This window comes from Aegilops tauschii, chromosome 1 (assembly GCF_002575655.3).
Source record: "Aegilops tauschii subsp. strangulata cultivar AL8/78 chromosome 1, Aet v6.0, whole genome shotgun sequence".
Classification (NCBI taxonomy): domain Eukaryota; kingdom Viridiplantae; phylum Streptophyta; class Magnoliopsida; order Poales; family Poaceae; genus Aegilops; species Aegilops tauschii.
This window is the reverse complement of record NC_053035.3, coordinates 491268395-491340483: the sequence shown is the minus strand read 5'-3', so window position 1 is coordinate 491340483 and position 72089 is coordinate 491268395. Positions and strand designations below refer to the sequence as shown.

Below are 72089 nucleotides of genomic sequence, written 5' to 3'. Positions count from 1 at the left end.
TCGCACGATGGAGGTGCCTCATGTTGGCCGTGACGTGATCTACGTGCCATGTGTCTGATGATCGACAAGTATAGGGGATCAATTGTAGCTCTTTTCGGTAAGTAAGAGTGTCGAACCCAACGAGGAGCAGAAGAAAATGACAAGTGGTTTTCAGCAAGGTAATGTCTGCAAGTGCTGAAATTGTAAGTAACAGAGTAGTTTGATAGCAAGATAATTTGTAACGAGAAAGTAATGATAATAGTAGAAAAAGTGCAGCAAGATAGCCCAATCCTTTTGAGACAAAGGACATGCCAAAACGTTCTCTTATAGTAAGCAAAGCGTTCTTGAGGGTACACGGGAATTTCATCTAGTCACTTTCATCATGTTGGTTCGATTCGTATTCGATACTTTGATAATTTGATATGTGGGTGGACCGGTGCTTAGGTGATGTTCTTACTTGAACAAACCTCATACTTATGATTAAACCCCTCGCAAGCATCCGCAACTACAAGAAAATTATTAATAATAAATTCTAACCATAGCATTAAACTTTTGGATCCAATCGGTCCCTTACGGAATTGCGCATAAACTAGGGTTTAAGCTTCTATCACTCTAGCAATCAATCGTCTAATAACTACTCCACAATGCATTCCCTTAGGCCCAAATATGGTGAAGTGTAATGTAGTCGATGTTCACATGACACCACTAAGGGAATCACAACATACATACCATCAAAATATCAAACACATAAAATTCACATGATTACTTGCAACAAGATTTCTCCCGTGACCTCAACAACAAGAGAGGGGCTTATATAGAGTGCACCAGGACCCCAGCCAGCCCACGTTACAAGAGTTTTAAGGTACATCAAGAGAGGGGCGTTACTGGTAACGCTAGTAATAAAGAGACATAATGATCATTAAAGCTATGGTGTAATGTCAGACCGTTGCAGCGCAGAGTGGCTTTAGATCTTCTGGCGGTCGAGTGACGGTCTCCGTGGTCAAGTGACTCCGAGTCTCCCGAGTGGAATGCTTCATGGTCGAGTGGATGATAACTCCTCTTCGAATGCTTCTGGTTTTAGGGTGATGTCCTTGGGAAGGGTATCTAGGTCAGGCCTATGACCCTACCCTAGGTACATAGCTTCATCATTAGCCCCCGAATGGATCAGGGTTTGAGTGGAGAAGGAGTTGGAAATACTTCCGACTCACTTTTCGCGCTTCGGATGTGTCTTGTTCGGATTGACGGACCAGCATGATGACGCCAACTTCTTTTTCAGTCGCCTTGGTCCATTCCTGGTTTTGTCGACTGAACTTTTGCTGAAAGAACTTCGATTGTTAATATGGAGAAGATCTTTCGTCTGACAGGTTGTTCTGCTATCTGCGGATCTGGCGGGATTCGAATTTTGGGAAGCGCGCGGGGCGGAGGAGGCCGCAGTAATCGGGGCGGATAAGGCAAGGTTGCCTCGATTTTCGCGCCACCTTTTTCGCCACGTATCGCGCGCGCGACTGTTGCGGGATTTGATAAGATTGCCCGGGCCTATAGGTCAGTCACTCGGAAGTAACCTCATATAAGGCACCGGACTGAGGTTTTTTGAACAGTGCGCCCTCATTCTTCTTCCTTCCTCTCAGTTTTCTCCACCGCGTCCGTTCCTGCTCCAGCGCCGCCGCTCCGCTCGAGCTCTGTCCGCTGCGATGGGGAAAGAGAAGACGGAGGCCCTGGAGCGCGCGAAGAACACGACGGCGAAGGCGAAGGGGAAGAAGACTAGCCGGGGCGGATCCTCGTCGTGGTCTGGTCTGCCGCGCGGCTGGATCCAGGGCGACTGGATCCAGTCGACGATCCGCCAGGACGACATCGACGATCTGGCGGAGGAGGGACTGATTCCCCACGGATCTGCGCGGCTCCCGGGGAATGAGACTGAGCCTCGGCCGCAGGAGGGTGAGTGCGTTCTCGTCGCCACCCACATCGACCACGGGTTTTCTTTACCTCTGCACCCTTTTTCTGAGCTTTCTTGAAATTCTTTGGGGCACAACTTCAGCACTTCTCTCCCAACACCATCGTGTATCTTTCTGCTTTCGTGTCTCTGTGCGAAAATTTCTTGGGTTGTCGACCACACTGGGGCCTCTTCAAGCACATTTTCACGTGTCGTTCCCAGTCGGTCAAAAAGGCCAATCCGAGTGATGAGAAAACAAAAGTAATTCAGATGTGTGGGGGTCTTGGAATCCAAATGAGGGCTGAGAGCTCTTTCCCAGCCATAATCCTTCCCGAGTCAGTCCGAGGATGGCAGTCGACCTGGTTTTACTGCAAAGACCAGCCGACTCCAGGACAGTCGACTGGACTTCCTCCCTTTTCCATGGCTCGGGTGGAGAAGCCCTCCGCCTTAAAAGTACCCCCGGGGGAGAAAGCGGAGGTGAAGGTGCTAGTTGAGCGAGTGGTCTACCTCATCCATGAGGGCCTGACCGGTATGGATCTGCTGGAAGTCTTCCTCAGACGACGTATTCAGCCACTTCAGGCCTGTGACCATCCGATGTGGATGTATTCGGGCATTGAAGATTCCACTCGGATGCATCCAGAAGAAGTCGACAAGGACACGGTGCAGAAGTGGTTGAGGGGTATCACTGGCAACAAAGATAACCCCAGAGGGGCCAGGAGAATCCGTCCACTCGACCAATCCTACGAACCACACAAGGTCCAATTCTGAATTACCGAGTGTACCTTGATTTATCATGCAATTGTTTATTGCCTCCTGACTGATTTTGTCCTGCTTGTTTTCTTCCAGGCCCTTACTGAGATGTATTCGATGCCCAACGGAGAGCAGGAGCAGGACCCGGAAGGGGAGGCAAGTGGAGGTGAAAGCGGCGAGTGGCATTCTGACGGCGAAGGGGACGAGGAGAGCGACGACCCGAGTGATGAAGAAGAGGTCGACTCACCTCCCCGTAGGGAAAGGCGGTCCAAGCTCACCCACGATCCGGCAAGCGCCCGCGACAAGGCGACCGTTCAAACCGGGCAGTCGTCAAAGCGTCCTCGGACGTCGTCTCCGGCGCCGACTGAAAAGGCCCCGAAGCAGTCCAAGGTTGTAGTGCAGAAGACCCAGAAAGCGCTGCCCAGAATCAAAATTGACATCCCTGTTGCCTCTGCGTGAGTGTCCTGTCTTCATTTTACCCGAAGTTTTGTGTTGTCCATTTTTCCTTGATTTGACCGAATGAATCTTGAAACTAGCAGTGCCGCTACCTCTGGGACCTCTGCTTATAAAAACGGGGATGAGGACATGGAAGATGCGGTCACCTCCAGCCCAGGTATAATCTTTGTGATCTTGTCTTAGCTTCGTCGATTGAACTGCGATATAATCAATCGGGGATGAAATTTCGGCGACTGATCTTTTTACAGCTCCTCTCAACGTCATTGACCTCCCCGACGATGACGAGGACGAGCCACAGAGGCCCTTGGGAAGAAGAGACAGGAAAACGTCCGCTGGCAAGACGCCTCAGTCGATGCCGGTGGCGGAACCGGTAATTCAGGATGCCGGCGATGCCAATCGGAGTTCTGTCTCCTTCGCTATACCGCTGTCGAGTGCTTAGCCTTCAGCGTCAGCTGCACAGACTCCCGCCGATCCACCATCACTTTTTGCTGCACATTACATCCCAGAGGACCAGGTGGGTGCTGCAAAAGAGGCTATACGCCAAGCGGGTATTATGATGGAGAAAATTAAGATGGTGCGGGAAGCCAGCCAAGCTGCTTATGATGCTAGTTCCGCTCTCCAGAACAACGTCCAGGTTAGTAGGCTGTCGACTAACTCTTTTGGCTTGTTCTGGTCGGATATGGTACCTGAAAACTTTCTTTGCAAGAATCTTATCATCTGTCTGCGCTTCGCATCTGTACACCCACTGGGCGTTTTGATTTGCCACTGAGCAAACTCTCACTTTGAGCTAACTATGTTGTTGTCGATTGAATCTTTGAACCAGTGGGGGCACGCTGAGTGCACCCACTGGGTGTAGTCCCCGAGACCATAGTTGACTGCGGGCAGTCGACTGTGGTCTGAGAATCGGATTTTTCCATTCGGCCTGGACATTCCACGTCGAGTGGAAACTGAATCAGTGGGGGCACGCTAAGTGCACCCACTGGGTGTAGTCCCCGAGACCGTGGTTGACTGCGGGCAGTCGACTACGGTCTGAAAACAACTTGAATTTATCGAACTATTGTTCTGAAGTGATTGATCTTTCCCTCTGTCGATTGACTGACCCTTGATTACAGAAATCTTGCGAACTCGGAGTTTGTTTTGCTGAATTGGAGAAAAAACAGATTCAGCTCAATCTCGATCTGGAACTGGCCAAGACAAATTTGCAGAAGGCCAAGGACGAAGCTGCTGGTAAGAGAAAACTCGCCGACTGATTCGTCTTTGTGCCAGATCTTATTTTACTTTTTCTGAACCGAACGTTGTTTCTTTTCAGAGAAAATGAATCAAGCTCTGGCGAAGAAGGACCAAGATCTTGTGGCCGCACAGAAAGCAGCTGACGAGAAAACTGCACTCGCCGAACAGAAACTAGCTTCAGTCGGCAAATTGGAGGATGAAAACACCAGGTTGAAAACTGCTCTTGATGAAGCCAATAAGGAAGCGACCCGCCTGAAGAAGGACAAGAACAATCTGAACGAGAAGATGGAAGGTATTGCTCGTAGGAGGGACGACTTGGAGAATTATCTGGGAGGTCTTGCCAAGAAGTTGTTCGTCATGCTTGAAGGTATTCTCTTTGACCCGACTGACTCGTTTCTGCCGACTCGACATACAATCACTGACCCATCTTTGAATTGTACGTGCAGAATTTTGCCGGAACTTCGAAGAAGAAACTGGGCGAGTTGACACAAGCTTCGACCCCATCCATTCTCCAGTTAAAGACGAGGCTGCCATGAATGTACTCCGATTGGAATCTCGTGTTGCGGGTGTTGTTGATTACCTTGCTCGACTGAAGGTCGCAATGTCGCGGATCGCCACAACACTCTGGCCAGGGGCAACACTCCAGAATGATCTCGAGTCTCTGATGACTCGACTTAATGAGATTCCTGGTCGAGTGCAAGAATGGAAGAAGTCTTCTGCTTGGTGCGGCGCTGATGTGGCCCTGTCTTTGGTTCCTGTTCACTGCAAGGAAGCGCGAGAAGAGAAGCTGGCAGCGATCAAGGTTGCCAACACCAAGAGGCATGACTTTCAATCCTTCATGGAGACCTTCATTGCCGCTGCCACTCGGATCGCCGATGGAATTGACCTGGACGAATTCGTCGAGCCTGCCAGCCCTCCTCCTGCGGAGTGAACAAACTCTTATGCTCCACCTTAAATTTGCCTCGGGATGCCGAGTGATTTTTGTAACCGTTAAACTCCTTCGGGCTTGATGCCCGAGTACTTTAATCTGCGGTCGGAACTTTAGGATTTATCTGGATTTGGTTTATCTCCGAATATGTTCGCGCTTGCCTTCGAGTGGAACTTATTCTTCACTCGGAACATTTTTGTACTTGAGATGCAGCTCTGGGGAGGAGGTTCCAGTTGACCTGCACCTCGTCGTCCTTGCGGATCGGGATGGAGCGCACGTTGTTCTTGTGGCGCCGCTCCGCAGGAGAAGGTTGCAGTCGACCTGCACCTCGTCGTCCTTGCGGATCGGGATGGAGCGCACGTTGTACTTGTGGCGCAGCTCCGCAGGAGAAGGTTGCAGTCGACCTACACCTCGTCGTCCTTGCGGATATGGGCGTGTTTTAAACTTAGGCGAGTACAGGACTGTAGCTAAACCCCCGAGTGGGAGGGTTGCTCTCCACTCGGTAGGATTTTTTACACTTAGGCGGGTACTGGACTGCAGCTAAGCCCCCGAGTGGGAGGGTTGCTCTCCACTCGGTAGGATTTTTTAAACTTAGGCGAGTACTGGACTGCAGCTAAGCCCCCGAGTGGGAGGGTAGCTCTCCACTCGGTAGGATTTTTAAACATAGGCGAGTACTGGACTGCAGCTAAGCCCCCGAGTGGGAGGGTTGCTCTACACTCGGTAGGATTTTGTAAACTTAGGCGAGTACTGGACTGCAGCTAAGCCCCCGAGTGGGAGGGTTGCTCTCCACTCGGTAGGATTTTTTAAACTTAGGCGAGTACTGGACTGCAGCGAAGCCCCCAAGTGGGACGGTTGCTCTCCACTCGGTAGGATTTTTCAAACTTAGGCGAGTACTTGGACTGCAGCTAAACCCCCGAGTGGGAGGCTGGCTCACCACTCGGTAGGATTTTTTTAAACTTAGGCGAAACGGATTCGCGGCTAAGCCCCCGAGTGAGAGGCTTGCTCACCACTTGGTAGGATTTTTTTTAACTTAGACGAAACGGATTCGCGGCTAAGTCACCCACCGGGGGATTTCAGACACAAGTATAAGCAGCGACAATCACTCTTAGAAGACTGTAAAACTCTTGTCTCTAATAAAAAAACTACAAAGGTGTTTCTTATTACAACTCAAGAAAGTGAGCGTTTTAAGTATAAAACGGGTGGAGCAGCTCCGCATTCCAAGCCCGTGGCTCGTCTTTCTGATGTTCGACATTGTAAAGATGATATGCCCCATTGTGAAGCACCCTTGTGACGATGAAGGGACCTTCCCAGGCAGGGCAAGCTTGTGTGGTTTCTGTTGATCCACTCGAAGAACCAAGTCTCCCTCTTGAAACGCTCGACCTCTCACATTTCTGGCGTGGAATCGGCGCAAGTCTTGCTGATAAATGGTCGACCGGATTAAAGACATCTCTCTTTCCTCTTCTAGGAGATCAACTGCGTCTTGCCGGGCCTGTTCCGCTTCATCTTCAGAAAAAAGCTCGACTCGAGGTGCGTTGTGAAGCAAGTCACTCGGTAGAACAGCTTCAGCTCCATAGACCAAGAATGGAGTTCGGCCAGTCGACCGATTAGGAGTTGTCCTCAATCCCCAAAGAACCGAAGGAAGTTCATCGACCCGGACGCCTGCTGCGTGCTTGAGATCACGCATCAATCGGGGTTTCAGTCCTTTAAGAATCGGGCCATTTGCTCTTTCTGCTTATCCATTTGACTGGGGGTGGGCGACTGAAGCATAGTCGACTCGAGTGCCTTGGGAAGCACAAAAAGCTCTGAACTCATCAGAATTGAAGTTCGATCCATTGTCAGTGATGATGTTGTGCGGAACTCCATATCTGAATGTCAACTCTCTGATGAAGCTGACGGCAATACTGGCTTCAAGATTCTTGATAGGCTTGGCTTCAATCCATTTGGTAAACTTGTCGACTGCTACAAGCACATGAGTGAAGCCGCTCCTACCGGTCCTCAGGGGCCCAACCATATGTAACCCCCAAACAGCAAAAGGCTAGATGAGTGGAATGGTCTTCAGGGCAGATGCAGGCTTGTGGGACATGTTGGAGTAAAACTGGCAGCCTTCACATTTGTCGACTATATCTTTCGCCATTTCATTTGCTCGTGGCCTATAAAATCCAGCTCGGTATGCTTTGGCCACAATGGTCCGAGAGGATGCATGGTGGCCACAGGTCCCCGAGTGGATGTCGTTGAGGATCACTCGACCTTCTTCTGGTGTTATGTATTTCTGGCTAACTCTAGTCACACTTTCTCTGAACAGTTGTCCTTTTATCACAGTAAAGGCTTTGGATCGACGGACGATCTGTCGGGCCTCCTCTTCATCCTCTGGGAGTTCCTTCCTAAGGATATATGCAATGTATGGCACCGTCCAGTCGGGAGTTATGACCAAAACCTCCATGATCAAGTCGACCACGGCTGGGACCTCGACTTCAGTCGGATTTGTGGCACTTTTAGGCTGCGGGGGCTCTTCAGTGAAGGGGTCTTCTTGAACTGAAGGTGTATGAATGTGTTCCGAAAACACATTGCTGGGAATGGCTTCCCTCTTGGAACCTATTTTTGCCAAATCATCGGCTGCTTGATTTTTCAGTCGGGGTATATGATGGAGCTCTAACCCCTCAAACTTCTTTTCCAACTTCCTCACTGCATTACAGTAACCAGCCATAGCCGGGATTCTGACGTCCCACTCCTTCATCACTTGATTGACTACCAAATCTGAGTCACCGTAGACCATGAGGCGACGGACGCCGAGTGAAATGGCCATACGTAACCCATATAAGAGTGCTTCATATTCAGCTTCGTTATTGGAGGAATCAAAGTGAATCTGGAGAACATATCTGAGCTTATCTCCTCGGGGGGATACCAGTACCACCCCAGCACTGGAACCATTCAGCATCTTGGAGCCATCAAAGAACATGGTCCAGTGCTCCGAGTGGACTTGAGTCGGTAGCTGATGTTCGATCCACTCGGCAAGAAAATCTGCTATTGCTTGGGACTTGATAGCTTTCTTTGCCTCAAACTTGATATCCAAAGGAAGAAGTTCAATCGCCCACTTTGCCACTTGACCAGTTGCATCTCTGTTGTTCAAAATCTCTGATAATGGAGCGTCGCTGACGACTGTAATGGAGTGGTCAGAGAAATAGTGTGCAACCTTCTTCGTGGTCATATAAATCCCATAGACAAGCTTCTGATAATGTGGATATCTTTGCTTCGATGGAGTCAGAACTTTAGAAACATAATATACTGGGCGCTGAACTTTATAAGCTTTTCCTTCTTCTTCCCTCTCGACCGTAAGTACTATACTAACAACTTGTCCAATGGCTGCAATGTAAAGCAATAAAGGCTCTTTGCTGATTAGGGCAGCAAGCACCGGCTGGGTGGAAAGTAGGGCTTTGAGCTCTTCAAACGCTGCATCAGCTTCAGGAGTCCACTCGGACTTATCAGACTTCTTCATCAGTCGGTAAAGAGGCAATGCCTTTTCACCGAGGCGAGAAATGAATCGACTTAAGGCGGCCAAACAACCAGTAAGCTTCTGGACATCATGCACATGCACAGGGCGTTTCATCCGGAGTATAACACCAACTTTCTCTGGGTTAGCGTCGATCCCTCGTTCGGAAACGAGAAAACCGAGTAATTTTCCGCCAGGAACTCTGAATGTGCACTTTGATGGATTAAGCTTGATATCATACCTTCTGAGGTTGGCAAAAGTTTCAGGAAGGTCGGCCAGCAGGTCAGAACCTTTACGTGACTTGACCACAATGTCATCCATGTATGCTTCCACATTCCGACTGATTTGAGTGAGCAAGCACTTCGGAATCATCCTCATGAATGTGGCTCTAGCGTTCTTCAGGCCGAATGGCATGGTGACATAACAGAAGCACCCGAATGGAGTGATGAAAGCCGTTTTTATCTCATCGGGTCCATACAGTTGGATCTGATGATATCTGGAATAGGCGTCCAAAAAGGACAAGCGCTCACACCCTGCAGTCGAGTCGACTATTTGGTCGATGCGGGGGAGAGGAAAATGATCTTTCGGGCAGGCCCGATTGATATGTTTGAAGTCAATGCACATGCGAAGTGAGTTGTCCTTCTTGGGGACCATGACAACATTGGCGAGCCACTCAGAGTGGTAAATCTCTCGGATAAACTCAGCTGCCAGGAGCCGAGCCACTTCTTCACCAATTGTTTTTCTCTTCTGTACGGTGGACCGTCGAAGATGTTCCTTAACTGGTTTCACTTTTGGGTCGACTCGCAAATGATGCTCAGCCAGCCCCCTGGGAACACCTGGCATGTCAGAAGGTTTCCATGCAAAGATGTCCCAGTTCTCACGGAGGAACTGGATGAGCGCTTCTTCCTATTTGGAGTCAAGTGTTGTCGAAATGTGAGTCGGAGCAGCATTGGGATCGGTCGGGTGAATATGAATCGGCTTCGTTTCACCAGACGACAGAAATGCAGAGTCTGTGGCAGGCTTCTTGGCTCGTAGCAAATCACTCGGATCTGCATTTTTTCTGATACTCTTGCAATTCTACTACTGCCATTTGGGCATCGGCGATCTTTGAGCCCTTCTGGAAGCACTCTTCCGCCTTCTACCGATTGCCAGTGATAGTGATCACTCCTCTGGGACCAGGCATCTTCAGTTTGAGGTACACGTAACATGGTCGAGCCATAAAACGTGCATAAGCAGGCCTACCCAGAATAGCGTGATAAGCACTCTGGAAATTCACAACTTCAAACGTCAACTTTTCCTTGTGGTAATTTTTGGAATCACCGAAAACCATGTCAAGGGCGATCTGGCCGAGTGATTCAGCCTTCTTGGCAGGTATGACGCCATGGAAACTCATATTGCTTTCGCTGAGCTTGGACATCGGAATGCCCATTCCCTTCAGGGTCTCCGCATACAGGATATTTAGGCCACTACCACCATCCATCAGCACTTTAGTCAGTCAAGTGCCTTCAACAACTGGGTCGACCACCAGCGCTTGCCTCCCAGGGGTGGCTATACGTGCTGGATGGTCAGACTGGTCGAATGGGATGGCAGTCTGGATCCACTTCAGATAACTGGGTGTAGCCGAAGCAACCATATTCACCTCTCTGTTTATAACTTCCAATCGACTTTTGCTTTCAACATCAGCAAAAATCATCAAAGTGGAATTGACGTTGGGAAAACCATCATCTTCTTCTTCTTTATCCTCACCCTTGTCCGACTCTTTTTCCTTTTCTTTGGGCTGCTTCTCTCAGAACTGTTGAATCAAGAGCCGACATTGCCGAGTGGTGTGTTTGGGGTAAATCAGGTTACCCTCCTCATCTTTCTTGGTATGAATGTGACAGGGCAAATCCAACACATCATTTCCATCTTGATCTTTTACTTTCTTGGGATTCCACGACCCCTTGGGCTTCCCCTTGAACTTTCCTTGAGTCACGGCTAAGGCTTTACCAGGAGCAGCTGGCTCGGCCTTGCGCTTCTGCTTCCGACTGGAGTTCCCTCCTCCGGTTTCGTGGGCGACTATTTTGTGCTTGCCACTCCGGAGCCGATCCTCCTCTTCACCATTAGCACACTTGGTGGCAATTTCCATCATTCGACTCAGAGACATATCCCCAGTCCGACCGAACTTCAGGTTCAATTCTTGATACTTAACACCTTCCTTGAAGGCACAAACTGCTTGGTGATCTGAAACATTCTCCATCGTGTGGTGCAACGTGATCCATCTCTGGATATAGTCTCTCAAGGTTTCATTCGGTTTCTGCACACAGGACTGCAACTCTGTTAACCCTGCCGGTCGTTTGCATGTACCTTCAAAGGTCCTAACAAACACTCGGGCGAGTTCCTCCCAACTATATATGCTGCCCGGTGCTAACTGATTCAACCACGCCCTAGCCGAGCCTTCCAACATCAAAGGAAGGTGCTTCATGGCCACTTCATCGTTGCCGCCACCAATCTGAACAGCCACTCGGTAGTCCTCAAGCCAAGTGTCAGGCTTGGACTCACCAGTGAACTTGCTGACTCCAGTCGCCAACCTGAAGTTGGGAGGAATCACTGCAGCCCTGATGGCTCTGCTGAAACACTCGGGACCTGAAAGATGCACTCTGCTGCCAGTCGGGTAATCTCTGTCGTGGCCTTCTCTGTGCGCTCTGTTCTTGTCAACCAGACCTTGAACGAGAATAGATCTCGCATCAAAGCCCGGCTCCCGGGGGTCGACTGGAATCCTTCGCGCACCACTGTGAGGGCGTCTGTCATCGTGCTGTCGAGGCATGTATGACCCACTCCTTGGGGGAGGCGTGGGCACTCAACGACGATCATCGTGGTCGAGTGAGTGATCATACTGCTCAGGGTTTCTGTACTGATCTCATCGGTCTCCACTTCCCTCACAGCTCGGGGCGATCTTGGACTGTGAGCCAACTAGACTGTGTCTGCTACCACGGATCTGCTATGGATCCTATTCCATGAGTGAGATACTGCTGTGTTTTGTTCCCCTGCTGCCCGGAGTAAAGCTCTGACCTGCATCAAACCTCTGCCAGCTTCTGACTGGGAGGGCTGAATCGACTCTGCTATTCGGGCTGCAACTGTGAGATTCTGAATCGGAGTTCGGTATACCTGAGTTGGAGGCGGAAAAAGTTGTCATCGACTGGACTCAGGAATCCGCTGCCGAGCACGCTCGTCGAGTGCGTGCTGGAGATTCTCCAGTCGAGTGCGCTCAGCCAAGTTGTCCAGGCGCGCCTCCTCCAAGGCCCGGGCCTCGGGGGTTTCTCCAATGATAGGAGTGTGAAGCGCATCCATGTTACGGCGACGAAGCACCTCCCTCTGCAGCGAAGAGAGGGGCTTTGGGCGGTATTCCTCGTGGGCGTGCAACGGATCGCCTCCGCCATCGCCACCGTCGTCGCGGGGGAAGCCAGGAGGACTGCGCGGTCCGTTGACCATCAGGACTCCCGCCACGGGGTTGCTGCTGTCGCACTCGGATGCAGTCTCGACGGAGCCAGTCGAACAGGCCGTAAAGAGTTTCGTCGGGTTCGATTGCCGCGACTTGCGGGGTGGCCGACTGACGAGCCACCGCGTGCCTCACCCACCGCTGGAGCCGCGACCGACCTGAACGCTTGCGCCGGCGACCGGCAGGGAGCGAGGACGCCACAGGAGCCGACCGATACTGAGTCGACGGCCGCCGCAGAAGGACGCCGCGGACACACGCGCGAAAGTGCGTTGCCCCGTGGACGGGGAGCGCCTCGACGTCGAGTGGAGCCTCTTGGAGCCAAGCGGAGTCGTCGGCGACGAACACGAGCGCGTCGAGACGGATCTCGCGGCCCTCGGCCAACCCTCCGCCAGAAACCATGATGATGGGGATCGGAAAAATTGCAACTTCTCCAATAAGTCGCTAAGACACCTGCCCCACGATGGGCGCCAACTGTCATGGTACTAAGACTGACAGTAGAATAGGGGGTAGTGTCGTGGAATTGTCACGGCAGATGTCCTCGTGCAAGGACTTAGTCATGGAGCCATCGCAGCTAGGAAGCTTAAAGGGGTTAAACGGGACAAGGGACACGAGGATTATACTGGTTCGGCCCCTTACGGTGAAGGTAAAAGCCTACGTCCAGTTGAGGTGGTATTACTTAAGGTTTCGATGACCAGGGAGCTTAATCGCTATGCCTGGCTATCGATCTGTTGTCTCTCGTCCTGAACCGCCGCCGGGTCGTCCCTTTATATAGAGAGGTTGACGCCCCGGCGGCTCTCAGAGTTCCGGCCGGCTTATAACAGTGTCCGGCTCGGACTCTTAGCTATTCTTGCCTTACATTACAAGTCTTGCCATAACGGCGGTTCATCACTACGGGCCTTAAGCCGCCTCCGGGTCTTAAGCCCATTACTGACCCGCCTTCCGCAAACTTGGTACTGGGCTTCGCGTGATGATCATTATAACGTAACCCGGCCCCTCCTGGGCGGGTGACTCTAATGGTTATATCCTCAACATTAGGCCCCAGATTGATTTGAATCGGTTCACGTCAATCTTCAAAATCTTCCGGCTTCTGCTTGTGCAAAAGTTATAAGCCGCCATGACGTCATCTTCTGGATTCTTGGTAACCCGCCATGACGTCACCTTCCATTAAATTCATTTTTTTACTCTATCATATCCCAACGGATCTTATCTTTAATGACCATCCCGAAAATCGAGGCGTTTCTGCGGCAAGATAATCACGTCTTCAGCCTCCTCGTTTCTCGCGCCCGTTTACCAGCCGTCCCTTATAAATAGGCCCGGCCCATAAGCCTTCGTCACTCTTCTCCTCCATCGTCTTCCTCCTCTGACGCTCCAGAGCCCGAGCTCCGCCGCCACCGCCGCGCACCTCGTCTTCACCGACCAAGGCCGCTGCATCAACCTGTCTTGACCAGAAACCTGCGGCGCACCTCTGCTGCTCATCAGCGCCAGTAAGTCCTTGCAGTCCCGTACCTTAGATCCGCATTAGGGCTTGCGAGTTCTCTGTGTTCTTCGTAGTTCATCGCGATTTCTTCACAGCTCCGCCACCGAGGTTCCTTTTGATCCAAAACGGCACAGACTCCCTGCGGTAGTAGTTTCTCACCCATTTTTATGCTAGTAGATCCCTTTTGTCCGCAAAAAGACCTCATTTAGAGCTTATGAACTTCTCTGTATCAGTTTTTAGGTCTAGAAATTTTTCCTTTCTAGACGATCGTTTGATCCAAAATAATCCCTGCAATCTGTGAAACTTGTTTGTGCAACACTTAGACAAAAAACTGCATCTGTTAGCCATGGCGGCTCATATCGCCGGCTTAAAAGAGACCATGCTTTGTGAAATTTCCGGCTCATTCATAATAGAGTTTTAAACAACTTGAATTACTTATGATATCCACAGCGGCTTAGATAACCCGACACAATTAGCCATATATCATTAGGCCCCTTCATAAGCCACCATCTTGAATACTGAACTGAAATCTTCCTCCGGCTTAAATTTGAACCGGAAATTTTCTTTTGTCATAGGCTTCCGTCTTTCACAATGCCGCCCAAGGCTCCCAAGGCGCCCATTACGTGCAACTGGGTGAGATCCAACGTTACTGATAATACCTTAGATGACTTCGTGAAAACGGGTTACCTGCCTAAGAAGGAGGTCATGTCCTATCGTGCCCCTGACCCGTCCGAAGAAATACCTCGACCAAGAGATGGAGAGGTTGTTATATTTGCTGATCACATGAGCCGGGGTTTTGCACCTCCCGCCTCAAAATTCTTCAGAGATGTTCTGCACTTTTTCGATCTGCGACCTCAAGACATTGGACCCAATTCCATGTCGAACATTTGTAACTTCCAAGTGTTATGTGAGGTGTACCTTGGAGAAGAGCCCAGCCTACTGCTCTTTAGGGAGCTGTTTTATCTGAACCGCCAGAACGAGTGTGCCAACGGGCCTAGCTTGGAACTTGGCGGAATTTCAATCCAACGACGGAGATATTGTCTTTTTCCTTATGCTGAGCCGCCAAACCACCCAAAAGATTGGAACCAGACATGGTTCTACTGCCAGGACACCTCTCCGGCTAACGAGAACCCTCTGCCGGCTTTCGCGCCCTGCGTCTGGAGTCAAATCACCCCCTGTCAGATAAATTATCTCAAGCTAAGCATCAACCACTTATCCCCACCATCAACAAGATCAAAGCTCTTCTGGGAAACGGCCTTAACGGCGTTGATCTGGTCTGGGTCTGGATTGCTTGGCGGGTGATTCCTCTAAGCCGCCGCCCCGGCTTAATGTGTGATTACACTGGTCGGAAGGATGATCCTCTTCGGCACAGCCCCAACGACTTACCTGAGGACGTCGTTGATGACATGACCAAGTCCCTTCTAAACGAGAGCTTAGAAGATTGCGGGAGGACAGGCTTAAGTCCCTTCTGCAAAGCTAACCCGGCTCCGGCGGTAAGCTACTGATCTGAGCACCTTACTTTCCATTTTAACAATTTTCTTCTTAACTTCAAGAAACCTTTGTTGTATTTTTCAGGCTAATGATAAGTTTTGGAAGGTCACGTATGACCATGAGGCTGCTAAAAAAGCCAGGAAGGTTAAAAAAGCCTCCAGGAGAGCCGCTCCCCGCAAGAAGGGGAGTAAGCCTAGCGCCTCAGACCTGCTTCAGTTGGATGACACCTCCGAGTCAGAGGTAGCCCTTGATTCTTTAGGCTCTTCTTTTGTTTTTTTGTTTTTTTTAACCACCTTATTGACACTGATTATCAGCAGGAGGATACCGGAGCGAGTAACCCGGTGATTGAAGAGGTAACTATACTTTCCTCCGACTCGGAGCCCTTGCCAAGGCTGAAAGTCCGAAGAGTAACCCGGAAAGTAAGATTTTCACATCCTTTAGCTTATCAAGATCCTCAATTTCTTTTGAAGCGACAGATGCATGAGAGCCGGAGGCAAACCCGGACCAACAAGGATGCAGACCTCTCCTCCGGCTTGCCTGAAGCATCAAAGAAGCGCCGGACCAAGGTTATCTCCAACTTATATCCTTTTCATCCTTTGGCGGGCGTCACTCGTCAACCACTCAATTCTTCTGATTCAAACTATCAGGAAACTTCACCTTCCTCCGGGGACTCCATGCAATCTAACTTGCCGGCTTTCAAGACCGCACCCGGGTAATAATGATCAGCTTATTTTGTGCTTATCTTACTCATGTTTTTGCACTAACCTTTTGACTTTCAGTGCACAAGCAAGGCTCAGCAAGAGGGCAAAGAAAAGTAAACCGGTCGAAGAGCTGGTCTTGACTGAACCCAACGCCTCTGCCTCTGAGCCGCGTCTGCACCAGCTCCAGAAACCACCGCTCCAACTGAAGAACAAGCCATGGAGGGTTCTGATAACCCGGAGATTTCCAGTCCGGCTCACCCGGATGACCCGGATGTGGTGATTACCCGGACCGAATTTGTTGAACCGGGAAGACCCACCGTGCTGGCTAAGTGCTCTGCTAAGGAGGAACTTCTGGAACGCCGCAGAGCCAGGCTGGACATTACTAACTATGCCAATCTGAGCATTGGAGATATTGTCGCTGGTTATATTGGTCAAGTGCACAACAGCCGGGACCTGAAAATTGACATGGTGAAGCAGATATAGCAAAAATCTGAGGTACAACTCTCTTGCTTACTCCATAGTCATCCTTACCATGCTAGCCCCCAAGTCTATTACTTATGATAGAATATGTTGTAGACTTAATACTGGCTTAATAACTACTACAAGAAAACCGGCTTACCTGGTACCACTCAAGGGCCGGCTTAAACAGCATAGTTCACCCGATTCTTTCCTTATTTTAACCAAGTAGTTGAGCAACTTGACGCATTAGCCCCCAAGTGCCAAGCACCTTTGCCTGCAATGTGTTTGGGACTTGTTTTCATGAACCGGCACTGTAAATAGAGCTTCTCAGCCTACATTAGCCCCCAAGTGTCAAGTGTCTTTGCTTGCAAAGGCCTTGGGACTTTAATGTTGCATGATAATCACTCAAACTGTAACCCGGAATTTGTACAGGCTGCCTGCAAGAAACTTGAATCGGAAATCTCTGATCTGAATAACCGCCTGAAGACTCAGGAAAATGAGACCCAAAAGGCCAATGCCAAATTTGAATTCAGTGTCTCTGCACAAGAAAAACTGAAGAAAAAATTTGAAACAGAAAGAAAAGCCTGGGCCGATGAGAAGACTTCCTTGCTCAGCCGGGCCGAACAAGCGGAGGCTACTCTTACTGAAAGAACCGCCAAGCTGTCCGGCTTAAAACGCCATGTCTCTCAGATGGTCTCCGCAATCTTTGGTAAATTTCTAATCAGTTTACATCATTTAGTTCCCAGAAACATCTCAATTGCCAACAGCTCACTTGACCTTGTAATGCAGGTCCCAGGAGTTCCAACGTCAACCAGAGCGTGCTGACCAAGCTGAAGGCGGTTTATACTTTGGTGGAGCAACTTTACACCGGGTCACAACGTGCTTTAGCCGTTGTGGCTCTGTCCAATGAAGTTCCCACTCACCTGGCAGATGTACTCAGGCGGCTTGCCATACTTCCTCAGCGCTTCCAAGAGCTGAGACGGGCTTCTGCAAGAGCCGGAGCTATAGCTGCTCTGAGCCAGGCCAAGGCGTTTCTCCTGGAGCCAGACCCGGCCGACATCGCTCTTGGATACGCCAGCCTGAAGGAAGACGACACCCCCTTTGACCAGAAAGACTTCGCCGCCTGTGTGAAGAGCGTGCGCCCGGTGGCCACCTTGATTGGGAATGACACAGACCTTACCAAGTATCAACCGGGCTATGACGCGGAGAATCAGAGGATCCCAACTCCACGCTATGAAGCAGTCAGCCTGATCCCTCCGACTCCTAAGCATACCTTCGCCCCAGAAGTTGACCCGGCCGGGTTAATTGATGATGAGGCTCAATTTGAAGCCTTCAGTGGCATTGACTGGAAATCATCAACCTTCCAGGTCATGGAAACAGCCGGAGCAGCGGAGAGGGATGAGCCGGGAGCTTCAACCCAACAAGCACTTTGATTTCTTAGGCGGCTCATGATTATGTCTTAAAAACAATGCCTCACCTTTTGGACTCGGGGAGTCCTGTAATAGATAGGACAAACACTTGATTTCTTCGTGCCATCGTGCACGCGTGCAGCGCTTAACTCTGTTGAAGCTGCTCTTTTATATTCCTCCGGGTTATGTTTGATCATTTACTTTCCTTAAGCTTAAAGAGCTGTCTTTAATTGTCCTGCATAGGAAAACAAATCACAAGTCTCTAGGCGGCTGCAAGCCTTCAAGTATACTTCCGGTTCATGTAACCCAAATAATGAGGTTGAGAACTTCTGCCAATGTGGATACCGCTGTTTGGACTCAATGAGTACTTCGCTGACGTAGTAAACCGGCCGCTGAACCGGATACTCCTTACCCGCTTCCTTACGCTCCACCACCACAGCCACACTGACGGCTCGTGTGTTAGCGGCCACATACAGCAATAAGGGCTCCTTGTGAACGGGAGCAGCAAGGACTGGTGGCTCAGCTAGCTGTCTTTTCAAATCCTCAAAAGCAGTATTAGCAGCATCATTCCAGATAAAGTCATCTGTTTTCTTCATCATCTGGTACAGTGGCATGGCCTTTTCTCCCAACCGGCTTATAAACCGGCTCAAAGCAGCGATGCGACCCGCCAGACGCTGGACATCGTTTATGCACGCTGGCTTAGCCAGAGAGGTGATTGCCTTGATCTTTTCCGGGTTAGCTTTAATGCCTCTGTGAGAAACCAGAAAACCCAAGAGCTTGCCTGCAGGAACGCCAAAAACACACTTGGCCGGGTTAAGCATCATCTTGTAGACCCGGAGATTATCAAAGGTCTCTCTCAGATCATCTATCAAGGTCTCCTTCTCCCTGGATTTAACCACGATATCATTTGCATAGGCATGAACATTACGCCCAATCTGGTTATGAAGACAATTCTGCACGCAACGCTGGTAAGTCGCCTGTGCACTCTTGAGCCCAAAAGGCATAGACACATAACAGAAGGCTCCAAAGGGAGTGATGAACGCCGTCTTCTCCTAGTCCTTAACTGCCATTTTAATCTGATGGTATCCAGAATAAGCATCCAAAAAGCTTAAGCGCTCGCAACCCACCGTAGCATCAATAATTTGATCAATACGGGGGAGAGCAAAAGGATCAGCCGGACAAGCTTTGTTTAAATCCGTGTAGTCCACACACATCCGCCAGGTGCCGTTCTTCTTGAGCACGAGCACCGGGTTAGCTAACCATTCTGGATGAAAAACTTCAACAATAAACCCAGACGCCAAGAGCCGGGCCACCTCCTCACCAATGGCTTTCCGCCTCTCCTCATTAAACCGCCGGAGGAATTGCCTGGCCGGCTTAAATTTCGGATCAATATTGAGAGTGTGCTCAGCGAGTTCTCTAGGTACACCCGGCATGTCAGAAGGTTTCCATGCAAAAATATCCCTGTTCTCACGGATGAACTCGATGAGCGCGCCTTCCTATTTCGGATCCAGATTGGCACTGATGCTGAAATGCTGAGATGAGTCACCTGGAACAAAGTCAACAAGTTTAGTCTCATCAGCTGACTTAAATTTCATTACCGGCTCATGCTCCGTGGTTGGCTTTTTCAAAGACGACATATCTGCCGGGTCAACATTGTCCTTGTAAAACTTCAACTCCTCTGTTGCCCAAACAGATTCAGCGTAAGCCGCATCACCTTCCTCACACTCCAAGGCTATCCTTCGGCTGCCATGAACCGTAATGGTCCCATTGTGACCCGGCATCTTGAGCTGCAAATACACGTAACATGGCCGTGCCATGAACTTGGCGTAAGCCGGCCGCCCAAATAAAGCATGATACGGACTTCTTATCTTAACCACCTCAAAGGTTAGTTTTTCCGCCCTGTAGTTGTACTCATCTCCAAAGGCCACTTCCAGCTCGATCTTACCGACTGGATATGCCGACTTGCCGGGCACCACGCCATGGAAAACAGTATTAAACTGGCTGAGGTTTTTATCAGTTAAACCCATACGACGGAAGGTCTCATAATAGAGGATGTTTATGTTGCTGCCTCCGTCCATGAGCACTTTAGTGAATTTATACCCCCCAACCTGAGGAGCCACCACCAAGGCCAGGTGACCCGGATTATCAACCCGGGGAGGATGATCTTCCCTACTCCACACAATAGGCTGCTCAGACCATCTTAAATAGCGTGGAACCGCCGGCTCAACAGCATTCACAGCCCTTTTACGGAGCTTCTGCTCTCGCTTGCACAGACTGGTAGTAAACACATGATACTGCCCGCCATTGAGCTGCTTTGGATTGGTCTGGTATCCCCCCTACTGCTGCTGCTGATGACCCTGGCCGGACTGGTGATTAAAGCCCCCTTGAACATTCTGAGAATTGGAATTTGAACCGCCGCCCGGGCCATGAAAGCCGCGGCGCCTGAGCCGCCGCCCGGGCCACTGTTGCCATTGAAAGCATTGGAATTTTTAAAGGCTTTCATGATCGCGCAGTCCTTCCATAGATGAGTGGCCGGCTTTTCCCTAGAGCCATGCCTTGGACAAGGCTCATTCAACAACTGCTCAAGCGTCGGGCCTGACCCGCCGGCACGGGGAGGTGGTCTCCCCTTACGCCGGTGGTTGTTACCCTGTGAATTGGCGTTGGCCACAAACTCCATACTGCCATCAGCCTTACGCTTGTTACCTCCCTGGTTCGCCGGGTTATGCTGGGGGCCCTTGCCATTGCCATTCCGTTTTCCCTTCCCTGTCCTTTCAACATCCGACGCAGGATCCTTGGTACTATCAGAGTCGGCGTACTTGACCAGAGCCGCCATCAGCGTACCCATATCATTGCAATCGCGCTTGAGCCGCCCGAGCTTCATCTTCAGGGGCGCAAAATGACAATTCTGCTCCAACATTAAGACTGCAGAGCCGGCATCCATCTTATCAGATGAATGAATTATCTCTTTGACCCGGCGAACCCAATGGGTTGTAGACTCACCCTCCTGCTGCTTGCAGTTAGTCAAATCCACAATTGACATATATTGCCTACATGTATCTTTGAAGTTTTGGATGAACCGGGCTTTTAGCTCCGCCCACGACCCGATAGAATTAGGCGGCAGTCCTTTCAACCAAGTGCGGGCAGTTCCATCCAACATCATGGTGAAGTATTTGGCCATTGCCGCTTCGCTGACCTCCAGCAACTCCATAGCCATCTCGTATCTCTCGATCCATGCCCCGGGCTGTAAATCAGCCGTGTAATTAGGTACATTCCTAGGTCCTTTGAAATCCTTGGGCAGACATTCATTACGGAGAGCCGGCACCAGACAGGGGACACCTCCGGTCCTCGTAGGTATACCCGCTTCGATAGAAGCCATCGGATAAACCGGGAGGGGCTGGTAAGCCGTCAACTGAGGCGCCTGCTCCGCCTCTTGCCGTGCTCTGTCTTGGTCTACCGCGTTGAAAGCTCCATTATGAACCGGGCCGTGGCCAGGAGGCAAGTCACGGCATCATACATTGCTTGAGCCGGTCGCTGAGACCATGTGCCTGCTATAACTCGGGCTCCGGCCTGGACGAGGGGTTGAATGAATCCTGTCCCGGCTATAAGAATATGCCTCCTGTTGCGCCAGAGCCGTCTGAAGGAGTTCTCTGACCCGGCGGGTTTCGACCGCCGTTGGAGAGTCGCCCTCGATTGGGAGAGCCGCCAGTCGCGCCGCCGCGGCGATCATGTTTTCCAACGGGTTGGCATAATGACCCGGTGGTATCAGCACGTACTGAGGCGGGGTAGTGTTCACCCGGGGAGGCCCCATCACTTGGGGCTGAATTGGCGTTCCAGCCCCGGGCGCCGTGATCTCTGGCGGGTTACTGGGCCCTGCACCAGGCGTGTTGAAGAGGTTTCGAGGATCGTAAACCGGAGGGAGTCGAGATTGAGCCTTTTGATGCCTCCTTCTCATGATCTCATTGGACGCGTTCTAATCCATCGTGAGCCGGAAAGACTGCGCTTGAATCAGCTGAGTTTGGGCGTCGAGAGCCACCCTCTCTGCAGCCATCCTGATCCCTTCCGCCGCCAGATCCTCCTTGGCTTTTGCTAGATCGAGCTTTAACTGTGCCACCTCCGCGTCATGCTGAGCTTGATCCGCTGGGGCGACCGTAGCGGTTAACAGGGCCGTCATCTTGTCTGTGAGATCCATCAGCACCTGAGCCGGCGAGTGCACAGGGCCTCCTGCCCCGGCGGCGGGGTTTTGAACAGTTTGTGAGCCAGCCATAAAGATTCCAACCCGGCTCGGCGGCTCAAAGGGGTCCAGAGTATTGTCGCCATCGGAACAACCCCTGAACCGGCCATCTTGAAGTTGGTATAACGAGTCGGTCTCCTCTGTGGATGACTCGCCGTCAGAGCGAGCGGCCGTCTCATCGCCCGATCCAGATACTTCAGAGAGTCCTCCATGGACACATCCCACGAAAGCACGCTTCAAGGCAGGCAGAGCCCGGGCGGGTCGTGCACGCTGAGCCGTCTCGATGAGATCGGCGCAGAGGTCCGGCTCGGGGCCCGGCTCACCAATCTTGCCAATGAAGACATGGATTCCGCCGAAGGGGACCCGGTACCCGTACTCGATTGAGCCGGCGTCGGGGCCCCAATTTGCATCGTCGATGTAGAGGTTGTCGCGACGACTCTTGGTCATCCGGCCTACAGCGTATCCCTTGAGCCCTTCGAAACTGCCCTTCAAGAACTCAAATCCACCGTGCGCTGGCCGCACGGTGGGCGCCAACTGTCGTGGAATTGTCACGGCAGATGTCCTCGTGCAAGGACTTAGTCATGGAGCCATCGCAGCTAGGAAGCTTAAAGGGGTTAAACGGGACAAGGGACACGAGGATTATACTGGTTCGGCCCCTTACGGTGAAGGTAAAAGCCTACGTCCAGTTGAGGTGGTATTACTTAAGGTTTCGATGACCAGGGAGCTTAACGCTATGCCTGGCTATCGATCCGTTGTCTCTCGTCCTGAACCGCCGACGGGTCGTCCCTTTATATAGAGAGGTTGACGCCCCGGCGGCTCTCAGAGTTCCGGCCGGCTTATAACAGTGTCCGGCTCGGACTCTTAGCTATTCTTGCGTTACACTACAAGTCTTGCCATAACGGCGGTTCATCACTACGGGCCTTAAGCCGCCTCCGGGTCTTAAGCCCATTACTGACCTGCCTTCCGCAAACTTGGTACTGGGCTTCGCGTGATGATCATTATAACGTAACCCGGCCCCTCCTGGGTGGGTGACTCTAATGGTTATATCCTCAACAGGTAGTATGGAGAGGCAAGATCCTAGCTATGGCGAAGTTGTACACACGAGTTTTACGAGTTCAGGCCCTTCTCAGGAGAAGTAACAGCCCTACGTCTCGGAGCCTGGAGGCGGTCGACTGGATTATGCGTATGTGTGTTTACAGGGGTGCGAACCCTTGTGCATGTGGAGGGGGTGGCTTATATAGAGTGCGCCAGGACCCCAGCCAGCCCACGTTACAAGAGTTTTAAGGTACATCAAGAGAGGAGCGTTACTGGTAACGCTAGTAATAAAGAGACATAATGATCATTAAAGCTATGGTGTAATGTCCAACCGTTGCAGAGCAGAGTGGCTTTAGATCTTCTGGCAGTCGAGTGACGGTCTCCGTGGTCGAGTGACTCCGAGTCTCCCGAGTGGAATGCTTCATGGTCGAGTGGATGATGACTCCTCTTTGAATGCTTCTGGTTTTAGGGTGATGTCCTTGGGAAGGGTATCTAGATCAGGCCTATGACCCTACCCTAGGTACATAGCTTCATCACCAGTCACATACCTAAAATGGATATGGATGCAAACACAACCTCTGTCTTCCTCCAACGTGGCCCGCGCCCGCCCTACAACGCCCACGTCCTCCACAGCGGCCTCCCATCCCCTGTCGCTGCCCCCGTCCTCCACCACACCCGCCCCCTCGCCGCGGCAGCCGTCGTCCGCCGGCGGGGTCCCCGTCCTCCGTCGCGACACGCCTGCCTCCTCGCCGAGGCTTCCCCTCGTCCACGAGGTCCCGTCCGCCATCGCGTCCCCCTCGCCGAGGCCGCCCTCGTCCGTCGGCACCCTCATCCACAGCGGCCTCTCTTTCGTGCTCAACGAACGCAATTGCCACCCCCAGCAGCGGGGGCGGGCACCGCCGCCGGTAGCCAACTCGTCCTGAGCCGAGGCCACCGATCCCTCGTCCGACTCGCGCTCAAGCAGGGTGCAGGTAATTAAATTTGATTCATGTTAGATTGTAGATTGATGTTGGTGATTATATGCACATCAATATAGATTGTACGTTAACAGGGCTTCAGAGGAGTGTCTGCAATATTGTGAAACGTTGATTAGGAACAATTTGGACACTCAATGTTTTAATTTTTTAGCATAAGTGATGCCCAAATTTTTTGTGCATACATACTATGTATGATTGGTTGATGTAGAACTTATTTCAATGGTCAAAATTGGATTGAGATTGCCACACAACTCGGGATGCAAGCTGGGAGCTCATTCTTACTGTTTCTTCACGAAAATGAGGAGGCTCATGAGGGTGGCAACAAAATCTATCTTTGGTACAATGTCCCACAATCACCGTAGTATGTACTTTGGGTGCTGATCAGAATGCCGTATATATATGCACTTCTAGAACATATATGTTGTACTATTGTACTGTAATATGTAAATTCTAAACATTAGATAATTTGTTTAATATATATATGTTTATTGCTTCGTGTTGTACAAATATTGTTGCTTCATAACAATTATATAGTGGTTAACGTATATATATACTGCAATATGTATCTTAGTTTCATGCAAAACACAGCCAAGGCAGCCAAAATGCTGCCACAGCTGCAGATTTTTTAATTTTCACGGCAAAGCTTATTAGGGCATGTCCAACGCTGTTCGCTTATACAGGCGCCAGGATCATTATCCCATCGAGTTCCCGGCTGATTAGCAGTTGGGCCGTCAAATCCCAGTGTCAAGTGCGGCATCGACGCAAAGCTGGCATCCGATGCTTGGCCCTTTTCTCGGCTACACCAAGCGCCCCTGATAGCGTAATTAGGCTATGGAGTTAGCGCCATGCATTGGGAGCTAGGGCGCTTAGACATTTTCTATTTTATGGTATTTATTAAATTTCCTTCATAAGCGTCTCCTTAAAGAGTCCAACGTTGGACATGCCCTCAGTGGCGGCACAACGGCTGGGAATTTGATCCATGCTGGCACAACGGCTGGGAATTTGATCCTAGCGCCTCTTACAAGCGCCCCCGCCGGACATGCCCTTAGGGCATGTTCAATGCTAGACGCCTACACAGGCGCTTACAATGAAAAAAATAAATATAAAAAAAGTTAAAAAGGCTCTAGCGCTAACCCTTTCAATGGCAGGCGCTAATAACGATTGCTAATAACGGGCTTTCCACATATTAGAAACAAAGGCCCGGCCATCTCGTACAAGAAGAAAAGAGCGGAGCGCTCGGTGCCCAGGTTGGCATCGATGCTGGACCCGACGCTGTGAATTAACGTGATAACTGCCGATCTATCGGGATTAAATTCCTAGCGTCCTCTTCTAGCATCTCCCATTGGAGATGCCCTACAGAAGCAAATGGAAGAAACATCCAATTTATTTGGCCGCCCATGCATACAATCCATCCTTCTAGCTACTCGGCGGGTCCAAGATGTCGATGGCTAATTGGATTAGTCGATCGTTCTCGTCATTCTCGCTTTCAATGGGATCACGAGGGACCTTCTCGATCTCTCCAATGCCCATCAGCACCATGTCGCAGTCAATAGGCGCACCCACGGTGTCGGTCAGCTCATCGGCCGCGTTGTCGACGCGTCCGGCGTGAAGGTCGTCCAGGGCGGCGGCCACCTTCGTGGCCATGGTCATGTAGAGTCTGGTGCAGGTGTTGAGGTCGCGCACCAGGTCGGAGATGATGCCCAGCGTAGCCGTCACGTTATGCGCGATCTGGTTGGTGGCGATGATGCCGCGCTGCAGCGTGTCGTTCGCGGAGCCGGGCGTCGGGCCAGGCGAGAGCACGCTCGTGTTGACGGCAGGGGAGACACCGGTAGTGAGGATAGGGGCGATGGCTGCTCCGAAGAGGAGGAGCAGGGCCAGGGAGGATCTCATGGTGATGTTATGTGCGAGGTTCAAGTTCAACGGCGGCGTCGTACAAAGCCGTGTATCCTCTGGGATTTATACTAGCGGATGAGCCTTTTATTTTAGAAAAGAAGGTAATGCAATCCTGCATGAACGGGATTTGTTCATTATGATATGATATACTTCCTTTTGAAGAACATTGTACTGTTTCTGTCTTAGGCAATTTCCCTTTATTTGAGGTCGTTAATCAACATTATGGTGCTGATGGATTCTCGTCATTAATCATCCCCAAAATATGCAAGATTTTGCAAACTTGGAAAAGCTGTCATGAAATAATCCTTCATATCAATCCGGGTAAGTGCGAACCAACCTGTGGATGGATGGTTAGAGGGACACTGGTATTCCCAGCCCACCAGGTTTCTGATGCTCACATTATTCCTGAATTTATTTCAGATTTTCCGGCGATGCGCTTTTAGTGGTAGGAGAAGTTCCCGTCGATGACAATGGCGGCTACGGTGACTTCATAAATCTCAAAATGATATGTCGGCTCGGTCTCTCGAAGATGCCCATAGGGATAGGGTGTGCGTGTGTGAAATTCATAGGGATGAGTGTATGCGCATATGTACGAGCGCTTGCGTCTATACTGTGTTAAGAAAATCAATCCGGTAAGTAAATCTTCCAAATCTACTGTGCCAAAGCAATAGACTCACAGAGACCAACCAATATTACCCGTGAAAAAACCTACTTCCAGTATTTGACGTGGAGGTTGACGAGCGCTTGCATCTGTACTATGTTAATAAAATCAATCTGGTAAGTAAATCTTTCAAATCTACCGTGCCAAAGAAATAGACTCGCAGAGACCAACCAATATTACCTGCGAAAAAAACCTACTTCCAACATTTGACGTGGAGGTTGACGGCAGCATACTGTCATAGCGCGAATGGGCCAAGAAGCACGACTGCCCTCCTTGGGGCCGAGATAGGACAGCAGGTGAGCATAACAATCCTCGCAAAATACCCCAACGTCACGGCAAAGGTCAACTTCCACCTCAGAAAACATATTACCTGCGGACAAAGTTAGTTGAAGCCGGCCGCTCCATCCCAATCGATTTACGGATTCAGGGAGCGCCCACCTGTTGGACAGGCGGGATACTTGGCGTGACTAGCCAAGAATAACGACTCACGCGATTATACACGCGACTCGATCGTGATGACATCCCGACGCCCGACATGCGACAACTTTGGTCCAAGGAGCTACCCACCCCATGTGCTTTACAGACAAGATCATGCAACACCAGTTCTCGGAAAGGTTTAAACCCATCAACATCGAGCAATACGACGGAACCATGAACCCTGCTGTATGGATTGAGGATTTCCTCATGCATATTCACATGGCCTGAGGCGATGACCTCCACCCCATCAAATACCTATCCTTGAAGCTCAAGGGATCAGCTTGGCATTGGCTTAACAACCTACATGAGAACTCCATTGGCAATTGGGAGGACCTCGAGAACGCCTTCCAAGCAAACTTTCAGGGCGCCTATGTCTGCCCTTCGGATGCCGATGACCTCGGCCATATCGTACAAGAACCAGGGAAATCAGCCAGGAAATTCTGAAATCGGTTCTTGACCAAGAAAACCTAGATAGTAGACTATCCGGACGCAGAGGCGATAGCCGCTCTTTGTTGGAAATATGCCCTAGAGGCAATAATAAATAGGTTATTATTATATTTCCTTATTCATGATAATCGTTTATTATCCATGCTAGAATTGTATTGATAGGAAACTCAGATACATGTGTGGATACATAGACAACACCATGTCCCTAGTAAGCCTCTAGTTGACTAGCTCGTTGATCAATGGATGGTTACGGTTTCCTGACCATGGACATTGGATGTCGTTGATAACGGGATCACATCATTAGGAGAATGATGTGATGGACAAGACCCAATCCTAAGCCTAGCACAAGATCGTCTAGTTCGTTTGCTAAGAGCTTTTCTAATGTCAAGTATCATTTCCTTAGACCATGAGATTGTGCAACTCCCGGATACCGTAGGAATGCTTTGGGTGTACCAAACGTCACAACGTAACTGGGTGGCTATAAAGGTGCGCTACAGGTATCTCCGAAAGTGTTTGTTGGGTTGGCACGAATCGAGACTGGGATTTGTCACTCCGTCTAAACGGAGAGGTATCTCTGGGCCCACTCGGTAGGACATCATCATAATGTGCACAATATGACCAAGGAGTTGATCACGGGATGATGTGTTACGGAACGAGTAAAGAGACTTGCCGGTAACGAGATTGAACAAGGTATCGGGATACCGACGATCGAATCTCGGGCAAGTAACATACCGATAGACAAAGGGAATTGTATACGGGATTGATTGAATCCTCAACATCGTGGTTCATCCGATGAGATCATCGAGGAGCATGTGGGAGCCAACATGGGTATCCAGATCCCGCTGTTGGTTATTGACCGGAGAGTCGTCTCGGTCATGTCTGCCTGTCTCCCGAACCCGTAGGGTCTACACACTTAAGGTTCGGTGACGCTAGGGTTGTAGAGATATTAGTATGCGGTAACCCGAAAGTTGTTCGGAGTCCCGGATGAGACCCCTGACGTCACGAGGAGTTCCGGAATGGTCCGGAGGTAAAGATTTATATATGGGAAGTCTTATTTTGGTCGCCGGAAAAGTTTCGCACTTTATCGGTATTGTACCGGGAGTGCCGAAAGGGGTCCGGGGGTCCACCAGCCCCGGGGGGCCACATGGGCTGTAGGGGGTGCGCCTTGGCCTATATGGGCCAAGGGCACCAGCCCCAAGAGGCCCATGCGCCAAGAGATAAGGAAAAGGGAGAGTCCTAAAGGGGGAAGGCACCTCCGAGGTGCCTTGGGGAGGAAGGACTCCTCCCTGGCCGCACCCTTCCTTGGAGGAAGGGCCAAGGCTGCGCCCCCCCCCCTCTCCCTTGGCCCTATATATAGTGGGGGGGAGGGAGGGCAGCAGCAATCCTAGCCCCTGGCGCCTCCCTCTCCCTCCCGTGACACCTCTCCCTCCCGTTAGTGCTTGGCGAAGCCCTACCGGGATTCCCGCTACTTCCACCACCACGCCGTCGTGCTGCTGGATCTCCATCAACCTCTCCTCCCCCCTTGCTGGATCAAGAAGGAGGAGACGTCGCTGCTCCGTACGTGTGTTGAACGCGGAGGTGCCGTCCGTTCGGCGCTAGGTTCATCGGTGATTTGGATCACGACGAGTACGACTCCATCAACCCCGTTCTCTTGAACGCTTCCGCTCGCGATCTACAAGGGTATGTAGATGCACTCCTTCCCCTCGTTGCTAGATTACTCCATAGATTGATCTTGGTGATGCGTAGAAAATTTTGAATTTCTGCTACGTTCCCCAACACTCTTAAGCATAGTATCCACGATAAGGGGGTCAAAGCCGATTGCATAGGACATCTCTGTACTTGTGGCCTTTCATTTTTGAAAAGGGGTAATCTTGTTATGTTTGCCGAAACTCTATTTAGAACATGATTTGCAGTCATCAAACCCCCTACCATTCCCTAGGAAGTCCGGGTGTGTTCAAAATGACATTGACCAAATCAGTTAAATGCAGTTCTTTCGTTCGGCAACCCCATTTGACTGGACCGAATAAGGAGGTGTTCTTTCATAGATTATACCATGTTTCTTAGTAAATTGAGCTAGTTGGAAAATACTCTCAACCATTATCCGACCAATGTCTTTTGATCTTTCAATTATATTGATTCTATGCTTCGACTTTATAGATTTTAAAGTAGTGCAAATTTTGAATAGATATACCATACAATATCTAGTAGAGTCATCGATCAGAGTGAGGGCATGTTCTTTTGGGGCTTATGGCTGGCTATGAAAATAAGGTGTCCCTCCCCAACTTATTTAACGTACTAATTAAAGATTAACTAGTAGGCTTCTCAAATAAAAAATTAGCTTGTGCTTCTTTAATAAGTTGCGGACGAGACAACTTATTTTCACAGCCACACATAAGCCCCAAAAGAACCAGCCATCATGATATATCTTTTCACCCTTTCTCAACACATCATTCATCTCACAAAGATTTGAAGATATAAAAGATCACGATATATGGCGACTATTCCATTTTTAAACGATAGATACGAGCGTCGCCCTTCTCCCCTCTAATTACATGCATGCGTTACTAAAGGAAATATGCCCTAGAGGCAATAATAAAGTTGTTATTTATATTTCCTTATATCATGATAAATGTTTATTATTCATGCTAGAATTGTATTAACCGGAAACTTAGTACATGTGTGAATACATAGACAAACAGAGTGTCACTAGTATGCCTCTACTTGACTAGCTCGTTGAATCAAAGATGGTTAAGTTTCCTAGCCATGGACATGAGTTGTCATTTGATTAACGGGATCACATCACTAGAGAATGATGTGATTGACTTGACCCATTCTGTTAGCTTAGCATTTGATCGTTTAGTATGTTGCTATCGCTTTCTTCATGACTTATACATGTTCCTATGACTATGAGATTATGCAACTCCCGAATACCGGAGGAACACTTTGTGTGCTACCAAACGTCACAACGTAACTGGGTGATTATAAAGGTGCTCTACAAGTGTCTCCGATGGTACTTGTTGAGTTGGCATAGATCGAGATTAGGATTTGTCACTCCGATTGTCGGAGAGGTATCTCTGGGCCCTCTCGGTAATGCACATCACTATAAGCCTTGCAAGCAATGTGACTATAATGATTTAGTTGCGGGATGATATATTACGGAACGAGTAAAGAGACTTACCGGTAACGAGATTGAACTAGGTATTGAGATACCGACGATCGAATCTCGGGCAAGTAACATACCGATGACAAAGGGAACAACGTATGTTATGCGGTTTGACTGATAAAGATCTTCGTAGAATATGTGGGAGCCAATATGAGAACCAGGTTCCGCTATTGGTTATTGACCGGAGACGTGTCTCGGTCATGTCTACATAGTTCTCGAACCCGTAGGGTCCGCACTCTTAACGATCGGTATTATGAGTTTATGTGTTTTGATGTACCGAAGGTAGTTCTAAGTCCCGGATATGATCACGGACATGACGAGGAGTCTCGAAATGGTCGAGACATAAAGATCGATATATTGGATGACTATGTTTGGACATCGGCATGGTTCCGAGTGAGTTCGGGCATATATCGGAGTACCGGGGGGTTACCGGAACCCCCCGGGGAGTATATGGGCCCTAATGGGCTTTAGTGGAGAGAGAGAGAGGAGAGGCCAGGGCAGGCCGCGTTCCCCTCCCCCTCTGGTCTGAATTGGACTATGAAGGGGGGGCGGCGCCCCCCTTTCCTTCCTCCTTCTCTCCTAGTCCAACAAGGGAAGGGGGAGGAATCCTACTCCCGGTGGGAGTAGGACTGCTCCAGGGCGCGCCATAGAGGACCGGCCCTCTCCCCTCCTCCACTCCTTTATAAACGGGGGAGGGGGCACCCCATAGACACACAAGTTGATCATTGATCTCTTAGCCGTGTGCGGTGCCCCCCTCCACCATAATCCACCTCGGTCATATCGTCGTAGTGCTTAGGCGAAGCCCTGCGCCGGTAGCTTTATCATCACCGTCATCATGCCATCGTGCTGACGAAGCTCTCCCTCGACACTCTGCTGGATCGTGAGTTCGTGGGACGTCACCGAGCCGAACGTGTGCAGATCACGGAGGTGCCGTACTTTCGGTACTCGGATCGGTCAATCATGAAGAGGTACGACTACATCAACCGCGTTGTCATAACGCTTCCGCTTACGATCTACGAGGGTACGTGGACAACACTCTCCCCTCTCGTTGCTATGCATCACCATGATCTTGCGTTATGCTTTAGAGACGGCTGCATTCACGTTAAATAGGGCAGCATCTAAATCCGTTGAGACGACACCTTATGAACTATGCTTATGTGAAAAAGCTTCAACCTGATAAGCTCGAACCCAAATCGGAGAAATGTGTCTTCATAGGATACCCAAAGGAAACTGTTGGGTACACCTTCTATCACAGATCCGAAGGCAAAACATTCGTTGCTAAGAATGGATCCTTTCTAGAGAAGGAGTTTCTCTCGAAAGAAGTGAGTGGGAGGAAAGTAGAACTTGATGAGGTAATTGTACCTGCTCCCTTATTGGAAAGTAGTTCATCACAGAAATCTGTTCCTGTGACTTGTACACCAATTAATGAGGAAGCTAATGATGATGATCATGTAACTTCAGATCAAGTTACTACCGAACCTCGTAGGTCAACCAGAGTAAGATCCGCACCAAAGTGGTACGGTAATCCTGTTCTGGAGGTCATGTTACTTGACCATGACGAACCTACGAACTATGAAGAAGCGATGATGAGCCCAGATTCCGCAAAATGGCTTGAGGCCATGAAATCTGAGATGGGATCCACGTATGAGAACAAAGTGTGGACTTTGGTTGACTTGCCCGATGATCGGCAAGCCATCGAGAATAAATGGATTTCCAAGAAGAAGACTGACGCTGATGGTAATGTTGCTGTCTACAAAGCTTGACTTGTTGCGAAAGGTTTTCGACAAGTTCAAGGAGTTGACTACGATGAGACATTCTCACCCGTAGCGATGCTTAAGTCCGTCCGAATCATGTTAGCAATTGCTGCATTTTATGACTATGAAATTTGGCAAATGGATGTAAAGACTACATTCCTGAATGGATTTCTCGAAGAAGAGTTTTATATGATGCAACCTGAAGGTTTTATCGATCCAAAGGATGCTAACAAAGTATGCAAGCTCCAGCGATCCATTTATGGACTGGTGCAAGCATCTCGGAGTTGGAATAAACGTTTTGATAGTGTGATCAAAGCATATGGTTTAATACAGACTTTTGGAGAAGCCTGTATTTACAAGAAAGTGAGTGGGAGCTCTGTAGCATTTCTAATATTATATGTAGATGACATATTGTTGATTGGAAATGATATAGAATTTCTGAATAGCATAAAAGGATACTTGAACAAGAGTTTTTCAATGAAAGACCTCGGTGAAGTTGCTTATATATTAGGCATCAAGATCTATAGAGATAGATCAAGACACTTAATTGGACTTTCACAGAGCACATACCTTGACAAAGTTTTGAAGAAGTTCAAAATGGATCAAGCAAAGAAAGGGTTCTTGCCTATGTTACAAGGTGTGAAGTTGAGTCAGACTCAATGCCCGACCACTGCAGAAGATAGAGAGAAAATGAAAGGTGTTCCCTATGCTTCAGCCATAGGCTCTATCATGTATGCAATGTTGTGTACCAGACCTGATGTGTGCCTTGCTATCAGTTTAGCAGGGAGGTACCAAAGTAATCCAGGAGTGGATCACTGGGCAGCGGTCAAGAACATCCTGAAATACCTGAAAAGGACTAAGGATATGTTTCTCGTTTATGGAGGTGACAAAGAGCTCGTCGTAAATGGTTACGTCGATGCAAGCTTTGACACTGATCCGGATGACTCTAAGTCACAAACCGGATACGTGTTTATATTGAACGGTGGAGCTGTCAGTTGGTGCAGTTCTAAAGAAAGCATCGTGGCGGGATCTACATGTGAAGCGGAGTACATAGCTGCTTCAGAAGTAGCAAATGAAGGAGTCTAGATGAAGGAGTTCATATCAGATCTAGGTGTCATACCTAGTGCATAGGGTCCAATGAAAAAAATTGTGACAATACTGGTGCAATTGCCTTGGCAAAGGAATCCAAATTTCACAAGAGAACCAAGCACATCAAGAGACGCTTCAATTCCATCTGCGATCAAGTCAAGGAGGGAGACATAGAGATTTGCAAGATACATACGGATCTGAATGTTACAGACCCATTGACTAAGCCTCTCTCATGAGCAAAACATGATCAGCACCAAGACTCCATGGGTGTTAGAATTATTACTGTGTAATCTAGATTATTGACTCTAGTGCAAGTGGGAGACTGAAGGAAATATGCCCTAGAGGCAATAATAAAGTTGTTATTTATATTTCCTTATATCATGATAAATGTTTATTATTCATGCTAGAATTGTATTAACCGGAAACTTAGTACATGTGTGAATACATAGACAAATAGAGTGTCACTAGTATGCCTCTACTTGACTAGCTCGTTGAATCAAAGATGGTTAAGTTTCCTAGCCATGGACATGAGTTTTCATTTGATTAACGGGATCACATCATTAGAGAATGATGTGATTGACTTGACCCATTCCGTTAGCTTAGCATTTGATCGTTTAGTATGTTGCTATTGCTTTCTTCATGACTTATACATGTTCCTATGACTATGAGATTATGCAACTCCGGAATACCGGAGGAACACTTTGTGTGCTACCAAACGTCACAACGTAACTGGGTGATTATAAAGGTGCTCTACAGGTGTCTCTGATGGTACTTGTTGAGTTGGCATAGATCGAGATTAGGATTTGTCACTCCGATTGTCGGAGAGGTATCTCTGGGCCCTCTCGGTAATGCACATCACTATTAGCCTTGCAAGCAATCTGACTAATGAGTTAGTTGCGGGATGATACATTACGGAACGAGTAAAGAGACTTGCCGATAACGAGATTGAACAAGGTATTGAGATACCGACGATCGAATCTCGGGCAAGTAACATACCGATGACAAAGGGAACAACGTATGTTGTTATGCGGTTTGACCGATAAAGATCTTCGTAGAATATGTGGGAGCCAATATGAGCATCCATGTTCCGCTATTGGTTATTGATCGGAGACATGTCTCGGTCATGTCTACATAGTTCTGGAACCCGTAGGGTCCGCACTCTTAACGTTCGGTGACGATCGGTATTATGAGTTTATGTGTTTTGATGTACCGAAGGTAGTTCAGAGTCCCGGATATGATCACAGACGTGACGAGGAGTCTCGAAATGGTCGAGACATAAAGATCGATATATTGGATGACTATGTTTGGACATCGGAATGGTTCCGAGTGAGTTCGGGCATATACGGGAGTACCGGGGGGTTACCGGAACCCCCCGGGGAGTATATGGGCCATAATGGGCTTTAGTGGAGAGAGAGAGGAGAGGCCAGGGCAGACCGCGCGCCCCTCCCCCTCTGGTCGAATTGGACTAGGAAGGGGGGTGGCGCCCCCTTTCCTTCCTCATTCTCTCCCCCTTCCTTCTCTCCTAGTCCAACTAGGGAAGGGGGAGGAATCCTACTCCCGGTGGGAGTAGGACTCCTCCAGGGCGCGCCATAGAGGGCCGGCCCTCCCCCCTCCTCCACTCCTTTATATACGGGGGAGGGGGGCACCCCATAGACTCACAAGTTGATCATTGATCTCTTAGCCATGTGCGGTGGCCCCTCCATCATAATCCACCTCGGTCATATCATCGTAGTGCTTAGGCGAAGCCCTACGCCGGTAGCTTCATCATCACAGTCATCACGCCGTCGTGCTAACGAAGCTCTCCCTCGACACTCTGCTGGATCGTGAGTTCGTGGGACGTCACCGAGCCGAACGTGTGCAGATCGCGGAGGTGCCGTACTTTCGGTACTAGGATCGGTCGATCGTGAAGACGTACGACTACATCAACCGTGTTGTCATAACGCTTCCGCTAACGGTCTACGAGGGTACGTGGACAACACTCTCCCCTCTCGTTGCTATGCATCACCATGATCTTGCATGTGCGTAGGAATTTTTTTGAAATTACTACGTTCCCCAACAATTACAATGAATCATTATTCTCCTACGTGCACTCCTGTGGAGTAGAATGAATCACTCTTCCCCCATGTGTACTTCTCTCTTAATTAACTCTAATTACAAGCATGTATGCACTAGAAAGTCATTCTAGATTTTCCCTATTTCGAAACTTCAAAATATTTTCTAGTTCAAACCGTCGGTTCGATTGAAAACTCATTTTCACATAATAAAAGTTCAATGCAGTGAGACCTTCGAAAGTAGATCTCATATTGATATGTTTCGACGATGATTTTCTTCTGTAAGAAGTTACTGTACTTGGGCTAAATAAGTTATCATACATGTGGCATATAAGTTATCATTATGTTTATTTAGAAATTAACAAGCATAAAAAATAATGGTCCTACAACCTTTCTTCTCACATGCGCATGCATGCATGCACTAGAGGACAAAAAGCTGATGTCGACCTGTCGATTCAATTAAAAAATCATTTTCATATAAAATTCAACACGACGAGACTTTTGAAAGTAGATCCTATGTTGATATGTTCCGACGTATTTTTTTCGGATAATATTTTTACCAAGGTCTAGGCAAAGTAAGTTATGAAGTCTGCGCTGTGTATATTACCATATTGCTTTCACATAAGTTATCATGGATGTTTATTAACAACTTTTATCCCGGGGTCAAAAAGTTACCGTGGTGTTTGTACGAGAGTTATTAGCTCTGTTGTATGTATATGATCATGCTATTTACACTGGGAGTTACCGGAGGTATGTTTTTAACAAATTTTATCCTAGGGTAAAGTTACAACGTTGTTTGCGTGTGAGTTGTCAGCTTTGTTGTATGTATAGTACCATACTATTTATACAGAATTTATCGTGGGATAATTTCAATATTTTTCCCCGGTTAAACATTACCATGGTGTTTGTGTGTAAGTTTTTAGATTTGCGGTTCATATTACCATGTTATTTACACAGAAGTTATGGGGGGTGTTTTCAACAACTTTTTTCCTGGGTCAAAAAATTACCATAGTGTTTGTACGTGAGTTACCTGCTCAGCAACGCGTAAATTCATGCTATTTAAACAAAAGTTATTGGGGGTATGTTTTTAATAACTTTTTTCCCTGTTCAAAGTTACCATGCATGGTATTTGTACGTAAGTTATCAGGTCTGTGATGTGTATATTACTATGCTATTTACACATAAGTGATCAGGGTATGTTTTCAACAACTTTTTCCCTGCGTCAAACTTACTACGGTGTGTGTACCTAAGTTATCATGTGTGTGGGGCATATATTACCATGTTATTTATATAGAAATTATCGAGGTATGTTTCAACAACTTTTTTTTCTGGTCAAAGTTATGAGGGTGTTTGTATACCAATTATCAGGTTTGTGCTTATTTTTGTGGTCTATGTCTACTGCCTTATAGTTTTACAACAGATAAAATTCTTTATAGGAGTCATGGACATAGCCTACTCTAGTTGGTCAATAGGCTTTGCCTAAGCCGACAATGACCAGAGCTTGAGTCCTGAGAGAGTTCACCGCCTCACTTTATTGGTACTAATGGTGTCAAGTTTCTCGCTGACACTTGTGAGATTATTATTTTTGCTTGCACACACATTTAACACTTATAACCTTTGATATTGCTAATTTTTCATACTGAACTAAAATTTGTTAGACACGTCATGGAACCAAAAATGATATCACAAGTCGTGAATACAAAATATCATATTCGAATTCATTGCAAACATGATTAATAGCTTTTGGTCAAAAATTTGACAAACATAGGAGGATCAAACCAATCCCCCGTAGATTGGTTTCACTGTTTCATGCTAACCAAACAAGGCTAAGGGAATCTCCAACGCTGACCTGATGTCTACTACGCAACCTTCTTCTTGTAGACGTTGTTGGGCCTCCAAGTGCAGAGGTTTGTAGGACAGTAGCAAATTTCCCTCACGTGGATGACCTAAGGTTTATCAATCCGTGGGAGGCGTAGGATGAAGATGGTCTCTCTCAAACAACCCTGCAACCAAATAACAAAGAGTCTCTTGTGTCCCCAACACACCCAATACAATGGTGAATTGTATAGGTGCACTAGTTCGGCGAAGAGATGGTGATACAAGTGCAATATCGATGGTAGATATAGGTTTTTGTAATCTGAAAATATAAAAACAGCAAGGTAACAAGTAATAAAAGTGAGCGTAAACGGTATTGCAATGCGTTGAAACAAGGCCTAGGCTTCATACTTTCACCAGTGCAAGTTCTCTCAACAATAATAACATAATTGGATCATATAACTATCCCTCAACATGCAACAAAGAGTCACTCCAAAGTCACTAATAGAGGAGAACAAACGAAGAGATTATGGTAGGGTACGAAACCACCTCAAAGTTATTATTTCCGTTCGATCTATCATAGAGTTCGTGCTAGAATAACACCTTAAGACACAAATCAACCAAAACCCTAATGTCACCTAGATACTCCAATGTCACCTCAAGTATCCGTGGGTATGATTATACGATATGCATCACACAATCTCATATTCATCTATTCAACCAACACAAAGTACTTCAAAGAGTGCCCCAAAGTTTCTACCGGAGAGTCAAGACGAAAACGTGTGCCAACCCCTATGCATAAGTTCACGAGGTCACGGAACCCGCAAGTTGATCACCAAAACATACATTAAGTAGATCACGTGATATCCCATTGTCAAGACATACATCAAGTGTTCTCAAATCCTTAAAGACTCAATCCGATAAGATAACTTCAAAGGGAAAACTCAATCCATTACAAGAGAGTAGAGGGGGAGAAACATCATAAGATCCAACTAAAATAGCAAAGCTCGCGATACATCAAGATCGTACACCTCAAGAACACGAGAGAGAGAGAGAGAGAGAGAGAGAGAGAGAGAGAGATCAAACACATAGCTACTGGTACATACCCTCAGCCCCGAGGGTGAACTACTCCCTCATCGTCATGGAGAGCGCCGGGATGATGAAGATGGCCACCAGAGAGGGATCCCCCCTCCGGCAGGGTGCCAGAACAGGGTCCCGATTGGTTTTTGGTGGCTACAGAGGCTTGCGGCGGCAGAACTCCCGATCTAGGTTTCTTTCTGGAAGTTTGGGTATATATAAGAGGTGTTGGCTTCAGGAACAAGTCAGGGGGTCCCCGAGGCGGCCACGAGGTAGGGGGGCACGCCCAGGGGGGTAGGGGGCGCCCCCCACCCTCGTGGTGGCCTCGGGACTCTTCTGGCCTATCTCCGATGCTCCGTGGCTTCTTCTGGTCCAAAAATAATCTCCGTGAAATTTCAGGTCAATTGGACTCCATTTGGTTTTCCTTTTCTGCGATACTCAAAAACAATGAAAAAACATAAACTGGCACTGGGCTCTAGGTTAATAGGTTAGTCCCAAAAATCATATAAAATGGCATATAAATGCATATAAAACATCCTAGATGGATAATATAATAGCATGGAACAATCAAAAATTATAGATACGTTGGAGACGTATCAAGCATCCCCAAGCTTAATTCCTGCTCGTCCTCGAGTAGGTAAATGATAAAAACAGAATTTTTTATGTGGAATGCTACCTAACATATTTATCAATGTAATTCTCTTTATTGTGGCAAGAATATTCAGATCCATAAGATTCAAGACAAAAGTTTAATATTGACATAAAAATAATAATAATACTTCAAGCATACTAACCAAGCAGTTATGTCTTATCAAAATAACATAGCCAAAGAAAGCTCATCCCTACAAAATTATATAGTTTGGCCATGCTTCATTTCGTCACACAAAATGATCCCATCATGCACAACCCCGATGACAAGCCAAGCAATTGTTTCATACTTTAGTATTCTCAAAGTTTTTTCAACTTTCACGCAATACATGAGCGTGAGCCATGGACATAGCACTATGGGTGGAATAGAATATGATGATGGGATTGTGTGGAGAAGACACAAAAGGAGAAAGTCTCACATTGGCGCGGCTAATCAACGGGCTATGGAGATGCCCATCAATTAATGTCAATGCAAAGAGTAGGGATTGCCATGCAACGGATGCACTAGAGCTATAAATGTATGAAAGCTCAACAAAAGAAACTAAGTGGGTGTGCATCCAACTTGCTTGCTCACGAAGACCTAGGGCATTTGAGGAAGCCCATTGTTGGAATATACAAGCCAAGTTCTATAATGAAAAATTCCCACTAGTATATGAAGTGGCAATACAAGAGACTCTCTATCATGAAGATCATGGTGCTACTTTGAAGCACAAGTGTGGAAAAAGGATAGTAGCATTGTCCCTTTTTATTTTTATTTTTATTTTATTTGGCCTTTCTCTTTTTTTATTTGGCCTTTCTTTTTTTGGGACAATGCTCTATTAATGATGATCATCACACTTCTATTTATTTACAACTCGGAGATTACAACTCGATACTAGAACAAAGTATGACTCTATATGAATGCTTCCGGCGGTGTACCGGGATGGGCAATGAATCAAGAGTGACATGTATGAAATTATGCAAGGTGGCTTTGCCACAAATACGATGTCAACTACATGATCATGCAAGGCAATATGACAATGATGAAATGTGTCATAATAAACGGAACCGTGGAAAGTTGCATGGAAATATATCTCGGAATGGCTATAGAAATGCCATAATAGGTAGGTATGGTGGCTGTTTTGAGGAAGATATAAGGAGGTTTATGTGTGATAGAGCGTATCGTATCCCAGGGTTTGGATGCACCGGCGAAGTTTGCACCAACTCTCGAGGTGAGAAAGGGCAATGCACGGTACCGAAGAGGCTAGCAATGATGGAAGGGTGAGAGTGCGTATAATCCATGGACTCAACATTAGTCATAAAGAACTCACATACTTATTGCAAAAATCTACAAGTCATCAAAAACCAAGCACTACGTGCAGGCTCCTAGGGGGATAGATTGGTAGGAAAAGACCATCGCTCGTCCCCGGCCGCCACTCATAAGGAGGACAATCAAAGAAACACCTCATGCTTCAAATTTGTTACACAACGGTTACCATACGTGCATGCTACGGGACTTGCAAACTTCAACACAAGTATTTCTCAAATTCACAATTACTCAACTAGCACGACTCTAATATTACCATCTTCATATCTCAAAACAATCACCAAGTATCAAACTTCTCATAGTATTCAATGCACTCTATATGGAAGTTATTATTATACCCATCTTGGATGCCTATAATATTAGGACTAATTTTATAACCCAAGCAAATTACCATGCTGTTTAAGACTCTCAAAATAATATAAGTGAAGCATGAGAGTTCATCTATTTCTTCAAAATAAAACCACCGTCGTGCTCTAAAAAGATATAAGTGAAGCACTAGAGCAAATGACAAACTACTCCGAAAGATATAAGTGAAGATCAATGAGTAGTTGAATAATTATGCAACTATGTGAAGACTCTCTAACATTTAAGAATTTCAGATATTGTTATTTTATTCAAACAGCAAGCAAAACAAAAGAAATAAAATTATGCTCCAAGCAAAACACATATCATGTGGTGAATAAAAATATAGCTTCAAGTAAAGTTACAGATAGACGAAGACGAAAGAGGGGATGCCTTCCGGGGCATCCCCAAGCTTAGGCTCTTGGTTGTCCTTGAATATTACCTTGGGGTGCCTTGGGCATCCCCAAGCTTAGGCTCTTGACACTCCTTATTCCATAGTCCATCAAATCTTTACCCAAAACTTGAAAACTTCACAACACAAAACTCAACAGAAAACTCGTAAGCTCCGTTAGTATAAGAAAATAAATCACCACTTTTGGTACTGTTGTGAACTCGTTCTAATTCATATTGGTGTAATATCTACTGTATTCCAACTTCTCTATGGTTCATACCCACCGATACTACTCACAGATTCATCAAAATAAGCAAACAACACATAGAAAACAGAATCTGTCAAAAACAGAACAGTCTATAGTAATCTGTATCATTCGAATACTTCTGTAACTCCAAAATTTCTGAAATAAATTGTTGGACCTGAGGAATTTGTCTATTAATCATCTGCAAAAATAATCAACCTAAAAGCACTCTCCAGTAAACAATGGCAGCTAATCTCGTGAGCTCTAAAGTTTCTGTTTTTTACAGCAAGATCACAAAGACTTCACCCAAGTCTTCCCAAAGGTTCTACTTGGCACAAACACTAATTAAAACATAAAACCACATCTAAACAGAGGTTATATGAATTATTTATTACTAAACAGGAGCAAAAAGCAAGGAACAAAAATAAAATTGGGTTGCCTCCCAACAAGCGCTAACGTTTAACGCCCCTAGCTAGGCATGATGATTTCAATGATGCTCACATAAAAGATAAGAATTGAAACATAAAGAGAGCATCATGAAGAATATGACTAGAACATTTAAGTCTAACCCACTTCCTATGCATAGGGATTTTGTGAGCAAACAACTTATGGGAACAATAATCAACTAGCATAGAAAGGCAAAACAAGCATAACTTCTAAACTTTAAGCACATAGAGAGGAAGCTTGATATTATTGCATTTCCTACAAGCATATGCTCCTCTCTCATAATAATTTTCATTAGCATCATGAATTAATTCAACAATATAACCATCACGTAAAACATTCTTTTCGTGATCTACAAGCATAGAAAATTTACTACTCTCCACATAAGCAAATTTCTTCTCATGAATAATAGTGGGAGCAAACTCAACAAAATAATTATCGTGTGAGGAATAATCCAATTAAAAACTAAAATCATGATGACAAGTTTCATGGTTATCATTATTCTTAATGGCATACAAGTCATCACAATAATCATCATAGATAGCAACTTTGTTCTCACAATCAATTGGAACCTCTTCCGAAATAGTGGATTCATCACATGACCTCTCCAAATCCACTTTCATCAATATAATCATCATAAGTAGGAGGCATGCTTTCATCATAATAAATATTCTCATAAAAACTTGGGGGACTAAACATGTCATCTTCATCAAACCTAGCATCCCCAAGCTTGTGGCTTTGCATATCATTAGCATCATGGGTATTCAAAGAATTCATACTAACAACATTGCAATCATGCTCATCATTCACATATTTTATGCCAAGCATTCTATGTAATTCTTCTTCTAGTACTTGAACACAATTTTCCTACCCATCATTTTCACGAATGACATTAAAAAGATGAAGCATATGAGGCAACCTTAATTCCATTTTTTTGTAGTTTTCTTTTATAAACTAAACTAGTGATAAAACAAGAATCAAAAAGATTTGATTGCAAGAACTAAAGATATACCTTCAAGCACTAACCTCCCCGGCAACGGCGCTAGAAACTGCTTGATGTCTACTACGCAACCTTCTTCTTGTAGATGTTGTTGGGCCTCCAAGTGCAGAGGTTTGTAGGACAGTAGCAAATTTCCCTCAAGTGGATGACCTCAGGTTTATCAATCCGTGGGAGGCGTAGGATGAAGATGGTCTCTCTCAAACAACCCTGCAACCAAATAACAAAGAGTCTGTTGTGTCCCCAACACACTCAATACAATGGTGAATTGTATAGGTGCACTAGTTCGGTGAAGAGATGGTGATACAAGTGCAATATGGATGGTAGATATAGGTTTTTGTAATCTGAAAATATAAAAGCAGCAAGGTAACAAGTAATAAAAGTGAGCGTAAACGGTATTGCAATGCGTTGAAACAAGGCCTAGGGTTCATCCTTTCACTAGTGCAAGTTCTCTCAACAATAATAACATAATTGGATCATATAACTATCCCTCAACATGCAACAAAGAGTCACTCCAAAGTCACTAATAGAGGAGAACAAACGAAGAGATTATGGTAGGGTACGAAACCACCTCAAAGTTATCCTTTCTGATCGATCTATTCAAGAGTCCGTAGTAAAATAACAAGAACTATTATTTCCGTTTGATCTATCATAGAGTTTGTACTAGAATAACACCTTAAGACACAAATCAACCAAAACCCTAATGTCACCTAGATACTCCAATGTCACCTCAAGTATCCGTGGGTATGATTATACGATATGCATCACACAATCTCATATTCATCTATTCAACCAACACAAAGTACTTCAAAGAGTGCCCCAAAGTTTCTACCGGAGAGTCAAGACGAAAACGTGTGCCAACCCCTATGCATAAGTTCACGAGGTCACGGAACCCGCAAGTTGATCACCAAAACATACATTAAGTAGATCGCGTGATATCCCATTGTCACCACAGATAAGCACATCCAAGACATACATCAAGTGTTCTCAAATCCTTAAAGACTCAATCCGATAAGATAACTTCAAAGGGAAAACTCAATCCATTACAAGAGAGTAGAGGGGGAGAAACATCATAAGATCCAACTAAAATAGCAAAGCTCGCGATACATCAAGATCGTACACCTCAAGAACACGAGAGAGAGAGAGAGAGAGATCAAACACATAGCTACTGGTACATACCCTTAGCCCCGAGGGTGAACTACTCCCCCCTCGTCATGGAGAGCGCCGGGATGATGAAGATGGCCACCAGAGAGGGATCCCCCCTCCGGCAGGTTGCCAGAACAGGGCCCCGATTGGTTTTTGGTGGCAACAGAGGCTTACGGCGGCGGAACTCCTGATCTAGGTTTCTTTCTGGAAGTTTGGGTATATATAAGAGGTGTTGGCGTCGGGAACAAGTCAGGGGGTCCCCGAGGCGGCCACGAGGTAGGGGGCGCGCCCAGGGGGGTAGGGCGCGCCCCCTACCCTCGTGGTGGCCTCGGGACTCTTCTGGCCTATCTCCGATGCTCCGTGGGCTTCTTCTGGTCCAAAAATAATCTCCGTGAAATTTCAGGTCAATTGGACTCCGTTTGGTTTTCCTTTTCTGCGATACTCAAAAACAACGAAAAAACATAAACTAGCACTGGGCTCTAGGTTAATAGGTTAGTCCCAAAAATCATATAAAATAGCATATAAATGCATATAAAACATCCTAGATGGATAATATATAGCATGGAACAATCAAAAATTATAGATACGTTGGAGACGTATCACGACCCGCAAATCTCCCGAATGCGTCCGGACTGCGAAAGCCATCCAACACGAGTTTGTGTCGGTCCGCGACCCATCCGAACATGATTTCATGTCGGCTCGCGTCTGGTCAGGACCGGGCTAGCCCATGTCGCGGCACGGCGCAACACACCTAGCCTAAGCCTAGTGTTGGCTGGACCGTGCAGTGCCTTGCATGAGCTCGTCTGGTTGCCCTATCTCTTGCTGTAACACTAGTCCCAAATTGACGGTCGTCGTCTCTTTCTCTCCACTTCCGGCCCCTATCGCCATCGCTATCCATCCTGCTAATCCTTGCCATTGTTTCTTCTGACATGTCCTTGTCCAAATCGATTAGGTCATCTCTACATGGCCGCTCAGTGGTGTTGCCATCGTTCCCTTGGCCTTACTATGACGAGGTTGTCAAGTTCTACGTCTCCGGCACCGAGGAGCATGATGGTTGGGTGTTTTACAAGTGCAAGAAGAGCAGTGTAAGCAATAATGTTGTTGTTGTCCTGGGTTAGGGCTGTTTGTGGTTAGTTGCACTTGTCAATTTGTATGTCTAAATTTCATATATAAAGTGTGATTTATGGCACTGGGACCTGGAGTACATTGAGCATCTGGTTAGTACACGGGTTCTAGTTGGTGATGTTCTTGTTGATGCAATTGGTGCAGGTGAGGACAGAAGAGACGAGCGTGAGGAAGCAAGAGCTGAGAGGGGGATTGCAGGTGCAGGCAGAGGTAGTGCATGGAGTTACAGTCAATGCAAAGCAGGTGCCATGAGCAAGCAACAAGCAAAATGAAGTAGAGATACTTGTTATTGTTAGCTTTAGGTAGAAAAGTGGTTTTTGTGCTTAAGTTGTTGTTTGGAGGTGTTATGTTACTCGGTGTTCCGTGTGTGTTATTGATTCTGAAGAAATGATTAGGTGGTTTATGAACCTCTCTGAAGACTAGGTTTGCTTAGGTGCCATGGGCAAGCAAAGCAGGTGTCATGAGTAGGGAACAAGCAGCAATTATGTTATGCTTGATGTATGCATATGAACCGGTAGTTTGTTTTGTATTGATAGGTTGTAAAGGGATGATGAATGGTAGTGTTACTTTGGATGTTGCAAGGTTTCAAGCGATGATCAATGCTAGTGTTTGTATGGAAGTAACAAGATTGTCAGACTTTAGCTGTTTGGAACACTGCATTGTCATTTGTAGTTCAGACATAGCCTTGTAGCATACATATCTTTGTGAGAGGAATTAAACTACCATGACATAATAAACAAGAAGACAGACACCTTGTTGTAGTAAGCAATCATACTTGACATCACTTAACAACCATACTTAGCAAATTGTTACTCCATAGGTCCCAAATTTAACAAAATTCACAAATTAACCAAGGAAATAACTTCTCCTCATAAAAAAACCAAGGAAATAACTAGTACTGGCACAGGTTCCAATTTTAACCAATAGAATAAAATAAACAAGCAGACAAAGAGATTACTGTTGCATCTTCGGAAAAATAGAAGAACTGCATTGCACCATCTTCAGAAGGACTAGACTGCATCATGTTCAGTTGTTCATGCACAGTCCCTACAGCTCCGACCGGTGAGTAGGCACAACCTCCTTCTTCTCCTTGTTGCCCTTATTCTTAGGCTTCTGGCCTAAGGATCCAGGTACGCCGATGTTGCCCGGGTCTGACACAGCGGCATCCACCACGACGATCAGGGCTAGTAGATCCTTTGGAGGAGGCATGTCACGCAAGCGGTTAAATTTTGTTCATTTTATTCAATTTGTGTTTCAAATGTGGCTGAACTTTGTTGCATGAGGTTGGATGTACGGCTTCCATTTCTGTATCCACGGACACGTCCGTAAACATTGAATGTATCAGTTTATGGATACACGGCAAGAGATGCCCTAGAACTAGGTTAACTCGCCTTTTTTGCCTAAAGAAACCATGTGGGTCAATGTAGCTATTACTTGGCTATCTTCGGCACTGAGAGGGAACTCATTTTGATTAGTAGAACGTCTGTGCGTTGCAACGGGCTAGAATGCATATAAATCAATCCAACAAATGATTATGATCGTCTGCAAGATCGAAGCTCATTTCTCCCTCATATGTACGAGCATGTTTGAACATCAAATGGGCGCCAAGCAGGCTCCCTCCTCTTCCCACTTGTTTCCCGCCGTAGTGGGACATTTCTCAATGGAGCCATCTCCTTTAAAACCGGATGACGCCCATTTCAGGGTAAAAATATTTCGGGCCCCATTGGAGCCATCTCGATGGGCAAAGGACGATCAACATGCTGCGACATGGCTGAGCACCGCTTGCCAACATGGACAACGGCATATTTCAGTGAAATTTCACATATTTCAATGGGGTCCGAAATATTTTAACCCCGAAATTTTGAGGTAGACTCAAACAGATTTCAAAGTAAATTTAAATTACGTTAGAATTCAGCAAAATTAAGTGATATTTGAAATCTCAAAATCCGAAGCAATTTCCGAAATTCGCATATTTCGGTGAGGTCCGAAATTATTTTGTTTCCAAAATTAAAAACCTTGACGGCCACCATGCGCTCGCGACATGGGCGACCTAACGTTCCCCAAGATGGATGATGCCTATGCTCCGCAGGATGTCCACACGCTGACGGTTGCGGAAACTTCGCAGGTGAGGACACTCGTTGGTTCATGCTATGGCGGAAAGGAAGCGTGTTCCGAGAATAAGTAGGAAAAAGAACTAAAGCCAGCAAGTGATCCGTGGCATTGGAGAAAGAGTGTTCCAAAAAATAAGATGGAAAAGAAAGAAAGAAAGACAGAGTATTCTAAAAGTAGAAACGAGAACTAAAGTTGGCGAGGAAAGAGAAAGAAGAAGATGAGGTGTAGATGACGAACAAACTATGTTAATGTGGTCCTGGTTGGCGACAATGAAACTTCTTGGCGAAGAGGCTAAGAGTAGAAGATGTAGGGAAGGACGGGAAAGAGAAGAACGACAAGTATCCCTTCTAGCATATGTGGGCTGGAGGTGGAGCTTTGTTTTTTTTTTTTTTTTTGAGGGATAGAGGTGGAGCTTATTGGTGACTAGGAATACGTTCACGTTACCACTTGCCTGCCACGGCAGTGTGCATTTGCAAAGTTGAATGGACCTTTAAGAATGATCTCTATAATTATTTGTTTTTGTGTGTCAATAGTATAACTTTGTTTAACCCACTTTATTATATTGTGAACATAAAAAATTCCATCCCTATTGCAATGCATGACAAAGATGAGGTGGACGTCATCTGGTTTTAAAGGAGGTGGCTTGAGCGAGAAATGTCCCGCTATGACGGGAAACCGAGCGGGAATGGGAGGTTCCTACAGAAAAAGAGAAGATGCATTGTGGGATGGGTTTTTTTTTGTTGGACTCGGATGTTAGAGATAACATGATGGGTAGCCTGAAGTGACGCACAGACGTTCTGCTAATTAATAGAGAGGACCCCTTCGAACGGTATTGACAAATTGTTTGGACAGGATTTTCCAGCAAAAAAAGTTTTTTTAGAGAGAATTAACCTCATGTCAATGGGCAAGCTTTTTCGAAGTTCACAAAATCATGCATATTTTGGAGAGGATTAATGATGAGATCTTGCCAAATAAGAATTCATCGGCGCCATTATTGTTGATTAACCTCAGATAAAGAGTGATCGCCACAAAAAGGAAATTACTAACAATATATGTTCTTCAGAAGGAAGTACATCAAATCATAAAATAAATCCCGTTTATGCAGGATTGTATTAGTACATTCTTTCTAAAATAGAGGCCTCTCCGCTTGTATAAATCCCAAGGATACGCGGCTTGGAACGATGCAGCCGTTGAATTGAACCTCGCACGTAAATCACCATGAGTTCCTCCCTGGCCCTGCTCCTCCTCCTCGCAGCAGCCAGCGCCCCTACCCTCGCAGTCGGCGTCTCCCCTGCCGTCAACCCGAGAGTGCTCCCGGCGGCCGCCTCCTCAAACGACACGCTGCAGCGCGGCATCGTCGCCACCAACCAGACCGCGAACAGCGTGACGTCCACGCTGCACATCATCTCAGACCTCGTGCGCGACCTCAACACCTGCACTGGGTACTACACGACCATGGCCAAGACGGTGGCCGCCGCCCTCGACGACCTTCACGCCGGACGCGTCGTCAACGCGACCGATAAGCTGAACGACGCCCTGGGCGCGCCTAGTGACTGCGACATCTTGCTGAGCGGCGTAGGAGTGATCGGGAAGGTCGATCGTAATCCCATTCGGAAGGAGAACGGCGACAACGAGAAGCTTGTCCAGTTAGCCATCAACATCTTGAACCCGCCGAGAAGCTAGAGGGGCGTACGGATTGTACGCATGGGCGGCCAAATAAATTAGATGTTCGGTTCTGTAACATATGTAATCGATCAACCGATATTTTTTGGTGGTTCTGATCTACTCCCTTCATTCCAAAATAGATGACTCAACTTTGTACTAACAATCTATTTTGGAACGGAGGGAGTACGTGGTAGTCCAAATTGAGCATATTCGAGGAGTATTGTGATGCTTCAAAATTCTTAGTTTGGTTGCTTGCTGCCTGGAGCATCTTATTATGTTCCAATTGAACTTTAGTCCTTTTCCAAGTTATATGGCAAAACTATAGGACAACACTACCGCGCGATGCACAGTAGGTGACCCGGGCCACGGCCGTCTGGCCGATCGTACGGTATGGACACCGTCGAGTGCATGGGGAGTGACGTATCTATAAATCAACAGAGCCAAACCGATACATTGGTGATAAGAATATCCTTTTACAAAGCAGATCAAAGGAAAAAAAATGTGAATATAGGAGAGTCCACTCTTGTCTGGTTTTTATGGCATGTACAATGGTTGATAAGGTAGTCTTATCTTAAGTTTTGCATGTAATTTAGAGATGACACAAAAAAATTGTCTAAATGGGTCATCTCTTAGCCGTATCTTCAATAACTAGATATTCCTAAAAACTTGGTGAGACATATTGTGCTAAGATCATCTCTTAGGGCATGTACAATGGTTGATAAGATAGTCTTATCTTAAGTCTTGCATGTAATTTAGATATGTCAAAAAATTTGTCTACAATGGGTCATCTCTTAGCCTCACCTTCAATAACTACGTATTCCTAAAAATGTGGTGAGACATATTGTGCTAAGAGATCATTATTAAATAAGAGAAGACAAACTTTTTCTTATGACCGCTCTCTCCTCCACCTCATCATTTATCCTACGTGGCACTTCTAAGATAGCATCATTGTACGTGTCCTTATCTTCTCTTAAATAAGAGAAGAGAAGCCTTTTCTTATGAGTTCTCTCTCCTTCACCATATCATTTATTCTACGTGACATTCCTAGGATAGCACTAGTCATGGGAACCTTCTATAATGTTTTGGCCCATTTTCCTTTTTGAATCTTTTTTTGTTTTGGTATTCTACAGTTTTTGTTCTTTTTAATAAAAAGCTTGTTCTACAACTTTTTAAAAAAGTTCAACTTTCATAATGTTCTCAATTTTTAAAAACCGTTCATCTGTTTTATATTATAAAAATTGTTAATAATTGTTCTTAAGTTTTAGAAAGTGTTCAAATAAATAAATAATATTGATTTTATTTATAAATAATATTTCCAAAATGTTAGCAAATGTTCCAAATAATAGTGCTTTCCCAAAAAAACATTCTCAAAATTTAGACTGTTCACATTTCAAAAATAATATTTTTTCATATTTTTAAAGGCCAAATGGAAAAGAAATTTTAAATTAACAGAACCAAAAAAAACATAATAAACAAAGCCTCGCTAAGCTGCATTGCGCTAAAAAGGCCCCCGCCTAGGAGGCGCGTTTGATTGCCCTCCTATTTTCTACTATATACTACTTATAAAAACACGAGTATCATGTATCCATCACATCATCAATAATTTAAAAATATGTCAATGACATTAATTATAACTTAGAAAGACATTAATTGCATTAAACGCAAAACAATCTTGAAATCAACATTAAGTGTGAATAATCTTAAAAAGAATATTACTTTCATAATGGACATGTGTTGCACGTACACATTACTAATTTGATGCAATATTTGTCAGTTAAGAGATCACTCTGCACACGTCGTAGGTTACGTATTAAACCTTTTTTTTCTTTGCAAATTTTTTGCAATCGAACTTGACGTCATAGTTTACCTTGCAGTAACCCATAATTACGACCAGCTGGATCAAGATTTCTACACGCTTTTCCTGGTGTCCGGATAGCCATGGCCATGCATGATGGAACCATGGGATGCATGAATATGCATGTGGCACCTAGCTAGGTAGATCCACGAGCGAGAGGACAAGGATGCATGTAATCATGCAAGATAAAATAAGCTGGCTGGCCACGCCACATCACAGACTTGTTTCGTTCGTTTCCACGGATCGAGTCATCGAGAGAGCAAAGTGTTCTTTCACTAGTACTCGCACATGCATGCATGCAACTGAACAATCATATCACACGGCACGTGGTTTCAGCACACAGCACACCGAACCAATCCACCAGCCCAGTATATACTCGTCATACGGATGTAGATACACTACGTGTCACGGTCTCGGAATGATGACGACGGGACACCGGCGCGCGCGGGCAGGTCAAAGGAAGATCATGCATGCCGACCTCTCGCCTCTCTCTGGATGGTTTATAAAAGAATTTCTGCATTTGGCGACACATGCCAAGTCCAAACTAGTGTCGTGGTTTTCTCAATGGGGACAAATGTATGTAGCACGCCTCGCCGGACGTATGGTAACGTATGGTAGAGGCGCCGTGCTGGACCGTGCATGTAGTGGCGAGTGAGGGGATCTAGCTGCTGCTGGTATATGTAATAATTTTTATGTCGACGTCTGAAGAATGTGACGCTGGCTGTGGATATGATCCAGCTAGTAAATTTTACTCTTATGTGTGTACGCTCATTTTGTTTCCTCAGGGAGCATGCATGCCTGTACCTCAGTTGGCTGAGATTTCACCAATTCTTATTCAATTTTGCATTTTTTTTTGCCATGCTATAAAATTTTGTATTATCTGATAAAAGAAATTGCAATGCGGACTTGGCCGACTGATGTTCAGTTGACATCAATGGAGCTCGTCTCACAAGTCTTGACGATGATCCATATATATAACTAGGTCAAGTGACGCTTTTTCAAAAGGAGCCCGCGTAGGTCAATGCGGCCATCGCTGGGCTCGTTATCTCTCATCCCGATAGTGGTTTAGAATACTTGGTCAACTAACCTTTTTGCAAAAGTAGGCCGCGTTGGTCGATGCAGGGAGTGCTCACCTTGCTATCTTCAGTCCTTGGCAGTGGGCTATAATATTAGGTGAAGTGATGATTTTGCAAAATAGGAGGCTGTGTTAATCAATGCAACCTTGCTCGCCTCGCCATCTACCATCTTGATTGTGATCTATAATACTAGGTCAAGTGACACTTAAAAGGGCAATGTAGCCATTGCTTGGCTCGCTATCTTCGTTCTTGGAAGTGGTCTATAATACTAGGTTATATTTTTGCAATAAGAAGGTTGCATTCTTCAATGCAACCATTGTTTGACTCGCTATATTCCATCTCGATAGTGATCTTTAATACAACGTCAAGTGACATTTAGAAGGGCAATGCATCCATTCCTCGACTCGGTTATCTCCGGTCCTTGCAATGATATATAATACTAGGTTAGGTGACATTTTTTTGCAAAAGGTGGTTGCACCGGTCAATGGAACCATTACTCGGATCGCCATCTTTTATCCTGGCAACAATTTATAATATTAGGTTAAGTGATATATTTTGCAAAAAGAGGCCGCGTTGGTCAATCTAGCCATTGCTCGGATCGCCATCTTTCATCCTGGCAACAATCTATAATACTAGGTTAAGTGGGGATTTTTTTTTTGTTGCAAAAGAAGGTTGTGTTGGTCAATGCATGCAACCATTGCTCAGCTCGCCATCTTCCGTCCTAGCAACGGCCTATAGTACTAGGTTAAGTGAGTTTTTATACAAAAGAAGGCCGCATTGGTCGATGCAGGCATTGCTCGACTCGCCATCTTCCGTCATGACAATGATCTATAATACTAGGTTAAATGACTTATTTGCAAAAGGAAGCCGCGTTGGTCAATGCAGCCATTGCTCCGGTCGACATGTTTAATCCTGGCAACAATCCATAATACTGGGTTAAATGACTTTTTTGCAGAAGGAGGCCGCGTTCGTCAATGCAGCCATTGCTCGGGTCGCCATCTTTTATCCTGGCAACCTTCTATAATAAGCGACTCTTTTTTTGCAAAGGACGCCACATTGGTCAATGCAGCCATTGCTCGGCTCGCCATCTTCCGTCCTGACAACGATCTATAATACTAGGTTAAGTGGGTTTTTTTTTTGCAAAAAGAAGCTTGCGTTGGTCAATGCAGCCATTGCTCGACACGCCATCTTCCGTCCTACAAATGATCTATAATACTAGGTTCAGTGACTTTTTTTTCAAAAGGATGCCGGGTTGGTCGATGCAGCCATTGCTCGGCTCGCCATATTCCGTCCTGGCAACAATCCATAATACTAGGTTAAGTGGGGTTTTCTTTTTGCAAAAGAAGGCTATGTTGGTCAATGCAACTATTGCTCAGCTCGTCATTTTCCGTCCTAGCAAAAAACTATAATACTAAGTTAAGTGACTTTTTATGCAAAAGAAGGCAGCATTGGTCAATGCAACCATTGCTCAACTCGCCATCTTTAGTCCTGGGAACAATCTATAATGCTAGGTTAAATGACTTTTTTGCAAAAGGAGGCTGCGTTCGTCAATGCAACCATTGCTCGGGACGCCATCTTTTATCCTGACAACAATCTATAATACTAAGTTAAGTGACATTTTTTTGCAAAGGACGCCACGTTGGTCAATTAGCCATTGCTCGGCTCACCATCTTCCGTCCTGGTAACGATCTATAATACTAGGTTAAGTGGGTTTTTTGTAAAAGAAGGTTGTGTTGGTCAATGCAGCCATTGCTCGGCACACCATCTTCCGTCCTACAAATGATCTATAATACTAGGTTAAGTGACTTTTTTTTGCAAAGGAGGCCGGGTTGGTCGGTGCAACTATTGCTCGGCTCGCCATCTTCCGTCGTGGCAACAACCTATAATACTAGGTTAAGTGGGTTTTTTTTGCAAAAGAAGGTTGTGTTGGTCAATGCAACCATTGCTCAACTTGTCATCTTCCGTAGCAACGACCTATAATACTAGGTTAAGTGACTTTTTATGCAAAAGAAGGCCGCATTGGTCAATGCAGTCATTGCTCGACTCGCCATCTTCCGCCATGGCAACGATCTATAATACTATGTTAAATGACTTTTTTTGCAAAAGAAAGCCGCGTTGGTCAATGTAGCCATTGCTCAGCTCGACATCTTTAGTCCGGGTAACAATCTATAATACTAGGTTAAGTGGTTTTTTTGCAAAAAAAGGTTGTGTTGGTCAATGCAGCCATTGCTCGGCACACCGTCTTCCGTCCTACAAATGATCTATAATACTAGGTTAAGTTATTTTTTTGCGAAATGAGGCCGGGTTGGTCGATGCAGCCATTGCTCGGCTCACCATCTTCCGTCCTGACAACAATCTATAATACTAGGTTAAGTGAGATTTTATGAAAGGAGGCCGAGTTGGTCAATGCGACCATTGCTCGGCAAGCCATCTTTCGTCCTAGAAATGATCTATAATACTGGGTTAAGTGACCCTTTTTTGCAAAAGAGGCCGGGTTGGTCGATGCAGCCATTGCTCGGCTCGCTACCTTCGTGGAACAATCTATAATAATAGATTAAGTGAGTTTTGCGAAAGGAGGCCGGCTTGGTCAATGCAACCATTGCTTGGCTTGCTATCTTTCGTCCGGGCAGTGATCTGTAATACTAGGTCACACAACTTTTTTGCAAAAGGATGTCGTGTTGGTAAAAAATTGACGAAAATGGGGTTCCCCAGCCCCATGTTTGTGACACCATTCAATTCTCTTTTAGATTATACACGTACATGTGACACAAAAACGAGCGCCTCCGCGATTCCCTCAAAAACAAAAAAACAAAAACGAGCGCCTCCGCGAAGCAAACATTTAGATGTACATGGCCATTGGTGCGGAGAGAGTATCCCACGGAAACCAAGCTACGCCAAGTACTCAATCCTGTAGCTAGGGTTGAGTTAGTGTTCAAACCAGATAGCTTGCCCGTCAACTTGAGTAGTACTACTAGCAGTACGTTTTAGATCAGTAACTAATTAAGACCATCTAAATCAATGCCCCTGATGTCGATCGTCGTTTATGGACGTCAGCAGTAATTGTTGAGATAACCATGGAACCATGGGGCTGGTAGCACCTTGGACTAGGAAGATTCGATACAAAATAGGTTAATTTTCACCCGGCACGTCGTTTCACGCGGCCCAACCTCCGTCTCGTCCGTTGTTGTTTTAAACTCGGTACAGACGCAAGCGCTCATAGATATACATATACATTCATTTTTATGAACACATATATGAACATTCTACTCCTATGAACACCTTCAATAGACTGAGCCGGCATATCATCTTGAGATTTACAAAGTCATCATAAGTATCTCGACGTTGACGGGAACGTCTCCTCCCACTAAAAACGCATCACCGAAAATCCTAAAATAAATTCAAAAATAATGCGAGCATCAGGACTTAAATTTTGATGGCTAAAAATACCACCGTCTTTCTAACCATCCAACCACAGATGGCATGGCAGAGGGCATCCAGTCGATTCTCGTCGCAGATATGTGTCACGGTCCTCGTGGCGACGACGAAACGAGACGCTGGCACAAGTCAAAAGGAGATTGGCAGTGGCCAGCGGCAGCGGATAGCTTATTTATAGAAGATGTCCACATTTGACAACGGAGGCACATGTCATGTCACGCAGGCTCACATGCGAGAAGTCCAAACAGGATGCCGCATGCAGTTTTCTCAATGGAGACAAGCACGCAGGCTCACGGTGCTGGGCCGTGAACGAGCGAGTGAGATCTTGGCCATGATTTTTATGTCGGCGTCTAGGTAAAGCTGTGACGCTGGTGGTGGTCTAGTGGACAAGGTGGTCTAGTGGACAAGATGAAAGGAACGATTAAGATGCGTGTAAAACGAAAAGATCGAGTAGGCTGAGCTCCCACCTCTTTACTTGGCATTGGCTCCTTTCTATTGGCTTCTTTCTAGTGGGAGTATCGGTCATTCTGATGGCATCTTTTTAGGTGTGAAGAATGCCACCTTTGAGGTGGGTAGTATGGACCGGGGCAGTTCTTTGTTAGCATGGAACTTTATGAATGGGCCCTCAACTTCAAGTGGGAGGCGATCATCGTATACGGCCCCACTGACAATAGTCGGTCGGCCTCCTTCCTCGACGAGCTCCATAGGAAGGTTTTGGCTGCCTCTCTTTCGGTAGTGGTCGGGGGCGATTTTAATCTCCTCCGATTCGCGGAAGACAAGAGCAATTCTCATGTCAACTTTGCGCGTATGCAAATATTTAATGACTGCATTGCTGATCTTGCCTTCGCGAAATAGATAGGATTGGTGCCAGATTCACCTGGACCAATCGCCAGGCGTCCCCGACCCAGTCCGTCCTAGACTGGGTCCTACTCTCTCCGGAATGGGACCTCCGCTGCTCCCTCGCCTCCCTCCGGGCCATCACCCGGATTGGCTCCGACCACGTTCCTCTCCTCATGTCCTCTGCCGACGAGCGACCGCCGATTCCCCCCCCCCCCCCCCCCGCTTCCGGTTTGAGACATTCTGGTTGTCCCAAACGGGTTTCGTGGCGGCCGTCGGCGCTCGCTGGGTGGAGGCGCGTGCCCACCCCCACCCCCGTCCCCCCTCGACCATTGACTCGTGGCAGTTCTGTGCCAAGCGTGGCCGGCAGTTCATGAAGGGATGGGGCGCCAACCTGGGGCGTGATCTCCGCGAACGCAAGAAGGCCCTGTTGACCGGCATCCAGGCCCTGGACCTACGTGCGGACGCGACCGGCCTCTTCCCCAAGGAGTGGCTTTCCCGATACGACTTGGAAGACCAACTCTCTGGCATCTACACCGACGAGGAGGCCTATTGGCGACTGCGTGGCTCCCAGAAATGGGTATTGAATGGCGACGCGAATACGGCCTACTTTCAGGCCATTGCGAATGGCTGCCGTAGACGCAACACCATCCCCCTTCTCTGGGATGGCGGGGCCCTTCTGCAATCCCCGGGTGACATTCGGGCCCATGTCGACGGGTTCTACAGATCCCTGTTCTCCTCCGCTCCTAGGAGCGGCCTATCTCTGGCCCATGATTGTTGGACCGGCCACCAGCTAGTTTCTGCTGCGGAGAACACGACCCTTACGTCCCCCTTCTCCGAGGGCGAGGTCTGGGCTGCCATTAGAGGCATGAACCCTACCGCGGCCCCGGGCCCGGATGGCCTCCCGGTAAAATTCTTCCAGGCCTTCTGGAATGTGATTAAGCCTGAGATCATGGCCATCTTCGACGAGTTCTACGTTGGGTCCATCGACCTCGGGCGCCTCAACTATGGGATCATTTCGCTCATCCCCAAAGTGCCTGGGGCTTCCGACATCCGCCAGTTCCGACCGATCAATAGGGTGACCCTGCTCACCGACCACATTACCCACCCCAACCAGTCCGCCTTCATTCAAGGGCGGTATATCCTGGATGGGGTGCTAGTTCTCCATGAAGTCCTCCATGAGGTCCGGTCTAAACACCTCAGGGCGGTCTTCCTGAAGATCGATTTCCATAAGGCATATGACACTGTTAGTTGGCCCTTCCTTCGGGAAGTTCTGCTCCGGAAGGGCTTCGACGACCGGTGGATCACCCGAGTGATGCAGATGGTGTCCTGTGGTCGCACTACCGTGAACATCAATGGGGAGATCGGCCCTTACTTCCCCACCCTTTGTGGGGTCAGACAAGGCGACCCCTTCTCCCTATTCTTGTTCAACATGGTGGTGGATGCGCTTGCAGCCATCCTGGATAAGGCTAAGGCTGCGGGCCATATTCGTGGGATCTCCCTTCTCCAGTACGCCGACGACACCATCATGGTAGAAGGCTCGGAGACGGACATCTCTAACCTTAAGTTCCTCCTCCTCTGCTTCCAACAAATGTCTGGCCTCAAGATCAACTTCGACAAGAGTGATATGATGGTGATGGGCTACTCTCGGCGGAATGCCTGGACATTGCCAACCGGCTTAACTGCCGCCTGGGCTCCTTCCCCACGACTTACTTGGGAACGCCCATTAGTGTCTCTAGGCTTACCGTCGCTGACTTGCGTCCGATCGTGGCCAAGCTGCAAACGCGCATAGAGCCCTGGCAGGGTAGTTGGCTGTCGAAGCCTGCTCGGACAATCCTCATCAACTCCTCTCTTTCCAGCCTCCTCTTGTTCCTCATGAGCTTCTACAGCCTTCACGAGACTCTGCACCATGAGATCGCCAAAGTCCAGTCTCGTTTCTACTGGGCAGGCGATAACAATAAGCAGAAATACCATATGGTTAGCTGGCCAGATATTTGCAAGCCTCAGGAACAAGGAGGCCTCGGTATCATGTGCTCTGAGTGCATGAATATTGCTCTCTTATCCCGCTGGCTCTGGCGCATTTCGCAAGGGCATGGCGGCCTCTGGTTAGACATCATCCGGAACAAGTACCTTCGGGGGCAACCCCTAGCCTTCTGTCAGAGATCTAGCAGTTCCTAGTTCTGGCAGTCAGTCATCCAACTACTCCTGGTCCTCCGCATTGGGACCTCCATCCCGGTTGGATCTGGGGCTGCGACTCTGTTCTGGTTCGACCGGTGGGCGGGAGACACCCCCTTCGCGGCACGCTTCCCCGACCTCTTCTCCATCGCCGTCGACCCTTCGATCTCAGTTGAGAGGGCCCTTATTGACTTAGGGCGCCTCGCATTCCGGAGGCCATTTGGGCCTCCGGATTCCGCCGCGTGGCGTGAGTTACTTGATTGCGTCGCTCTCCACGAGCCGGTAGTGGATGCGGGCCCAGACCAGGTTAGGTGGCGTCTTGAGCCGTCAGGCCAATTCTCCACCAAGTCCCTATACCAGGCCATTGCCCCTTCCACCGCCCCTCCCCCCCTTTCAGCGGTGTGGTCCATCCGCCTGCCACTGAAGATCCGGATCTTCATGTGGCAATGGATCCGGGGTGAAGGTCCGCAAGCGCAATGGCCCGGGTACTGGCCTCCGCCCGCTTTGCGGTGTCCCCGAAGACTCGAATCACATCTTCTTCTCTTGTGTGTCCGCTCAATTTGTGTGGAGCTGCTTTAGAGAGGTGGTCGGTGGTAACTGGTGCCACACCAACTTCCCCGACCTATTCGCCGAACACCAGAGCGCCCCTGCCTTCTGGCCACATTAGGTGGCTTGAGATTGGGGCCCTCGCTTGGACCCTCTCGACGATCCGCAATAAACTTGTGATCCGGCGCATTCCTCTTCGACGGGCTACTGACGCTCTCTTCAAACTATCTGGTTACTTGCAGCTTTGGCGGCCGCTTAGCCACCCACAGGACCGGGACGCCATCTCCGCCTTCATCGCCGACCTTCGCTCGATGGCCGTCCGTTTGTTGCCGCCGCTCCCTCCGCCACCGCCGGAGCCAGATTAGGCGTTGGACGTGTTCTCCGGCTCCCCCTTGTTTTCTTTTTTGTTAGGGCTTGTTGAGCTGTGCCCTCGGCAGAACCTTTGTACTTCCTCCAGTGATACTTGGGTGTGTGTGTTCTGGACTAGTGCTTGGATGTTTGCTTTATTTATAAAGTGGGACGAAAGCCTTTTTCGATAAAGATCGAGTAAGTTTTTAGGTAAGATGTCCAGGGCTCCCCTAAAAAAAACCCGAAAATGGTAATCCCATATGTTCGGGATTTAATCATGACAAATCAAACGTTTCTTATGATGATTTTAGTGATGCGGGATGACAAGTTTACTTGACATGCACGACAATTTTCTGACAGAAAATACACTGAGCATAGGGTTGTCATGCTTGTCAACTAAAATTGTCATGCTCGTGTCACTAAAATTGCCATCGAAAACATTTAGGGCTCGTGCCAGTAAAACTGTCATGGTCATATCCCGAACCTTCAGGCATTATCGAGGTCCAAAAAGAAAAGATGTTCAGGGCTCGGTATTTTTTTTTCATGGGATCATCATATTGATAGTTTTGAGTTTCCACATTAGCATCATCTCCGTTCCAAACTAATTGAACTTTCAGATTTACGCCAAGTTGAACTTTTGTATGCTTGTACTTTCGGAGATAGTTGAAATGCAATTTGATGGTCTGGACCTTGGACTTTAGACAAAGCTTGGTTGTGGAGCCTGTAAAAATCCCACCAACCGGGTCGTTTGATTAAAGAATCCAGATGGTGTGGGCATTTCCTTGTTTTCATTTGGAGCATATTTTCTGTATATTAAGCTCCGTGTTCATCAATCAATGAGAAAAAAGAGAAACATCATCTTATTAGTAAATGAATTTTGTCATAATTGATGAAAGAGAAATGAAGTGGGGATAGATCAACGAGCTGATGGGCTCGTTAAGCTCGTGCTCGTTAAGTCCAATGGTAAAAGAAGCTGCTCGACTCTATTCGTTTGAAGCCCGTGAATGCTTGCAGGCACTTAGTAACATATTACAGGTGCAATTGTATCCTATACGCTCTCTCACGAAACGGGTCGATCCTCCCCCTCCCATCAAGAGGGAACGTCTTTGGTGCACCAAGGCAATTGGTGCTACCGGTGCACCGGACCCCGTTGCACATTCAAAAAGATTGAAAAAAAAATGGGAAAAAAATTTAGTGTATCAATACAACATAGATGTATGTTGTCACGAAAATTGAAATCAAAATTCAAAACGATGGTCCATGTACAAAAATGACAAATTTGACGTCAATGTGCCAGGCTCGCCAAAACGGAAGCCCAACTTGTGTTATGTACTATTCAGTGTCAAATTTGTGCGCTGCCGAAGCCACCACTCCACGAATGTGTCATCACTGGTCGGGCGTTGGATGGTAATCTGCAGCCAATCGAAGCAACGGTACCAAGCTTCACTGTCCACGGATCGCTAGCTAGACTTAACGAGCTGAAATCGATGATGGGCTTGGTTGGCTGAAAAGCGAGCTAGAGACTTAACAAGCCGAGCCATATGAAACGCTGATTAGTAAGTTGGCGAGCCAGGACGCACCCCTATCCTATCCACAACCCGTCGGCCTCCCTCCCGTCCCGCCGGCCCCGTGCGCCGCGTATAAGTACACCTGCGCAGGGAGGCAGGCGAGCGAAACACGGTGAAAAAACCACGCACGAATATATCCAACCAAATCCACCCCTCTCCCTCTCCACGCGCCGCTGGGCCCTCGGCCGCGCGACACGACGCCCCCCCTCCCTCCCCTTGCCACCATTCCGAGGCCCATGTGCTCTGCTCACTGCTCCCGTCCGTCACATGCTCGCCGGTCCTCACTGCTCCTAGCCTAGCAGCGGCAGCCACACAGCAGGCGGTCGCGGTGAGTGAGTGAGGCGCGGGACGGAGATGAAGGAGGCGGCTGGCGGCGGCGGGGACGGGGCCGGGGGGTTCGTGCGGGCGGACCAGATCGACCTCAAGAGCCTCGACGAGCAGCTCGACCGTCATCTGGCCCGCGCATGGACCCTGGACAAGCCCAAGCGCGGCGCCGGCGACGGCCAGGAGCGGCGGCAGCAGCCGCGGGAGGACTGGGAGGCCGACCCCGCCAGGCTCGTCGTCCGGGGCGTCATCGCGCGCGGCACCTTCGGCACCGTCCACCGCGGCGTCTACGACGGCCTCGACGTCGCAGGTCCGTCCCGCCGCCATCTCCTCTACCGCACTCCCCTCCCCCGTTCACTGCACGCGTCTTCATTGCGCGCACGGCACGCGGGCACACAGCCAGTCCAGCCCAGCCGCGACTCCGCGCGCGCCCGCACGCTGTTCGACGGAATGCCCGTGCGCACCGGCCGATTGCGGCGACACGAGACTCACTCGATAGGTGCCGCGCGCCCACCTGCCCGCCCGCCGATGTGTCTCGAGCTCTTCCTTTACTTTCCCCTTTTAGCAAGTCGCACAAGTTGGTGCCGCTGCCTTTTCTTGGTGGCCTTTCAATCCCGGGGTGCATACGTTCCCCGTGACACCACACCAGTTGGACATGGCGGCTGGCGTTCGGTGCGCCCTTTGGCTTCGCTCATCTGAACCAAAACCACTTGTTCGGTATCATGGGCTCATCTCATCTCATCCATGGCCGCGTCATTCATGTGATCTCTGAGAGCTACACAACGCCGAGAAAGCGGTTTCCGGTCGCGATCCAAGTTTCCTGCAGGGTCTAGCAAATGTGACAGACATTTTACTAGTGTGCAGTGATGCAATCTAGAGATTTTTGTTAATTTTCAAACCGGATTCAGCATAGATGCAATTGCACCCACGGCATGGCAACAGCATAAATACATGGATCTCTCCATGCTGAATTATCTTTCTGAGCTCAGCAATGCATGCCATTAAACTCGATTGTTGAGCAGTTGCTGTTCTGTTATTGAGCGACTCAGGCTTGTCGAAAGCATTCGCCTATTTCTCCCATCCCGACACGGGCTCCTTCATTTTGCAATCCCCAAGCTCTATGCACACATTGCTCTGCAAAGCAAATCAATTTGGAATCCCAATATGTGTATACGGTTGTAAGCTTGATTAAAAAAAAATGCATGTGTTATCCTGTAAGCACTTGAATTAAAATAAAGCTTATTTCGGTACCGGATAATGTTACCTCATTAGCCTAGACAGCACTACAGCTAGTATGCTGTTGTCGACCCATATATCCCAGGACAGGGTATACAGATCTTCTGTAGCAAATAGCCTGCCCTCTTTCTCTTGCTTGCTGTCCCACCTCAATCCTGGCAACAGCCTTTCACATCAATTCTTCATTCTTATTTTGGGACAATAGTTGCTACAGAAGTTGAAAGCTCTTATTAGCACTGTCAATTTTGAACATGGATGGTTAACAGCAGTTATGTTTCAGTGAAACTGCTTGATTGGGGAGAGGATGGTCACAGGTCAGAGCAAGAAATAACAGCAATAAGAGCAGCCTTTTCACAAGAAGTCTCCGTCTGGCATAAGCTTGATCATCCAAATGTAACTAAGGTACTGTTTGGCTTGGAACGTTATTGTGGTTCCTTCAGTTTTATTTGATTAATCTGCTTTGATTTTTGACATGCGTCATTTGTTGCATTTATCGATTCTTGAAAAAATGATGATGAAATGAAATGAATCTTCAGTGTTGGGACTGATGACCGATACTTGCTGTCTAAATGCAATACAAGCGCATTGCAGCGATAAAGTTGTTAACTATCCCTGTATAAACATTAGCTTCCTTAGTTAGGCCTCTAACAAACTAAGAAGTTTTCAGTAAGTTCTGTGTAAGCCAATAGAATGGAAGCTGTGACACATTGTCTGCTTAGACGAAATATTAGTTCTCAGTAAAAATGATGAAGTGTTCACATATATCAAATGCTTTCACCTCTCACTTGTCATGTTGTTATGATGGAACCAGGGGTGCTGCACCTCTCACTTGTCAGTAAGATTTATATCTTTTGTACAATAGTTACATCAGAATCGGATTAACCCATCTAAAGCCTGACCGTATCTCAGCAAGCTTATCTAGTATATTCCTTTGGTTATGTCATTATTGACACCTAAATTCATTTGTTTCAAGTATTAAGATACTTGACAAGTATTGCCATTTGCCATATTAAACATGACTAACAACAGCTTCATTTTTCCTGTACAGTTTATAGGGGCTATAATGGGTGCTGGGGATCTGAATATTCAGACAGAAGATGGAAACATTGGCATGCCAAGTAATGTGTGCTGTGTCATTGTGGAGTACCTTGCTGGAGGTGCACTGAAAACATTTCTGATAAAGAACAGGAGAAGGAAGTTGGCTTTTAAAGTTGTGGTCCAGATAGCTCTTGACCTTGCCAGGGGGTAAGTGGTCACTTCATTCTCATCAGTCTTGCTATTCAGTCTTCGACTCCTGCTGGCCTCCAAAGTTCTCACTGTTTTGGGGGAATACTGACCTTTAAATTTTGGACAGATTAAGCTATCTTCACTCGAAGAAAATTGTGCACCGTGATGTGAAGACTGAAAACATGCTTCTTGACAAAACAAGGACTGTAAAAATCGCAGATTTTGGTGTTGCTCGCCATGAGGCTGCAAACCCCAGTGATATGACAGGCGAAACAGGCACCCTTGGCTACATGGCGCCTGAGGTATCTATCTTATCTGGACGGTCTTTTTGTGTCCTTGCAGTTTCTCTTCTACACCATTTTGCCTATACTTATCTAAATTGCAGAAGAAAATAATCTAATACAAGCTGACATCTTCGTACTCCCTCCGTCCGGAAATACTTGTCATAGAAATGGATACAAATGGATGTATCTAGAACTAAAATACATCTAGATACATCCATTCGGCGGACAAGTATTTTCGGACGGAGGGAGTATTAGACAGTGCCTTTGCATACGCTAGCCCCCTGCATGTTACATGCCTTACATCGAGGGCATCTGATGTGCAGGTTCTCAACGGCAACGCTTACAACAGGAAATGTGACGTCTACAGCTATGGGATCTGCTTATGGGAGGTCTACTGCTGCGACATGCCGTACGCGGACCTGAGCTTCTCGGAGGTCACGTCCGCTGTTGTTCGTCAGGTACAACAAACCTGCAGTTCTACCTAGCCGTACTTGTTATTTTTCTGATGATTTCTGAACTTGTTGGCACTTGACAATACACACATTCTCTGATGTCCAGAACCTGAGGCCGGAGATCCCGCGGTGCTGCCCGAGCGCCTTTGCGAACGTGATGAAGCGGTGCTGGGACGCGAACCCCGACAAGCGGCCGGAGATGGCGGAGGTGGTGACGATGCTGGAGGCGATCGACACGTCCAAGGGCGGGGGCATGATCCCCGTGGACCAGGCGAGGGGCATCGGGTGCCTCTCCTGCCTAAGGCCGCGCAGGGGCCCCTGACGGATGGATCACACGGCGAGGTTGAGGTAGTGCCTCTCTGCAATGTTCAGACTGAGCGCTGGATCTCGCGTTAGTTAATTGCGTTTGCTTTAGTTTTAAGGCACGCAAGCCGGTTGATGAAGCTTAGCTAGTGTGCCTGTGACCCTTGGTTTGGCAAGCAGCCCATCTGATGTAAATTCCTGTGTCTACTACCCCTTGCTGTTTATCTAAGAAAGAACCGGCTCGCTCGTTTATCTATCAGTCTATGCTTTTCTGTGCTGAAATCCCAACGTGATCTGCTTCTTGATGAACTGCGCTTCGGTGCCTATGACACGTGGGCCCAACAGGTGGCTGACCCATATGTCAGGGACCCAAAGGCACTGAAGCTGCGTCCCTTCTTGATGCTTCACCCTTGATAATTTTTTTTGGAGAATTGTCAACTATACTAATACAAGTTGTAAAACAAAGAGGAATCGAGACAGCTCTCCTGTGTACGTACTACTCCATCCCTTTCTAAATATAAGCCTTTTTTAGAGATTTCATACAGACTACATACAAATGTATATAGACATATTTTAGAGTATAGATTCACTCAGTTTGATTCATGTATAGTTCATATTGGAATCTTTAAAAAGGCTTACATTTAGGAACAAGGTAGTACATGAGAAGCTCTCACCGTTGACAAGGTGCACTGCAATCCAGTTTTGGGTAATAAGTTTTTTTTTCCTTGAGAATACGCAAATTGCGTACCATATTTTTATAGAAGACGAAGAATAATTTACAAGACATATGCTGTAAGGCACTCAAATTAGGCTTGAGAAACTTTGGCAGAATGCCAAGGGGGAAATACGGATTTCATCCGTAACCACTACAAGCAACCTTGAGATCACTGCCAGGATGGGATGGATGATCATTAAACTAATATAAGATCCTTTAGATCACTTATATTAGTTTACAGAGGGAGTAACTTCTAAAAAACATCTTTGATAAGTGCCTCTGTTGGGACTGACAGGATAATGCTCTCTTGACCTGCTAAGTATTTTCTTTTTTAAATACGCACAAGCGTGTGTATTATGCATTATCAAGGAGATGAGAAGACCTCTTAGTTGGAAAAATAAAACCAACGACTGACACCATTGATGATCGTTCTGTCCAAAGATGAATAAATGGTTGGACACTACATTAAAGTCCAAGGCTGAGCGCGTACAAGGGAGGCTAAACCAACGTTACGTTATACTTAGTATAGTACTTAACTTTTCCAATTCTACCTAGGCTCCAAGCCTTGGAACCACCGCCCAGACTATCCAATGCTGGCAATGGCACCGGGCACAGGCCGGACTCCCACTCTGTCTTGTCCCTCGTCACTTTCACTTGGCTCTTCTCCATCGATTCTCACTTCCTCTGCTCCAGCCGCTGCTCTGTTTCAACTACACCTCAAACCCAAAGCCAATCATCTTGATCCCGTCTCTCCGTTCGTCTCCGCACACTTCTTCCAGGTCAGTGTTTCATCTCTGTTTGTCGAATACTGCCTCCGTTCCAAAGCAAGTGTCGTGGTTTTAGTTCAATATTTCGGAACCGAGGGAGTACTTTTTATAGTCTGTAATATTGTACTTATTTATTCTTTTTTTTCTTCAATTTATCTTTTCATTCATGCCTGGGATCCCATTTTCGAACAATTCAAACCAGATGCGCATGATGGCCTCTTTTTGAACATGGGCATGAATTATTTCTACCGCAGCACATTGTCAAAAATTTAATGGCCTGTTAAGGAAAAAGCACATATGTTTCCTAGAAAGTCATTTATTCCAAGAGCTTCATATTGCTTCTAGAATGAAATTGTCTTGCACATTTTATTCACTAGTCTGACCAACTTACGTAGCGCGTCCAAATTGCTACGGAAGAGCACAAACGTGAAACAACTTGATATCTTACATAACAGTGAGCCTAACCTGTACTTTGGTTGTGTGTAAAACGATCATTGCTGCCCTGGTTGGAAATGACCATCTGTACGTTTTGAGTTTCGTTGTAGACCATCCTTATTTCAATGGAGCTATTAGTAACAATATTTTTACAAGTTCATGCCAATTAAGAACTATTGTATGCACTTTATCTAAAAGTAAGAACCACCGCACTTGGTCTTACTCGAGGGGTATTTTGTTTTGTAGAAATGGATGATGATCAAGCACGTGAACTTGAAGCCCTGGAGGGCATATTCAGTGATCCAAGTGCAGAGTCGATCAAGCTATCTTATGGACTCCTAAAATTGATTACAAAAAAGTTTTCAAATGAAATTGGTCGCGGTGGGTTTGGAGTTGTGTACAAGGTAAAGTATGTTCTTGATGACCTTGCAAATCATAAATTTTTACATAACTTTTTGCTGCGGTGAAATACTAATACCATGAGCTGAACAGGGAGATTTAAAAACCGGGGCAGTCGCTGTGAAGATGTCCAATGCGTGTAAGGTTACCGATAAGCAATTCATGGATGAGATCAAGTGTTTAAAAGGCGCAAATCACAAGAATATAGTAAGATTTCTAGGCTATTGTGCAGATACCCAAGAGGAAATGATGCCATTGGATGGAACATTTGTGATGGCAGGACAGCGGAATAGGTTGCTCTGTTTTGAATACGTTCCAAATGGTAATATTCGACAGTATCTTGAACAAGGTACACATAGCTCACAATTCGCTATTTACGTTCACTACCAAAATAAGTACACGTTCAAAATTTTGAGGCGATTTTTTCTTGAGTATTGCTAATCCAAGTAAGTATTTCTTCCTTTTTAGGACGTGGTGTAGCTTTTGAATTTGTCAAGTCATTAAATCCGATGTCAATTATATTGCCTCACTGTTACATTCCTAGTCTTTTTGTGGAAGAAACGATAGTTTCCAGGCATGTAGCCTCACCAAATAGTTTCCTAGTTCCATTAACACAGATAGATGGGGGACAACCTAGGAGAGGATTTGGCTCTAGCCTTATAAGCCACCTCATAGAGACTGAGGTGAGGCAGGGTTTAGGGTTTAGGACAGGCGTGGTGCACAAATGGGCCGAAAATAGAGTGGGGTGGCCTTCACAAGGCATTGAAGGGTAGGCCTAGTTTGCTGAATCGGACACTTAGAGCAACTCCAACGGGCCGACCCAAACGGACCGCGATTTTATCCGCCTTTTGTTTATTTGGGTCGGTCAGGCGGGCACGGACGTCTGCTTTCGCGTTTTGGTTGGCGCATGCGCCCAACACTGGCCCGACCCATTTTAACTACGCGAGAAAAAAAGAGTGCATGCATATTTGAAATAAAAACAACAATAATTAAACATTAAAGCCGGCCAGGAAGGCCGGCGAGAGTCCACGCGTCCACATTTGCATTAAAGAAAACTAAAAAAACAAATTAAACTACGAGGCGGCGCGCTGCCCTAGGCGTTGGCGTTGTCGTCGTCGTCCTCGGGGTCGGTGAGGTTGATGAGCGTCGGCGCAGGGCCGGCCCAGGGGAATGCCGTGTTCTAGAGGGCGTTCATGTCGGGCGCGGGATGTGCCGCAGGGGGGGGGGGGGCTGTGCGGCCGCTTGTGCCGCCGCGGCCTGGCGCGCCTCCTCCTCGGCCTCGCGCTGCTCGTCCTCGAGATCGCGCTCGAGCATCTCGAGGTACTCGCCGTCGCGGCGCTCCTCGGCCAGCCGTCGCTGCCGCCACATCTCGAGGTACGCCGCCTCCTACGCCGGCGTCGCCCTCACCCAGACTGGTGGCGCGCGGACCCACTCGCGCACTACTCCCGTCCAGGAGTAGCGCTCGATGGGGGACGGCTCCGGCTCCGGCTCGGCTTTGACGTCGCGGCGGGGCCACCGGCGACAGGACGCAGTCGCCCGCCGCGGAGAGGGCAATGGCCTGCGCCATGGCCGCCTCGTACACCGTCTCCTCTTCCTCGACCGCCTCCGTCCTGCGCCGCTCGTCCTCCTCGCTCTCCCGGTAGACCGCTGCAAGGGCCGCCTGGTAGATGTCCTCCGCTACCTGGTCCTCCTCGCGGACGACAAGCGGGGGGCGGAGGCACGGTGCGGTCGACCTCGCGAACGCCGCGTCGCCTCGCCTCCTCGTGCTCCAAGGCGAACCATCTCGCCCAGTTGGGCGAGTCGCTTGTGTAGGTGGGGTCGCGGCGCTGCTCCGGCGTCAGGAGCGCCCGCCGGTGCAGCACCTCCTCCGCGTGTGCCCTAGCCGACCGCGGCGCCGCCGGCACTGGGATCCTCTCAGGATCCAGGTGCCAGTCGTGCGGCAGGGTGGCGTCGGGGTACGGGAGAGGCACGCGGTGCTGCCAGTGCCACTCCGCCTGGTGCACTGGCACGTTGACGCGCTGCCTCTGCCGGCGAGCCGGCGTCGGCGGAGACGGGAGGAACTCCGCGGGAAAAGGAATGGCGGGCGACTTGCCCTTGGCCTTGCTCCTGCCGGCGCCAAAGAAGAGCCCCATCTAGCTTCGCTGGGGTGGCTAGGGTTTGCCGGCGACGGGGGAGCAGAGAGTGCTAGATGGGGACGGGGGAAGCGGATGAGGACGGCCTCGCCGCACGGTTGGCTTATTAAAGGACGACCGCCGTCGCTGACGCATGGGCCCGAGGTCATAAATTAAGCTGACCAGGTAGGCCGCGGGCAGTTGGACGACCGCCAGGTGAGGACGCGGCGGACACCGAGAAGGTGGGCGTTGTGTCCATTCAGCGTCCGCGCCGACGCATTTGGGCCGCAAATGCGTCAGCGCGGACGCGAAGCGGACACGATTTGAGTTTGGGTCGGCGCGTTGGGTCTCCTCATTTGTCCGCGCCGACCCAAACGGACGGCAGTGGATGAAATGGATCATCTTTTACTAGCGCAAAAAGTGTTAAATTATGTAGAGCATACTGGCGTTGTACGTCGGACTTAGGCTACCCTACTTGTAGTATCACATAAGAATTAGGATGATGTAACACTGCCATTAATGATGAGAGAGGTGATAGTAGGATCATACTATGATACAATATCATAACATATAGAACGGGGAAATTTAATGCTGAATGGATCTTGTACGCAACTTCACATTGAGATTCTACTAATTGAGAAATAAGACGACACTCTGATACACCCTCTGTTTCATAATATAGCGCCAATAATTTTTTTTTAGAAAGTCAAACTTTACAAATTTTGACTGAGTTTATAGAGAAAACTATTTATGTCTACAATACAAAATATGTCAACTATGAAATTGCATCTTATGATGAATCTCATGATATATGTTTGGCACTGTAGATATGAATGTTTTTCTCCACAAACCTGGTCAAAGTTTGTGAGTCTTGACTTTTCAAAAACTCTATATTCACTATATTATGAAATGAAGGGAGTACTAAACTACTCCCTTTGTCCCAAAAATGTACTAAAGTCGAGACACATATTTTAGGACGGAGGAAGTACGGTATTATGCAATGAGAAGGAGTAAAATGATACCATGGACTATGATATTAATTTATGATACTACCCACCGCGAGATTCACTCATAGAGTATTGCGGAGTCGTCCGCAGGTATCACTTAGTGAATTCCGATGATGGCTTGTCTGGCCCATCTTGGAAAGGTCGACAGCTCAATTTATTGACTATGACTATGGTTCTGAACAAGCAAGACCCGGGAGATATTACGGTAGCTTCCACACGGCTAGATCTAGAGCAACAAAAGAGTTGATCCAATGGTCAAGGACACTCGGTTTTATCGATTCTCCACTGTTGGATACATATAAAACCAATGGACAATATTCAAAGTTATTCATACACCATATAGGGTATAGCTATAGCTAAGATGCGAAATAAAGCGATTCTAAGCCATCTATATGGTGGTAGTGTGGATAGGATAGGGATAGAGATCACATAACCTAATTAATTTTTTCTGTGCAGAACTAACATGCGTGTGAATGAAGCACATATTACAAAGTATGAATGATCTTTGGCTTGTTTTTGCAGATAAATCTCATGAAAATCACTGGCCTACACGCTACCAACTGATTCGAGGGATTTGCTAGGGGTTGCAGTATCTCCATGACAATAAAATTAATCATCGAGACCTAAAACCCGAAAATATCATGCTGGATGCTCACATGGAGGCCAAAATTACAGATTTTGGTCTATCGAGGTTCTTAGATCAAGGACAATCCAAAATGATTACGCAAAACATATGTGGAACACCGTAAGCTAAGCTAACCTCTTGACATCTCTGCAAATTAATATGCTTTGTGCAAGCAGAATTTAAATTGACTGTCAAATTGATGCATGCAGGCGATATATTGCACCAGAAATCATAGACAAAGGCGAAATATCTTTCAAATCAGACATATATGCTTTGGGCATTATTATCATAGAACTATTAGTTGGGATGAAGATGATAAGTCTTGAGAATGTAAGCAAACTTCAGTTTAACCTTCTAGTAGAATTTTTTAAATTTCTTTTCGATAAAGGACTTTTCATTGGATAGATATATCGAGGTGATACAATCGTATTGAAAGAAAGCCCGGCCTCTGCATAGCTAGATGCACACAGCCAAAAAGTCCACAGCAGCCTAAAAATAAAATAATTCGATACAATGCCAAGCAATAAATCGTGTCCAGCCTAAGGGGCGGTAGATCCTATTCGTAAATCACACCGCCATCCATGTGGGTAGAAAATCTCCCTGGCCGTACGCTCCAGCCGGGTAGACGCCATCATAAAAAGGTCCCTGTCCTCCGGCTTCTGCAGGATAGACCACTTACGGAGCCATCGTGTACAAACATGAATAACCTGCATAGGAGATGAGACACATTTATTGTTAAAAACCACATCATTCCTGGTAAGCCATAGTGCCCAGCATAAGGCCGCCGCTCCCACAAGAATATGTGCAGAAAATTGTTTATCAATACCCCGCAACCAGTTGCCGAACATATTCCGTGCACTACGTGGTGGGTATAAATTCGAAGCTACTTGAACCATGACCCAAACTGCCCGAGCAACCTTGCACTCAAAAAATAAGTGTTTGATAGACTCGTCATGTTGGCAAAAGACACATGTCCTGGAACCGTGCCAGTTTCGTCGTGCCAGATTATCTCTAGTTAGGATGACTCCTTTGTTTAGAAACCACAAATTTTTTTAAATCATGCCAACTTTACTCATTCATGAATATATTTGTTACCACAACCGTCGCTTGTTTGCAATAAGCACCCCCCCCCCCCCCCCCCCCCTTTTTTTTTTGCTGGGAGGAGATGGGGTCGGTAGAGTACTGTCATACCACGTCCTCATCAGCAGGTTTCTCCTAGCCCCCTTTTGCTCTCCACTCTCATGGCGATCGCCGAGTGGATGACTACGACGCTGAGGGAAAAAAGAATTGCGGGGCTGGTCGACGACAATTTCCTGCTGGAGTAAGAGTGTAGCGACACACCTCGGCACACAGTGTCCAGGAACTCTATTCACACCAACCCATGATATCACACTAGTGGGAATGAGCAACATGGCATCACATCGAAGCACAACTACAGAAAGTAAAGGTAAAGGCAACGAAAATAGGAACCAGGGGCATCATGGACCGAGCATGGCTCCACT

At 47.2% G+C, this 72089-nt stretch overlaps 3 protein-coding genes across 3 annotated transcripts; 2 read left to right on the top strand and 1 right to left on the bottom strand.

Annotated features, from left to right (window-relative positions):
* Positions 1–25431: 25431 nt before the first annotated feature.
* Positions 25432–25905, bottom strand: LOC141039189 (uncharacterized). Its single transcript, XM_073506507.1, has one exon. It carries the CDS (start codon positions 25903–25905, stop codon positions 25432–25434), a length of 474 nt encoding a protein of 157 aa, XP_073362608.1.
* A 22510-nt stretch (positions 25906–48415) lies between these two features.
* Positions 48416–48880, top strand: LOC141039188 (uncharacterized). The gene has a single exon (XM_073506506.1). The coding sequence runs from the start codon at positions 48416–48418 to the stop codon at positions 48878–48880; it is 465 nt and encodes a 154-aa protein (XP_073362607.1).
* Positions 48881–60802: 11922 nt separating this feature from the next.
* LOC109760125 (serine/threonine-protein kinase 52) lies at positions 60803–64810 on the top strand. The gene is made up of 6 exons (XM_020318965.4): positions 60803–61336; positions 62543–62664; positions 63311–63507; positions 63617–63791; positions 64097–64231; positions 64332–64810. Exons 1-6 carry the CDS (start codon positions 61057–61059, stop codon positions 64545–64547), a joined length of 1125 nt encoding a protein of 374 aa, XP_020174554.1. The 5' UTR covers positions 60803–61056; the 3' UTR covers positions 64548–64810.
* Positions 64811–72089: the final 7279 nt, after the last annotated feature.

What these genes read in the sequence shown, in the direction of transcription:
- LOC109760125 (XM_020318965.4), top strand. Translation starts at nt 61,057, where the DNA reads ATGAAGGAGGCGGCTGGCGGCGGCGGGGACGGGGCCGGGGGGTTCGTG. An exon ending in ATCATCCAAATGTAACTAAG is followed by an intron (nt 62,665 to 63,310) that starts GTACTGTTTGGC and finishes TTTCCTGTACAG; the next exon opens with TTTATAGGGGCTATAATGGG. An exon ending in GCTCTTGACCTTGCCAGGGG is followed by an intron (nt 63,508 to 63,616) that starts GTAAGTGGTCAC and finishes AATTTTGGACAG; the next exon opens with ATTAAGCTATCTTCACTCGA.
- LOC141039188 (XM_073506506.1), top strand. Translation starts at nt 48,416, where the DNA reads ATGAGTTCCTCCCTGGCCCTGCTCCTCCTCCTCGCAGCAGCCAGCGCC.
- LOC141039189 (XM_073506507.1), bottom strand. Translation starts at nt 25,905, where the DNA reads ATGAGATCCTCCCTGGCCCTGCTCCTCCTCTTCGGAGCAGCCATCGCC.